General features: G+C 42.6%; 1 protein-coding gene across 3 annotated transcripts; it reads left to right on the top strand.

The window, feature by feature from the left end:
• Window positions 1-17049: 17049 nt before the first annotated feature.
• On the top strand, window positions 17050-60348 carry PROSER2 (proline and serine rich 2). 3 transcript variants are annotated; one of them, XM_045858171.1, is made up of 5 exons: window positions 17050-17231; window positions 33092-33234; window positions 35788-36010; window positions 55053-55305; window positions 57254-60348. In XM_045858171.1, the coding sequence occupies exons 2-5, from the start codon at window positions 33098-33100 to the stop codon at window positions 58282-58284; spliced, it is 1644 nt and encodes a 547-aa protein (XP_045714127.1). In that variant the 5' UTR covers window positions 17050-17231; window positions 33092-33097; the 3' UTR covers window positions 58285-60348. The 3 variants fall into 3 exon arrangements, with proteins under 3 accessions (XP_045714127.1, XP_045714128.1, XP_045714130.1); XM_045858172.1 differs by lacking the exon at window positions 33092-33234; XM_045858174.1 differs by lacking the exons at window positions 17050-17231; window positions 33092-33234 and adding an exon at window positions 17241-17360.
• Window positions 60349-71483: the final 11135 nt, after the last annotated feature.

Genomic DNA, 71483 nt, shown 5'->3' on the forward strand with positions numbered 1-71483 from the left:
GCGAGTACTTGAAGCAGAGAGATTGACAAAAACAGCCAATGACACCAAGTAGATAACAAGATTCCAAAAAACATGATCATTTAGCTTCGAGGGCAAAAATACCAACCCAGTAGCTCATGCAGGACATCACCCAGCTACTCCTCAGAATAATAGGAATGTCACGTTATGATGATCCTTAGGAGTAAAACATGTAAGCTGTACCCAGTAGACCAAGTTTAAGAAGAAAAAGACAAGTTTGATGGATTTTGAAGAGGTTCTATCAAAACATGAACTATCACAAAAATGACACTCAGATAAATTTCAGTTCTTCCAAATGATGTCAACTAAATGAGCTGCCATTATTAGAATGAGCCATAATTATCAAAATTACAGTGAGACAAGAAGCCATCCTTCCCATGGTTTCAGGGAATCTCTACCAAGTCCAGACCTATTATTAAAAAGAAAATTATAACAATTTAATGAGAAAAAAATGAATTTTTTCATGTAAAAACAAGTCATCCCTTCAAAAGTTAAAAGGGGAAACTTATGTCTCAGGTGAGTATACAAGGGGGATCCCCCCCAAAAACTGGAATTATCTTCTAGACAGCAGGCCCCTTGTAGTACAGGCTTCCCCCGCTAGGTGAGTGTTCTAGGAGCCCATCTGTGTCAGTGTACCAGCTGGCTTTGTTGTGAGAGACTGAGTTCAGCTTCAGTGAATTTTTTGGAGACTCTTTCAAGTCATTTGCCCATTTCATGATGGGTGATTTATGAGCACACCTGCCCATACTACACTGAGTGTTCAGCAGTTTTTGACCAAAAATGGCATGACTCCCAGGCCCCACCCTCCCCATTTGCCTGATCTCATCTCGAGCAACTTTTTTTTTTGTTTTTCTGGATGAAAAAGTTCTCAAATGGAAACGTTTTGCTGATGTGGAAGAGATGAAGCAAAAAACTGGAGAAGCTTAAAATCAATGCACTCAAAAACTATTTTGAGCACTTGAAAAAATGTCTCTATATGTGTATTGCATCAAATAGAAAGTATACTGAAGGTAACTGAAGTGTAAACATATAAGAATACATAATTTTTTATAAATAAATTCCAGGTTTTTGGGCCCCCCTCGTATTTCCCACTTCTAGTAGGAAGTACGCTGGTGCTAAATGTATACCCAATACTTACTGGGAACCTGAATATTTTTCTCCAGCTTGAATGTTCCTGACAACATTTTGAGTCAGGGCACAATGGGCAACATGACCCAAAGTTCTGCATCTAAAGAAATCAAGACATAAACTAGTGGAATAACTCACTTCTGGGGAGCACTGAGTCCACTCAGCAGTAGAACTTCCAATATAGGCCCATCTCTAACTTGTGTTGTGCTGTGGCTTTTGTTTTAAGGTATTAACAACAAAACAGAGAGGATCCAAGATCTGAGAGTAGGAGACAGGACCGCCTCTGAGGCCTCTGTATTGGAGATTTTATTAAATTTTTAAACTCACTTTTACATCTCACAGTCCATAATTTTTAAGAATTTTTTCCTTCTTCAGTCAGGGCTGCCTTAAAAGTAGAAGCAGGAGGCAGTCCCCAAAGTGATATAATGTGAGGGCCACTTAGGAAAAGCCTTTACTCTAAATTCTTTCTTTACCACCGTCATGAAATTCCACCAGCAGAGGTTCCTGGGGTAAGGGACAAGGTATTTTTCCATCTCCAGGGTCCCCCAGTAAATTGTATATACTCCTGACAAGCATGATAAGACCCTTGGCAGGCAAGGCCCTGACGGATAAGAAAGCAGTTCTGAAAAGGGAAGGGTGGGTGGGATGGGAAATTGAAATAGAAAGAGGAGAATTAGATCACTCTATTACTTTAACTTTAACTTTAATCCAGGCTTGCTTACAACTACCCTTAATTCTCCACCCTTCTGAGTCCTTCTCCCTGACCTGAACAGTCTATTTAGGCTCTTGCCATGGCAAAACATTGTTTGCCGTCTCCATCCGCGCCTCCCTCGCTGGGCCTGTTCTGGACGGCCGGTTCTGGATGGCCTGCGCCGCAGCACCCCGCGGTAAGTCAGCTCGGCCGGCCAGTACCACGGACTGGGCGGCTTCAACAACGCAAACGTATTTTCTCACAGTCGGGGAGGTTGGACGTCTGAAGTCACCGTGTCATCAGAATCGGTTTCTTCAGAGGCCTCTCAGCTTGTAGAGGGCCTCCTTCCTCCTGTGTCTTCACATGGTCTTCCCTCTGCCTCCATGTCCAAATTTCCTCTTGTTGTAATCAGGGCAGCCGCCCTATCAGATTGGGGCCCACCCTAATGACCTCATGTTAACTGGATTACCCCTGTAAAGACCCTACCTCTAAATACAGTCATGTTCTGAGGTTCTGAGGGTTAGGGCTTCAATGTGAATTTTGGGAGACATAACTTAGCCCACAATGACAATTGACTTTAAAGGGTGCCCTCAAAGGCCCTTGATTCCTTTCTTCAAACGGCTGTTTCAAATGGACCATACCAGGTTGGCTGAGGCAGGATTTTCTAGTCTGAATCTCTCCTGGAAAACACTAGGCAGGAGACGGGACAGGGCACAAAGCAACCCCTCAGACAACTCACGGGTTGGTTTGTTAGTTTTGTCAGAACTAGAACTGAGTTCTCTGGGTAGGGGGGCGGGGCAGGGGCATGAAATGACTGAGTCTGGGCTGGGGTATACTATCATTTCCCAAGAAGCAGCAGACCCATGCAAGAGCTGCTCCACCCCAGCTGCCAATTGGTGCAGCTAACTGTAAATTAAAGCATTTCAGAACGAAAGGGAAAAATTGCACCACCATGGAAATACGAACAAAAGTCCTTGTTCCCTCTGCTGGTTGACTCCTGGCAAAGTTGGCAGCGTGCTCCGGGATCTCTGATTGAGGCAATCACTCAGGCTCCATTTCAGGTTTCATCACCCGGGTTGCATACTTTCCTGAAAGAATGGCCTTTAGTCAGGATTTGCCTCCAGTCATGTAGGGCTGTCTTCTCCCCCAGACTGCGGTTATTCATGGCCTACAGGCTGAGGCCCACTGCAAGGGGCAACTCCAGGTCCTGCAGCCCTTCCTTTCTCAATGTGGACTTAACCCTGATTCTGGATAAACAGCCTCTCATCCCCGCACACCCCGCCCCACACCCCACCCACCACCCTCGCCACTGGGCTGATTTCAGAGTTCAGAAAGCACAAAGTAAATTCTATACAGAATCCCATCCTCCCAGTGGCTACAGCAAATGGGAGTGTCCCCTCCACTATTAAGGCCCAAAAGCCTCAGAACTGGACAGCAGAGCTACCTACCTTCCCTGGATCAGAGCCTCCCAAAACACTTCCCAGACAGCCTCAAGTAGTTCACAGACGTAGCTAACCCGGAGAAGAAACCTTCCCCTGCCCTTACCCTTCCCCAAGAAAAAAAGGAATAAAATCCCTCTTCTGGAAATCCTTAAAAATAAGTTAGAGATTCATGTCTGCTTGGGCTGAAGGAATGTCTCCTGAAACTGAGCAGTTCTCTAGTCTGGAGAAGTGGTTGGAACAACACTGGTCATCTCACCAGGGACCCCTGGCTGTGATCACCCTGGACGCTGTGGCCTTTCCCTTCCTCAGCACCCTCAAGGACACCATTTAGCTCTCACAAGAATACGGACCCAGTGCTTTATTTGCAGTCCCCCATTTATTACAGTTGCATTCCCTGAGGGTGTTCTGCTCCAATATGCTAATGTTCTGGCCTGAGTTCCTGTGGGCCCTTTTATGAGGCAACACGCGTCAATGACCCAGAGTCACCTGTAGTGTCCTTTGCTCCTTGTTCCATCAAACTTGCTGAAAACCTGTCTGAATTCCATCCTGCTGCCCTTTGGGCAATTGTTGTACTGCTCCTTGCCTTTCCCTTCCAGCATTCTGCCTCTACTAGTCTCTTCCTTGCCCCTTCAATTTGGTTTCTACTACTCCAAATGAACTTAATTTTTAAAACAGTGGGTGCATTCCACATGCCAGGTGCCAAGGGGAATGCACAAGTGGCCCTGGCTCCAGGGATCAAAGATTCGATCCACTGGGGGCGCTCAGTAAAACAGGCACAGAAACACCCACAGAACCAGACAGAATAATCAAGTTTGGGTTGGGGGACACAGAGAGAGAGAGAATGGAGAAAGAGAATTGAGAGGAGACAGAGAGAGGAAGAGAGAAGCAGATACATGGATGTTTGGGGCACACTAGGAAACTCCATGAAATAGGAGGCCAGGATGTGAGCAGCTAGCAAAGGGGGAGCAGGAACAGCATAGGAAGTGTTTATTTGGGCCACAGAAGAAGCAAGTGAGGGACCCAGATAAAGAGGAAATTTGGGGTCCACTCAGAGGATGCAGCATTCAAGAGGCTGGGCTGAATCTAGGGAGCCATTAACTGCCTGAGCAGGGCTTTACTGGGGAAGAGTGCTTATCAGGTGGCAGTAACAGCTCACAAACTGGGGCTTCTTTCCAACTTGTCTGCTTACTACTAACAAGGGAATTCAGTCATTATTACAACTGCAACGGATTCCCAAGTTCTTTTATGCCAAGCCTCTTGGTCCTGTTCCACTCATGAAAACAAAAAAGAAAAAGAAAAAGAACTTTCAATGACCTCATAATGAATAATTGGCTTCGATTCTTAATATGAGCAGGATCAGAAGTTGCCATTCTGAGTCTCCCACAAAGAAAGTCTGAGCCTGTGCTCAGTAAACAAACTTGGTAGGGAGAATGGGTCTTCCCTTTCTCCCTGGAATCCAGGGCCGCTCCAGCAGGATTTGAGGAGGGGTCAGGTCCTCCTACCTCCATCCCTCAGCGCCTACTTATTCCCTCCCAGTTTAACTTTGAAGAGAACTGGGTCATCACTTCACCATCTGGAACCTGCTGCCAAGAAGGCTCTTTCCCCTGGAGTAGCTGTGGCTGCTCCTGGAAGGCAAGCCCTAGTGAAATGGAAGGCCTTCAAGATAGTAAACAGGCCGGCGGGGGATAGAGATCAGAGCCCAGAAGGGTGGGCAGCCACAGGCTGGTGCTGAAATGTCACACTGCCTTGGCACACGTGGATCCTCCTGTTTCAGTTACTAGATACTTTTCACTTATTTAAAGATACCCAGCCCATGCCACTGTACTGGTATCTCTTTGCTGGGCAAGTGCTCAAAGGCTGTGTATTTAAAAAATATATTTACATATCCTCCCTCCCCCTCCCCAAGGTTTATGGGGTTTTCCCAACAAGTTGGCTAAAAACTACCTTGACAAAAATCATAGTATGTTATTCTACTACCTTTTTGCTTTAATAATACACTGCTCGGGTTGGGGGAGGGGAGTTGTGAGTGAAATGATGAAGGAGACCAAAGGTATAAACTTCCAGTTATAAGATACATAAGTCCTGGGGATGTGATGTACAGCATGGAGACTGCAATTCACAATGCTGTACTGCATATTTGAAAGTTACTGAGAGTAAATCTTCAAGGTTCTCATCACAAGAAAAAACACTGTCACTCTGTGAGGTGATGGATGTTAACTAGACTTACTGTGGTGATCATTTCACAATGTATACAAATACCAAATCATTACATTGTACACCTGAAACTAAGATAACATTTTATGTCAATTATACCTCAATTTTAAAAAATAAAAAAGCTGCTTTTATAACAACTCAACCTATCAGTCAGTGTCCCTGAATTTATGAAAGTTTATTATTGAACAAAGCCACACATTGGGAATCAGGAACCAGGTCTTTACCCAGGGGCCTTTCAGTTTCTCCTTCTGAAAATGGAATAGATAATGTCATCTAGTTAATGAATCAGTCAGTATCTGGAAAGTATTTTGAGATGAAGGCACAAAAAATTCTACAATTCCAGAGCTACAGATATAGTTCATCTTAAGCAACAGGAGTATTCTAGCGTGTAACCTGAATTTTCTTAAGGCAACAAGGAATTCACGATTTAAAGGCACATTTAAGTGAATGCATTTATGAAATAAAAAATTATTTGGCCCTCTTAGACATGTTTAAAACATGTGGAATTTCTTAACACAATTTTTTAACACAATGTAAATTAGAATGGCTTGCTCTTTATCATGCCATCCCACACATTACATTAGATGACTCCTTCTTACTTGTATATTGTATTTAGCTCTAGAACTAGATCTTAATTGCTTAAACTATTCAATTTATGAATCCAACCAGGCCTGTTCCTCTCCAGAGCTCATAAGAACTTCTTCCCAGGAGAGGAAGGGAAAGGGAAAGTCAATGAAAATTAGATGAGTTAATTTTGCTATTTTTAGTAAACTTGGGAAATGAGCTGATGAAACACAAAGTTCAAACCTATTATGGAGCTGTTTGTATATCAATTATCCCTACTATCTTCAAATCTGGCTGGAATATGAGCATACTTAAATACCTGTTGAGAACAATTATTCTCCCATCATAATACATTGTTCACCAGGGTGGTCCATCTGTTCCGCTCGGGAGCGTGGGAGTGAAGCAGACTGTGTTCCCCAGCCAGCTCTGCCCCTCACCTGCATCTCCTTGACTCCCTTTGTGTCAATCCTGTCAGTCTGCCTAAGCTTCCAAAAAAACAAAGGAAGACATGAAGATGTGCAAAACGATGATGCTATCGAACATGAATCCTGTACTATTATGCTCTCCTGTAACTTGTGTGGTTTTGCTCGAATGTACAGCTTTTGTCTCTCTTGAAGGAGATGATGCTTTACGTATGTTAGCTTTACCCATGTTAGCTTTACTCAAGGAATGATTCTGTTTTAGACTTATTTGATATATGGAACCACAGAATATTTTCATAAGTATATAATAGTACTTTGTAGTGGGCATTTAGTAATTCTTTATAAAACACTTCAGGAAAATGTTCTGATGCATCCAATCAAAATCTTAATGGATTTTGATGCTCTGCACTTTTCTCTGGGAAATGCAGCTTCTATTTTTTGTTGTCCCTGTAGCCCTCCACCTTATCTCCTTGGCTGACTGTACTCAGATGAATCTTTAATAAGATGAGATTTCTACATTGCTAATGAGATTTTCCACATTTCTAATGTTTATTGCTATTCTTTAAATGCTCATAAATGTTGTGCTTTTCCCCAGTAATAATTTAATAACCTTGAAAACAGCCAACAAGAAGAGCACAAATCCCTTAATTGGCTTTGTATAGAGAAAATGAATGAAAAAGTGCTGTGCACTTGATGCGCACAGACTCATGAAAGGCAGCTCTGGGGAAAAGCAGGGAGCAGTAGACCCACCATCACTCTGCCGCTTACTGCATGAGAAAGTTTTAGCAGGCCGCTGAACCCTCTGAGCCTCAGTTTCCTCATTTCTGCAATGGTAATGATCTCTTCCTTCCAGGACTGTTGTGAGAATTAAATGTGTGTGAATGAGTTTTGTAAACTATGGGATGGTATGCAGATATAAGGCATTATTATTAATTATACCCCTGAAATGCGACAAAGAAGGACTCAAAGTCTTTTAAAGAGCTTAAGGAAGAAGGTCAGGGATCTGAGACAGAAGATTAGGAGCTGAAAAAGAAACCGAAAGGGCCACTTAGTGTGGTGAACATAGGTAGCTGGTCCCATGAGTACACTAGCATATATGAAGAACGAGGGACCTGATGCCATAGGTTGATGTCTTATTTGTGAATATTATATAATCTAAGCATCTCCATGGCTTCCAACTTCTTGAGATCATTGTTTTGCTTAACATCAAAATGAAATGACTTAAATAATCATAATAGCAGAATCTAAAACACTCTCCCTTATTTATTTCCCTAACATATTCGAAAGCACAGGGGGTTGCTTTCTTATCCTCACTGTAAACAATTTCTCTACTGTCCTCTGACTTCAAACCATGACCCCTAGCTCTACTTTAGCTCCCCTTGCTTTCCTGCCATTGTAAGATATGAACCTCCTTGTTCCCCTAAAGAGCTGCTGGTGTTATAAGGTTGGGGAGTTGAAGAAGGAATTACTATACAATTTGCAAACACTTCACATTTTACATCAGACATCATTGCTCCCTTAAAGTCCTGTTATTTCCCACACAAAGAATGTCTTATAATCATGTCTGTCCATACTGCCTAGCTTTCTATCATGTTTCTAGCTAGCCCTTCCCATCCTTGCCCCCCTAGACCCTTCCATTTCTTTCTTCAGGATCCCATACCCCACCCCGAGATGCCAGGGAATTACTCCTATTTCTGTACCATGCAGAATAATTTCACTTTAAAAAAAATCTACACTTCTCCCATCCCGAGCATTCTAAGAAGAGAGCGTGGCCTTTCAAAACCAAATGGGCTAATGGATGCTGATTTTCAAATCTAAATCCAAAATATAATGTTTTCAGCATATATGCTTTATTATTTCAAGAAAGGTACAAAACTGAAACAAAAAAAAGATTTGTGCAGTGTATGGAGAAGGTGCTATGACTGATTGAATGGGTCAAAAGTGGTTTGCAATGTTTTGTGCTGGAGATTTCTCACTGGACAATGCTCCCTGGTCAAGTAGACCAGTTGAAGTTGATAGTGATCAAATCAAGACATTGATTGAGAACAATCAACATTATACTACGCAGGAGAGAGCTGACATATTCAAAACATCCAAATTAATAAAGTTACTGGTGAAAATGAAAAATATGTCTTTGATTTTATGGAAAAAACCATACGGACTTTTTGGCCAACCCAATACCTTTGGTCAGTTGCAATTTTAGGACAAAATGGAAAAAATTCCACATTTGATTATTCACAGTGGATGGTGGTACCATCTGGTATGATTTCCCTCTTCTTTTCCTGTTGTCATTCTCTGTAGGAGAGTTTTTAATAACCCACTTACCAATTTAGAAATTGAAATAAAATATGTTAAGCTTATCAAAGAATTGCCAATGAGATTTTTCCTCCCCACTACCCCGCAATGGAAATACAAGTCAGAACAGAGTCTGAGAGCCTGGTGAAATCCAGGTGGCCCTGATGGGAATTAAGTTGTTAGTTCTGTAAAGCTGGAGGTCAGACTGGACTTTGTGGTCCTGTTTGGTGCTTCCTTTGTCCTCATTTCCTGCATTGCAGCACTCGGTAAAGTGCTTACTCAAAACTTAGGGAATCCTCAAGTTCAGGGCAACATCAAAGAAGAAGTTATGTCATGGGTTACAACAGAATTGTATTTTTAAAAGGTCAGCCCCCAAATTTAGAAATATGGTATCATTAAATCTTTTAACTAAAATGGGTTTACAAGAATTCATCTTAGCAGAAAGGTAACACAAACTATTGTACAAATATTAAGTACTCCACTCACTATATGAACATTTCCATTTTTTGTTAATTGTGGTTTTTTCCATTACTATTTAATCCCTTTATATTTCCTTTCCCCTAGCAACCACCACACTGTTGTCCATGTCCATGTCCATGAGTCCTTCCTTTTTGCTCGACCCTTCCACCCCCTAACCTCCACCCCAATAGCTGTCATCCTATTCCCTATCTATGAGTCTGTCTCTATATTCTTGTTAGTTCAGTTTATTCATTAGATCCCACATATGAATGAAATCATATGGTATCTGACTGGCTTATTTCACTTAGCATAATATTCTCAAGGTCCAACCATGCTGTTGCAAAGGGTAAAACTTTCTTTATTATGGCCAAGTAGTATTCCATTGTGTAAATGTCCCATAGTTGTTTTAGCCACTCATCTACTGATGGACACTTGGGCTACTTCCATATCTTGGTGATTGTAAATAATGCTGCAATGAACACAGTGCTTATGTTCTTTTGAATCAGTGTTTTGTATTTCTTTAGACATATTCTCAGAAGTAGGATCCCTGGGTCAAAAGGCAGATCCATTTTTAATTTTTTAAAGAAATTCCATACTGCTTTCCACAGTGGCTACACTACTTTGTATTCCCACCAACAGTGCAAAGCGTTCCCCTTTCTCCACATCCTCACCAGCACTTGTTGTTTGTTGATTTATTGATGATGGCCATTCCGACAGATGTGAGATGATATCTCATTGTGGTTTTAATTTGCATTTCTCAGTAATTAGTGACATTGAGCATCTTTTCTTATGCTTATTGGGCATTTGTATGTCCTCTATAGAGAACTGTCTATTTAAATCCTTTGCCCATTTTTTGATTGTTTGTTTTTTGGTGTTGAGTTTTATAAGTTCTTTATAAAATTTGAATATTAACTCCTTAACAGATGTATTGGCAAATATGTTCTTCCATTCTGTGGGTAGTCTTTTTATTTTGTTGATGATCTCCTTTGCTGTGCAAAGACTTTTGAATTTGATGTATTTCCATGTGCTTATTTTTTCTTTTGTTTCCCCTGCCTGAGGAGATATATCTGATAAAATATTGCTATGAGCAATATCCAAGATTTTATTGCCTATGCTTTCCTCTAGTATCTTTATGTTTTCAGTATCACATTTAAGTCTTTGATCCATTTTGAATTTATTTTTGTGTGTGGTGTAAGAAGATGGTCTAGTTTCATTTTTCTCAATGTATCTGTACAATTTTTCAGACATCATTTATTGAAAAAACTATCTATCAAGATTCCAATGTCATATGTCACAGACCTAGAAAAGGTATTTTTTAAAATTTATATGGAACCACAAAAGGCCCTGCATAATAACAACAATCCTGAAAAAAAAAACAAAGTTGGAGGTATCACTCTACCTAATATCAAACTATACCATAAGGCCATAGTAATAAAACAGCATGGTGCTGGCATAAAAACTGATGCATATCAATGGAACAGAACAGAGAACTCAGAAATAAACCCACACCTTTATAGTCAATTAATATTTGACAGAGGAAGCAAGTTCACCTTTCCTTCCAAATGTGCTACATTTTATATCTGTAACAAAATGGGACTGGGTCTCAATGGCTCCTGCTCTTACCTAACATTCACATCAGGCCAATTTCAGCCCATATTCAAATATCCTGAAAACAAAGTTCACTCCAAAAGCACTCAGGAGGAGTGCAGGTGTTAGTGAAAGGCTGGTGGGAAGATGGTGTGTTAAGATAATTACACAGGAAATTTCCTAAGGCTGTTCTTTAAAAGTCTTGTTCTCCCTCAGCACCTGCCTTATCACATTACCCTAGACGTTGCAGGCTCCCCAAGCCATTTCCAGAATAGTCAGCTTTACACACTTTATCTGTAAACCAAAAACTAGGCCGGAGGTCAGAGGAAGCAAAACAAATTGTCCTCAACCAAACTTTAACCACCAATTACTCCTCAGCCTTATGTCTGGTGGAAGGTATTCCATTTTACTATTTTCATTTATAGAATCAGTCATATTCTACCTGGGGATTAACAGATTGTTAGTGACTAGCCAGTATAACATCTGATTCTTGTCTGTATTGCCCCAACCTCTCCTGGAATATAAATTCCATGTAGACAGGGAGCTTATGCATGCCAGTTGTGTCTCCTAGATCTTACCCACAGTTAACACCTGGCACCTAAAAAACCACAGATAGTCTTTGGAAGAAGAATGAATGGGCACCATACACCCTCTTTTCCTGTTTGGACTTCAGTCACTTGGCAGGTCCTAGAGCTTGCATCTCCTCTTCCTTCTATCCATCATCTATCCAATATCTATTGTATGTTTGATTGTTGGGAACTGCCCTGCCTGGTTTCAGGAGCTGAAATCCCCCATGGCTAAGGCTGAGTGAGAGACCTCCGGACCAGAAGCCACTAAGGAGACAAGCTTGTCTCCCTGGCAGGAGCGCCGCTTCTACTCCAGTGCTTGATCAGGGGGGAACCACCTGAGACAGGCATGATCACATGAAGGCTCCAGGGAAGGACTTGGGGGGCTAGGGAAAGAGGGGGTGATCGACCTTCACCCCTTGGCTTTGACAAAGCCTGAGTCCTCATTCTGCCTGAGAGAAGTCTCCAATCCCTCGGCTGCCTTGTCTCCTCTGCCTGACTCAAGCCTGTAACAATGACAAGGGACGGTGCAACCCTGTGCTGGAAACTGCTGACTTCCCGGGGTGATTAGGCCTGAGAAAGGATATGTAAAATCCTGTGAAACCTGTTTGCTGAGGATGCTCTTACTTAGATTATAAAGGCCCGGGTAGGAAATGAGTTTAGTCCCTTAAGTTTTGTAACTTTTTAGGTGACAGACCCTGACTCAGTGTAAGCCCTTTTAGCTCTTTGAACATGACCTATTCGTTTGATCCTTACTTCCTGACAATGATTAATGAACTTTACCTGTATTCCTGTGCAATTTAAAAGCCAATGAACACTCTGGGAAGGGAAGGATCGGGGCGCTCTCCTTTGAGAGAGTGGCGAGGCCGCTCCAAGGCACTCTCCCCTTGAGAGAGTGGCCATGCCGTCCCTTTTCCTCCACAGGAGTCGGTAGTCTGTGTGAATTTATCTCATGTCTCATCCATGACGCCGTGGACACTGTGGGCTGGTGTCTGCACCAGCATCTATCCAATATCTATTGTATGTTTGATATAAACCAAATTCTATTCTATGCACATTGGCACTTATTGTCTCGTATAAAATATAATATGGCCCTGGCTGGTGTGGCTTAGTGGATTGAGTGTTGCCCTGAGGACCAAAGGGTCACGGGTTCAATTCCCAGTCAGGGCACTGGGTTGCAGTTCCCCAGTGTGGAGCACACAGAGACAACCACACATGATGTTTTTCTCTCTCTCTTTCTCCCTCCCTTCCCCACTCTCTAAAAATAAATAAATAAAATCTTTAGAAAAAATTTAAAAAATAACCAAAATTTAAAACATAAATAAATAAATTAAATAATACGTATTAGTCTGTATTTATAAAAGAATATAGAGTCACACAAAAAACTGGAACACATACAATGCTATAAGTAAGCATCACATAACCGTGTGTTACAGAGTTGTACACTTAGAACCTATATGGTTGTATTAATCAATGTCGCCCCAATAAATCAATTAAAAAATAAAAATATAATAATTTAAAAATCACATAATCAGAGCCAGAAACAGCAACTATTATCTTTTTGATATATTTACTTCTAATTCGTCCAGATATACATGCATTTTCCATAGCTGAAATAAAAATTTACATACAATTTTGTAATGTCCTTCCTCCCACTCTTAACAATAATTTAGATATTTTGTTGTTCATGAAAAATTCCTCAGTTTAATAGCTGCATAATAGTTTTATTTGAACATCACCTAATTTCAGATGTTTCGGTTGTTTCAAATTTTCTGACATTATAAAAAAAAGAAGACACTGTATATCTTTTTTAAAATAACTCTAAATGTTTTCTTTTTTTTAAAGAGAGTTTTTTTAAAGATTTTATTTTATTTATTTTTAGAGAGGGAAGGGAGGGAGAAAGACAGAGAGAGAGAAACATCAATGTGCAGTTGCTGGGGGTCATGGCCTGCAACTCAGGCATGTACCCTGACTGGAAATTGAACCTGCGACACTTTGGTTCGCAGCCCGCGCTCAATCCTATATATCTTTATGCACAAATTTTTGTGCTGATTTCTGATTATTTCTACAGAATCCCTAGCTATGGAATTATAGAGTCAAAGTATAAATGTTGTAAGGCTCTTGAAACAGTTCACAAAATTGCTTTCCAATAAAGTTATATCAACTTATGTTCCCACTAGAAATATATAAAATTGCCTATTTAACTGCACTCCTGACAGCAATATTAGAATTTAAGAAAATATTGTCTAAGTTAATAGGTGCAAATATTGTGTATTATTTTAAGTTTTTATCTTTTTAAATTACTAGGTAGTCCAAACACTTTAAAATATAATTACACAGATGCACAAACAGCTAACTACTAACCATTTTTCTTTTTGAGGAAAATTTTTTATTGAGTTATTAGAGTTTTCTTGTCAACTAGTATGTACTCTTGTATTGAGGATAAAATTAACTATCAGGTTTGTTATGCATAGTTCTGCAGGAGTTTTTTTTCCTTTCCTTTTCTTTTTTTTAGATTTTATTTATTTATTTTTATACAGAGGGGAAGGGAGGGAGAAAGAGAGGGGCAGAAACATCAATGTGTGGTTGCCTCTCACGTGGCCCCACTGGGGACTTAGCCTGCAACCCAGGCATGTGCCCCAACTGAGAATTGAACTAGCAACCCTTTGGTTCACAGCCCACTCTCAATCCACTGAGCTGCACCAGCCAGGACTCAGTTTTTTCCCTTTTCAAATTTTGTTAATAATATTTTTAGTTGTTAGAATTTGTAATTTGTTATGTAATCTGGTCTAATGGTCATTTCCTGTATGATTTCTCCATTTCTTATATTCCCTATCTTGAGGTCACATAAAGATTTTCCCACATTTTCTTCTAGTTTTAAAATTCTTTAATGTAGCTGAAATTTCTTTTAACACATAATGAAAGGTAAGGATTCAATTTGATTATTCCATCAAGTTACTAGTTTTCTTGAGCCCATTGAGAATCCGTCCCTTTTTTATTTATTTTAGGTAACTTTTATCACATATTAATGTCTACACTACATAAACACTATCTTTTTCTGGATTATCTATTCCATTCTGTTATATACATCATTCAATATTCATTATTCTTCAGTTACAGTTTAAGTCATTATAGCCATATGCTTTGTTTCAATAGTAAACAGAAATTTACTGTATTTTCTTCATTTTCATCATTTTCTTAACTTCTTATCTGCTATTTATTCAGGTAAACAAAATAATTTTATAGCCTCATTTTGTAATGCGGAACTTAGTCAAAAAGCATAAATAGCTCAAGGTTACACATGTCCTCAGTGGAAGAGGCAGAAAGCAAAATCTTGTCTTTGACATCTCCCTTTGCAGCTCTGAAGTGCTATAATTTTTTAGTAAAAACCCATGAAATTTCTTACTAACCACTCTCTTTCCTTTCCTGTTCGCCTCTCTCTAGTGGCCATTACAGATATTGCACTTTCTCAAATCAAATTTATACATAGTACTATAATTATTCTCATAAAATAAAACATATTTAGCTAAACTTTTTTAGTTTACTTTAAAAGTTTTGATTGGTACAAGTTCATAAGAGCAATTGTGTAATATTTGGGGGTCATGTATTACCACCATTTGCTAGCAAAGACCTGCCCTTGGAAGGCATTTATTAAAAAGTTAATAGAAGTATAATTTTATAAATTTGATGGGTTTTAGTAGCAACATTAGCATATAAAAAGACCCTCCAGGTGTTTCCTTGTTTCCTTTCCTCCCGAACATTATCTAAGTACTTTCATGAATAACTCTCTTTAAATTCCCCCTCTAAGCTATTTCTTGTGTTTTTGTTTTTTGTTTTTGTTTTTGTTTTTGAAATCTAACTTCATGTCCTTTCTCTTAGTCCTTTTGTGTGTGCTCAGTTGGCACAAAGGCGTCTAGACAGGGTCTCAGGCAGCCACTCTGTGACTGGCTACCTCTGCAGCAGCCCAGAGGAAGGACCACCGGTTTGTCATCCCACAAAGATCTGGGATGTACCATACTAGCAGGGGCTGGCCTCATCTCCCCTGCTCTCTTGGATGAGACCCCAGGCTCATTTTCTTCCCTGTTCATTTCCTGCCCCCCTCTTGCCTCTTTCTTTTGCCCTTCTTCCTTCCTAACCTCATCATTCTCCTATGTCTCCCTTCTTATTTCCTCTCCACCTATAAGAAAAGGTACTGTGTGAAATTAAATTTCTACATAAAAGATGAGTACAATAAAATTTTAAACTGAAGATAAACTAAGCTGAAATATGTTTATATGTTAAAAGCTTAACCAAGCAAAAATATAATAAATAAAAGAAAAATATTCAGAGAAGCACTTACCAGAGGTTGCCTATATTACCTCTCATCCAGGGGTGTTTGATATTATTTAACCTTTACTTAGCCAATGCATGGTAAATGCATTAGTATTTAACACAATAGAGAATGTTATTGTAAAGGAAAAAGAAAGAACGTAAACAGAAAGTTTAGGTCCACTATTCATCAAGGATTAAGGACTGCCAGAATTGATTCTCTCCTGGATTGGGTTCAGAAAGAGGGGGATAATACTACTTGCCTAATTAACTAGCACGTTGGGCAGATTAAAGTGCTTTGCCAACATTAATTAAAGATGCAGGGAGTTAGACGAGGCCAGTGTGTTATTAGAGAAAAACTTTTCTTCCCTTTAATCAGGTATCTCCTCCTGGGGAGGGCGAAGGGATGATCTAAGCACGAAGGCATCAGGGCTCAGCCCTGAGGGCTGCCAGTGACTCAGCCATTCTGTGCTACCAAGTGCTTCCTTCCTGAGTTTTCTGTAAAATGGGGATAAACACAAAAAGCATTTTGGAATACAGATGATTGTAATGTCCGCCATTTGAGTATGTAACATACCCTGCAATTAATAAAAACCCATAACTCTTGCTTTCTCCCTCCCCAGAGAGTTGTCCCACCCCCATGGAAACACTGGTAACATTAACTTCCATCACCTTACAAAGCCTTCCACAACCAGCTATTACCTCAGTCGATATTTCCAGTGATAGAGTCAAGGAGAAAATAGCACTAAGCAATGGGGTCAAAAAACGCTTGGACGAGTTTCTTCACTTCTTGGAGCCTGTTTTCCTCAGCTTCCTCCTCTGTAAAATGGGGGCAAGAAATCAGAGGGTTGTTCTGAGGACTAAATGAGAAAACTTGTGTAGGTTAAATGCCTTGTCCGAAGGCCATAAGTATTCGATACATAGTGGTTGTTATTATTGTCATTTAATATAATCTCCCATGGCTGATGGGGTCGGGGAGGGCAGCCGGGGGAATGCCCTATTTCTTCAAAGCTTCAAACGCAAACTCCTATTTTCTCTGCGTGTGTCACTCAGAGATGGCGGGTGGAGTTTTACTCAGGTGGTCTCTGCTTCAAACCTCACTCCGGGTTCCAGGTTGCCTGTGAGAGGTGGCTCCGGTCAGCACTCGCGCCGGGGATCTGCCCCTTTGAAGTCCCTTGTCGTGCTCCGCATGCTTTTGAAGGGGCTGAGCCCGGCTCTTGGGCGTGCGTTGGGGTGAAGGGGAGTGCTGGCGGGGCGGGGTGAGCGCGCGGCGGGGCGGGGGTAGCGGGCGCGCGACGGGGCGGTGCACCGCTCGTGAGCGAGCGAGCGCGCGGTCCGAGAGCGCGCGGCCGGCGGGGAAGCGCGCGTGAGTGCGCGCACAGCAGGAGAGTGCGCGGTGGGACTTCCGACGCTCCGCAGCGCGACCCGGGACTGTTGGGGAGAGGTGCGTGAGCTGACCAGCTACCTCGCGGCGCGAGGGCTTCGGCTGGCGGTCTGAGAGGACACCTGCGGTCCCCAGCCAAGGGGCTCCTGCCAGGTGAGGGAGAACTTTTCTATTGCCGACAGGGTTACAACGGCGGGGTTACGTCCTGGCAGCCGGTCCCCTCTCCCGGCACGTCTGTGAGCCGCGCGGCACTGGGAGTCTGACGAGGGAAGCTACGGTCAGGTGGGTTTCGGGTAGAGAACGGTGACCCCCTGGTCTTTTGAGCCGCTGCCTGCGTTTCCCACGGTCCCCTGCCGTGCAGTCCATGTTCGGATCTCTTCTTGCGCGCTCTCCCTCTCCACATCGTTTGTCCTGTCTCCTGGAAGTGAGCAAAGACTGGCGCAATGCGAGGCCACCGTGAGTGAGGCCACCATAGTCAACCTGGTGGCCTCACTCAGGGGAAACCCGGTCTCTCTTTTGTGGTTTCAGGGGTTCGCGTGACCCCCGGTCGCGGGCTTCGGGAGGGAGTGGCGTTGTCTCGCTCCGAGGTTGTCCTGTTGGGGGTCCCCGATACGTGTTTAAGCTTTGGGCGCAGAGCGGTCCGGGGCGCTCCTAACAAACCCTTGTCCCCACCGCCCTTCCCGGAGCCGTGTGAGGGAGTCCTCGCCCCACTTGCCGCCGTGGCCCTCAAGGTCCTCGGGAGACTCTGCCCCTTAAGAGGTGGAGAGGAGGGTGGGGGCCACCTGTTAAACTTAGGTCCTGTTCAAAATTACCAGTAGATTTTCGACCCCACCCCGGTTCCCCAGCCCCTGACCCCCAACAGGTAACTGAATCACGCAGGCAGGTGTAGGATCTGCCAGTGAGCTTGGGCGGGGGTGGGGGATTAAAAACAAAAAATGTGGTCGATGTGATGCAATTTAACAAAAGGCAATAAACTCCAGAATTTCTCAAGGCTTTGAAACTTTCCCAGTATTGTTTTATGGAGTCTAAATTTAAGCATCTAGCTTCTTTTCTTTTAACCGCAGTAACTAACCTCAGAAAACTTTTAACTCTTTGCCAACGTTAAAAGAGTTGGTGTAGAGCAGAAAACTTAAAGTGAGTCAAGGAAAATGATTTTTTTTTTGTATTTTTCCCCTCAAACAGAGTGAAACGGCCAGGTCTGTTGCTGGAGACTGTAGGAAGAAGTTCCTTCTAGCTCCAATTTTAATGAAGAATACATTTTTTAAAACCTGTATATCTGAAAGGTATAGAAATACTAAACCAGGTATAAGTGTGAACTTGGGGAAAGTGCTTGCAGGAGAAACCTTTATTAAAGACACGTTGCCACTTTTTTTTTTTAAGCACTGCACAAGTAGTGCTCTAGCATGCAGTACAAAGTTTGCCCTCAAAGTTCCATGTCTGAATGTTACAGATTGTTTTTCTAGGTGGAGGAGGTATTTTCCTTCATGAGGTCAATGTGGAAATACAAACAAATACCCTATTTATTTGGGATTGGGTGGGAAGGGTGGAAGTTGTCTAAAATCTCTCTTGCCAAACTTGACAACGTATGTATGGAATCTTGTGTATTTTCTTGCCCAAACCAGTAATAGCCATTTTTAAGTGACTGGTTATAGATATTGGTAACAGCACTTCAAATGAGCTTTCCTTTGAAAATTCTGGATGCTGATCATTTACAAGTAACACATTTTCTCCATTACCAGAGATCAGAAAGCCAAAATGAAATTGCTAATTCAGAGAAGGCTGGGAAGAGGAGAGAGAGATACTTTTAAGACAATTTGAGTGTGTTTGACTGCATTATGGCCTCTTTGGGTGGAGGGGGCGGGCAGGCATTTGCCTGTTTTGGTAGAAGCCCTGCTGTTCATTAATTCACTCAGCCGTATTTGTAGACTGAGCACCTATGCTGTGCTGAGCACTGAGCTAGTCACTGAGCATATAAACATATCTAGATAATGGCCATATGGCCCAAACTGATTAAAACCAGATCAAGTAAGCCTTCCTCAGGAGCTGAAGATACACCTGGTCCTGGTTCCAAAGTTCTCAGACACCTAAGAAGCCTATAGTTGTCACCCCGTGTTGATTCTAAAGATCGTCTCAAATAACGACAAGAGGTGGAGTGGAGCCTTGAAGCCTGAAGGGAGAGAGGTGAAAGGCTTGAGTGGAGCAGAGAACAGGAGATCCTCTGGAACACAAACTTCAAGTGCATCTTATCTACATGGTTGTGGGACAGCCGCCAGTGGCACAGAGGCTATTTGGGGGTAGGTGCCAGGGAATCCCAGGAGCATCCCAGAACTTGAGCTCTTTCCTTGGCTGCTGAAGGGCAGCATTTTGTTTCAGTTTCCATGCTTTTTCTGGTGACAGTCATGGTGGCTTCCTAGCTGTGCTCTAAGGAGGATGGGCCAGGCAACTCTCTCTCTGCTCTCATACAGCATTCCCCTCTCAGATCTTTGAGGGAGTCCAGGGGCCCTTGTCCAAAAGCCTCTGTTCACGTTGACACAGTGGGGTCAATACAGTGGAGTCATTGGCAACAGTCTCTATAGAGAACTACCGTGAAGCTGCACCTGTTAGTAATGCCCATGTCCTTCTTTGGAACTCACAGCATTAATCTTGAAACCAATTTTAACAAAAGTAGGTACTGGGTTTATAATCCATGCAGTCAGGTAAAGGAACATGTAGGGCAGAACACTCTACCTAGCCTTATTGGAGCAGGATGTGATAGCTCCTTATGAATGCATATCTTCAGACTGGATATTCCCAAAGACCCTAGCACCATGAAGAAGTGATTCATATTCATTCTCTCTCTCTCAGTGTATAATATTAAAGTTATCATTTTAAAGTATAAGTCAGTAGCATTAAGTATATGCACATCATATGTGCTTAATTTTTTTCTGTAGAGGTCTACAGATATTCATTAAAATAACTTTATTAATTGTATTATTTCTCACTAACTTTGTGTCTTAACATATCAATAACTGAGATATATTGATAGATCCCACTATAGAGGGATTTGACATCTCCTGGTACTCTGAAATCACCTGTGCATACAACTTTATATTTTAATATCTAACAATATGCTTTTCTAAGTTTATATTGTTAGATATACAAAGTCTAAAAGGAATTAAACTTTTATAATTACATAGTTACTTTTATGACAACTGAGGTTTCTTGCCTTAAAGTCTATTTTGCTTGATGTAATATAGCCAGAGTGATATTTTCATTGTTGCTGTTGTTAATATTTGCTTGATGTATCTTTTCCCATCCTTTTTATTTTCTTTTAAATGTCTTCACCGAGGCTCTGGCTGGTGTGGTTCAGTTGGTTGGGCATAGTCCCACAAAGCAAAAGGTTACTGGTTCGATTCTGGGTTAGGACACATGCCTTGGTTACAGGTTTGGTCCCCCATCAGGGTGCGTATGAAAGACAACCAACCAATAGGTGTTTCTCTCCCACATCAACTGGTTGATATTTCTCTCTTGCATTGATGTTTCTCTCCCTCTCTTTCTTCCCCTCTTCCCCTCTCTCTAACAATAAATAAATAAAAATTTTAAAAAATTATATATCTTTACTGAGGTATAATTGAAATTCAGTAAACTACACATATTTAAAGTGTAAAAATATATATTCACAATGCTGTGCAACCATCACCGCTATCTACTTCCAGAACTTTTTCATCGCCCCAAAAGGAAAACCCATATCTATTAAGCAGTCACTCCCTCATTTCCACACTACTCCAGCCCCTGGCAACCACTAATCTGTTCTCTGTCCCTATGGATTTGTCTGTTCTGGATATTTCATATAAATGGAATCATACAGTATGTCGCCTTTTGTGTCTGATTTGTTGCATTAACAATATTTGCAAGATACTGTGTAGCATGTATCAGTACCTCATTCATTTTTATGACTGAATAATATTCTATTGCATGGATGTACCACAATTTGTTTTTCATTCATCAGTTCATGGACATTTGGATTCTTTCCCCTTCTAGCTATTGTGAATAATTCTGCTATGACCATTGTTTAAACACTCATTTCTAGTTCTTTTGGGTCTTTACCTAAGAGTAGAATTCCTGAATAATGTAATAGTTCAGTTCAGTTTAACCTACTAAGGAATCAACTGTTTTCCATGGTGGCTGCACACTTTACATTCCCACCAGCAATGTAGGAGGGGTTCAGCTTCTCCACAGCCTCACCAACACTTGTGATTTTCCATGTTTTTATTTAATTGTCATCCTAGTGGGCATGAAGTATTGGGTTGGACAAAAAGTTCATTTGTTTTTTTCCATACAATGGCTCTAGTTCCTACTTAGTTGACTTTAACTTTATGTGAAACAATTTTTATTGTATTGTGACAGCTATCATATTAGTGTGCATTTAAAAAAACATCAAAATTGGTGTATTTTTGTGTAGCCATTTTAATATGGAAGATGGAAGAAAATGAGCAACATTTTCAGCATATTATTATTTATTATTTCAAGAAAGGTAAACACCCAACTGAAACACACAAAAAAAGATTTGTGCTGTGTATGGAGAAGGTGCTGTGACTGATGATCAAACGTGTCAAAAGTGGTTTGGGAAATTTTGTACTGGAGATTTCTCATTGGACGATGCTCCATGGTCAGGTAGAACAGTTGAAATTGTTAGCAATCAAATCGAGACATTAACTGAGAACAATCAACATTATACCATGTGGGATATAGCTGACATACTCAAAATATCCCAATCAATAAAGTTATTGATGAAAGTGAAAAATGTGTCCTTTATTTTATGGAAAAAATTAAACAGGCTTTTTGGCCAACCCAATAGTATCTCATTGCAGTTCTGATTTGCATATTTCCCTAATGGCTAATAACATTGAGCATCTTTTCATGTGCTTGTTGGCCACTTACAGATCTTGTTTGGAGAAATATCTGTTCAGCAACTTGATCGTATTTTATATTAAGCTTTAGTTATTTTTATAGGGCTCAGTTTGTATATTGTTTCCCTTGTCAAATCTTCACTCTGTTATTTTGTGGCGGGGGGGGGTTCTGTTTTAGGCTTTTCTCTTTTAGCCTCTTTCAGGCTTTTGTTGCTCCTTCTAGGAGACTTATTGTCTCACTGGTGCTTTGAAGTATTTAATATTCTGCATATTTTAGTCATTGATCCAAAGGCCTGAGGTGTTCATCTATTCATTCCGTGGTATTTGTGGACTGTTAGGGCACCTACAGTGTGCTGAGCACTGAGCTAGTCATTGGGCATGCAAACAGAATCAGTGCTCCTATGCTTCTGTTTTTGCTGTTTGCAGCTTACAATTTATTTTTTTCAATTAACAGGTCAATAAGAGCCTAGCAAAGGGTAAAAAGCAGTACTAAACTGGAAGTGAGGGGATCCACCTCAGGCATCATCACCAAATAGCTGTGTGATCCTAAGAATTTTCTGGAACATGGTTTCCTGGTTGGTAAAATTTGGGGCAGGACTAAGTGATATCTCAGCCCCTCCCAGACTCTGAAACTAGAGATTATGAATTAATGATCACCACAGCTTTCCTTTACAAATCTGTAATTTTTGTGAGTGTATTTAAAATAGTTTATTTTGTTCAACCTACTTAAAGGAATTTTCTTGTGTGAAAAAAATGTGGATGTTCTTTTATATTGTACTAGAGTAAACTGGTAAGTTTGGTTGATTTCTGCCTTGCACAAGGGTGCATATGGGAGCCCTGGCCAGGTAGCTCAGTTGGTTCCACTGTTGTCCCCACATGCCAAGGCTGTGGATTCGATTCCTGGTCCAGGCACATACAAGACTCAACCAACAAATGTATACATAGGTAAAACAACTAATCAGTGGTTCTCTCTCTGTCCTTTCCTCTGACTCTATAAAAAAATCAATCAAAAAATTTTAATGGTGCATATGGTATTTTCTGTAAAGATTCAGAGGGTTTTAAGAGCTTTCATGAACATTTAAGTTCCTACTATGCATGGCACAACAGGGAGTATAGAAATGAATAAGGTGTGTTCCCTGCACTTGAGAAACTATGATTCAGTAGAGGAGAGAAACCAAATGCCAAGTGTGAGTCCATAGCAAAGGCCCACAAGTCTTTTGGGAGCAGAGGACAGGGATCCTTTTTTCATAGTTGTCACACAATCTGTTGGAAAAGGTACTGTTGGAGCTGGGCCACAAGGGGAGGATAGTGCTAAATTAGAATAGCAAAATTTTGGCTTTGATTATCATAATGAAGAATTTTAGCCTTGACTTTGGGGCGTTAACCCCTGAAGGGGGATGAGCAGGGGTGTGATAGCAGATCTGTATTCTGGCTTTACTGTGCAATAAACATTTGTCTGCTGAAGGGATAACTTGAAGTTATTTCTCGTGGGAATAACTTCACCAGGAATAATACCCCACCAGGGAGGGATGTTCAGGGCTGAGGAAGGGAGGACAGAAAGAGAATAGAGGTAAGATGGCACAAACAAGGAAAGGGCACCAAAAATGTCAAATATCAAAGAGAAGTTTTAGTGCAATAACTTTTAAAAAGCATTATTCTAGAGTGGGGAGCTAAAGACATAGATCCAGTTCTTTCTGACTTGCCATACCAACTTGCAGGCTTTGGACCTCAGTTTCCTCACATGTTAACTTGCCCTCCACACACCCCAGATAATCAGTGACTGTTGATTGAGCTGCTGCTAGTGCAGGCAACTTCACTTTATGGCTCACATATATTTGAAATGTATGTGAGGAAAATATGTTGTACATGACACATTTTTTTCCTGTTGATCCCTATTGTGATTTTAGAGGTATCTTCTGAGGAAAAACATTTTAGCATGTACATGTGATAAAACCAAACTTAAACAAAAAATTTTTTTAAAGATTTTATTTATTTATTTTTAGAGAAAGGGGAAGGGAAGGAGAGTAAAGAGGGAGAGAAACATCAATGTGTAGTTGCCTCTCCATACCCTCAACTGGGGCCCTGGCCTGCAACCCAGGCATGTGCCCCAACCGGGAATCGAACTGGCAACCCTTTGGTTTCTCAGGCCAGCACTCAATCCACTGAGCCACACCAGCCAGGGCTTAAATAAAAATTTTATTTCAAGAAACACTTCACTTTTTTGCAATGTTAATTATCAGTTCAATTCCAAAAACATTAGGTTATCCATATAAAATTACTGATATTCAGTTATTTTTGAACTTCATAAATGATATCTTCATATGATTCAGTCTAATAAATGCAGGCTCTTAGGCTTTTGTACTCTGAGGGAAACCACCAGCAAAATGCAAAGATAACTTACTGAATGGGAGAAGATATTGGCAAATGATACATCTGATAATAGGTTAATATCCAAAATATATAAAGAACTCATACAACTCAACATAATAAAAATCTGATTAAAAATGGGCAGAGAGCATGAATAGACATTTCTTCAAGATGCCTAGCATCGCTAATCATCAGGAAAATGCAAATTAAAACCACAATGAAATATTACCTCACACCTCTTAGAATGGCTATCATCAAAAAGTCAACAAAGAACAAGTGTTGGTGAGGATGGGGAGGAAAGGGAACTCTCGTGCACTGTTGGTGGGAATGCAGACTGGTGTAGTGACTGTGGAAAACAGTGGCAGTTCCTCAAAATATAAAAATAGAACTACCTTATGACCCAGCAATCCCACTTCTGGGTATTTATCTGAAGAAATCCAAAACACTAATTTGAAAGGAATATGCACCCTTATTCATTGCAGCATTACGTGCAATAGCCAAGATACAGATGCAGCCTGAATGTTCATCGATAGATTAATGAATAAAGAAGATGTGGAACCTATGTACAATAGAATATTGCTCAACCATAAAATAGAATGAAATCTTGTGGTCTGGGACAACATGAATGGACCTAGAGGGTATTATGCTAAGGTGGAAAAGGTCAGACATACAAAGACAAATACCATATGATTTCATCTTTATGTGGAACCCCCCAAAATGAACAAACAAAATGAAACAGGAAGAAACTCCTAAATACAGAGAACAAATTTATAGTTGCCAGATTTGGGTTGGGGTTGGGGGTAGAATGGGCAAACAATGTGAAGGGAATTGAGGATAAAAAGCCAGTTATAAAGTTAGTCATCGGGGTGTAAAGAATAACATAGGGAATATAGTCAGTAATACTGGAATTATGTGTGGTGTCAGATGGGTACTAGACTTACTGTGGTGATCACTTTTGTAAGATACATAAATGTCTAATCACTGTGTTGTACATCTGAAACTAATATAATATGGTATGCCAACTATAATTTTAAAATAATTTTTTTGAAAGAATAGTCAGTGAACTTGAAAATTCACATAAAAATGCAGCATTTTAAGATGTAGTGCTTAGGTAATTCTCACTTCACCAGGATGTTAGTTGTGTTTTGGTTTTCCAAGGTGGTGAGATTTATCAAGAGGCCTTTGTTATCACTTGAGTAATTATCAGACTCCAGGTGAGTTGCTTAAATGTAGGTGCTTTGTTTTCTCCCAGAGAGGTTACTAGACAGTCCTTGAACTTCTGATATTAGCGTCATCTTAAATGTTAGTTGAAGTCACCCAGTCTTTTCAACAAACATTCAGTTGTCCCATTTCTTTTCTTTTTTTTTTTTAAGATTTTATTTATTTCTTTTTTAGAGAGGGAAGGGAAGGAGATAGAGATAGAGATAGAGAGAGAGAGAGAGAGAGAGAGATAAACATCAATGTGCTGTTGCTGGGGACTGTGGCCTGCAACCCAAGCATGTACCCTGACTGGAATCGAACCTGCGGCACTTTGGTTCGCAGCCCGTGCTCAATCCACTGAGCTATGCCAGCCAGGGCCTGGTTGTCCCCATTTCTTGAAGAAGTGCTGAAAACTTCTTTTTATCTCTTCTTCTCTATTAAAACTAGGATATGAGCCCTGGCCTGCAAACCAGAAGGTTGCCAGTTCGATTCCCAGTCAGGGCACATGCCTGGATTGCAGGCCAGGATTGCGGTTGGGGCTGTGTGAAAGGCAACCACACATGGATGTGCTTCTCCCTCTCTTTTTCCCTCCCTTTCTCTGAAAATAAATAAAATCTTTAAATAAAATAAAATAAAACTGGGATATGAGTTTGTGCCCAAAGACCTGGATTTGAAATGAATGATTTGAGCAATTTTGTTACTAAGTTTTCAGGAAGTATCTAGAGTCTGAGGAAAAGGGAGCCTCTGTGTTCACACCCACAGGTTAAATGGATTTACTCCCTTTCACCATACAGGGCTAACCAAGAGATTTTGGAAGATAGGGTTAAAGTTTGAGCAGTGGTTTTGTGTAAGCGGTGCATTCCCCGGCTTGGATTTTAATCTGTTCAATTTGAGATAAGATATGTAAGCCAGATGTCTGCTTCCAGTCTAACACAGGGTTATAAATTTCAGTGCCAAACGAACATGCTCTGAGCCAGCTTTGTTTTTGTTATGAAGATGAGTGAAGATTTAGCTAAGAATTTGGACCCTCTCAGAAAAAAAATTATAAAACAGTAAGGTATAATTATTACTTCCAAGTAAGAACTACTACCCATTGTCTCACCAGAGTAGCATTTAGTGGGTGCTCTTGTAGTATTTGCTGAGTAGATAAAGAGAAAGCACATAAACTTATTTAACAAAAGAACAACGGAAACTGGGATTTTCTTCTTTTTTTTTTAATTGCTAAGGAATCCAGAAATGCAGTTGGCATATAGAATACCAAATTTTAAAATCAGCTAAAAATAAAACTTTGAAAGATCTGTCTTTGCAATAGAAGTAGGTTTTCCCCTTGGTGGTGTTCGTTTGCTTCCTCCTGAGTCATAATGTTTTATTACTGTCAACTAATCTGAAATCTAACCGGGTTGTTTTCAGGTGAAGTTTTACCTTAGAAAAACCAAATTTTCACATCTTCTGTTCAATGATAGATTATAAACTGGTAGTAGGAGACCTTCCCTCAGGGCCTGTGAACCAGCCTGCCTAGGCGAGGCCTCTATCCTGAACCTGTTTGCTTAGTGTAGACAAATCAATTCCTTTCATGTGGCTTATGGCCCAGAGGAAAATACTGCCTCCCATTAATAGTTGAAACTATTCACAATTGAGACAGTCTGAAATCAACCTTGTTTTTCTACATTGTTCAGAAAGAGCTTTCAAAAAAAAAAAAAAGATCTAAAATGAAAGCATGTAATTGCTCTGGAGAAGTAAAATTACTAGCCTTTAAAATGTTTAATTGTATTTAATACCCTTGAGTGCCAGTTAGAGCTTAAGGTCCTAAACTCTTATAGAAGACACTTTAGAAAGAAAAAAAAGTCCTATCAGAGAAAAGGCAACATCCAATGAAACAGATGCTAAACCACTGAGCACCTGAAATGTGAAAACTTCAGAACAAAACTAACCACACTGACAGCCCTCCCAGTACCAACCAGCCTCAAGCCCAGGCAGGTTTTCCTGGGATTTGCAGTGCAGGGTGACAATCCTAGTTTGCTAGTTTACCTAGTGAATATTTTTGGAAGCATTTTTGCTTTCCAAGGTTATTGTTTTCTTGATGTTGAGGAAGAGCGCAAACTAAAGAAAAGTTACTACATATTTATTTTATTTCAGCCTGTCTGTGGGGGACACATTTTTTAAAAAGATTATTTATTTAGTTATTTTTAGAGAGACAGGAAGGGAGGGAGAAAAAGAGGGAGAGAAACATCAATGTGTGGTTTGCCTCTCATGTGCCCCCTACTGGGAACCTGGGCTACAACCCAGCCATGTGCCCTGACTGGGAATTGAACCAGCCATCCTTTGGTTTGCAGGCCGCCACTCATTCCACTGAGCCACACCAGCCAGGGCTGGATACCCATTTTTGAAGTTAATTTTGGTCATGGGTTGCATCTGTAGGCATACATGCATTCATTTTGATATTACATGTTAACATTGAGAAGCATTACTGATTTAGTGGGTCTGGTGTATCTGTTGGTGCCAGTTTTTTCATATATTTTTGGTGAAGCTAAGAGAAGCATCTCCTCTATGGCTGTGAATAAAGTTACCCCCCAATGCTCTCCACTTGCCCTTGATTGAAATCTATAGGTTAAATGAGTAATTTCTCCTAAATCTGAAGGGTTTGGTCTCATATACAATAGAGGGCATAAAGGATGGCCACCACAATATGAACATTTTATAGACACTCCTAAGTGTTTAAGCTTTTCTTTTAGATCAAAGGTCTAGAGGAAACACTAACTTTTTTTTCAGAAAAAAATAAGATGGTTTTTAGAATTTTAAAATATGTTTTGTGTAAGTAATGGATATTAAGTCTATATTTTGTGACAAATATTTTCCAAAATGCTGTGGCTACACAGAGAGAGAGAGAGTGAGAGAGAGAGCGCTTTGCCTACAAGGAGCTTATACTCTAATTGAAGAAAAAAGAATTACATGAATAAGAAACCTGATATGATCACTTGTGTCTGAGTGGCAAAATGGCATTGTGTAGTTAACAAATGGTGGTACGTAAACAGTAAGAACAGAAGGTGCCTGGTGGAGAGGTCAGTGATGAGTAGGACTGTGAAGGAAGGCTTGGCAAGGTCTGGTGCCATGTTTGAGCCAGGCTTAAAGACTGAGAGGGAAGTTACGGGGGAGGCAGTCAAAATGTGGCTCACAACTAAGCAGAGCATTTAGGGGACCAGGCTCAGTAAAGGTTTATATTTGGAAAATAAGGTTGAAGAGATAAGGTTAGAGGAGATTCTGAAGAGACACTTAAAGCCCTCTGTTCTTACAGATAGGTTCTTTGGCAACATAGATTAGGAAGATGAAAAGGGCCAATTTTGACAGGCCTGTGGTACCAAAAATAACCCAGAATTATTTAAGTACCACTTGCAATTCATTGGTGAATGTTGTACTATTTGTTTTATTTTTAACAATGTTTTGGAGAGAGAAAACTTGGAAGAAAGTGAACAACAGGAAAAACAACTCCTTTTACTTCGTGGCTAGGTCAGTCAGTAGATTACAGGTGTGCGTGCATCTTCAGGACGCCGAGGGACGGGGGTTACAGAGACTGTACTCTGTGTGCAAAATGGGAGCTAGAGCCAAGTTGTGCTTAGAATTACCAGATGTGCTATGATAACCAGAGTGAAATTACTTTTATGGAGTTTGTCTGTAAATTATTTTTAGGGGAGATATGAAATGGTTAATTAAGAATGTTGTTAAAGTCTCAAAGTTGAACAATATAACAAAGAATTTCAGTATTCAGTTTCCTTTCAACTTACGAATTGGGTTAATGAAACAAGACAAAAGAGTCTTGGTATCATTTGTAGTTTCATCACCTAGTTAATGTGTTTTTATATCATAACTACTTTTTGTTAACACAGGTTACAGGGATGAACACAGGACCAGGTAGAAACTATAAAAGTAGGACTGCTGTCTTTTTTGTCCAAGTGAGTCAGAGCAAAGAGCCTACCACCTCAGAGCACACGGAGATGAATGAATGTTGTCAAGAGCTACTAGCATTAAGGCCAGCGATGACTGTTTTGTGTTTACTGACTGTTTCATCTAAGAGTGTGTCCATTCTGCTGAAGACGGCCATCCTCTTTATTTTCACCCACTGCTTCGCCGTATGAAAAAGGCTATTCATGACTCAGAAACTGTTCCCACTGTAAAGCTCCTTCATCTTTAATGTTCTTGAAGGTCAAGAAAAACCTACATTTTGATAATGGCTCATTTGTTAAATCATGGTATTAGGATTTCTCATGGTATAGCTTTAAACATAATTTCTGCCCTGAGATTGTTTTTTAGATGTGGGACCAAATCTTTATAAAATTCCTGTGAGTGAAAGTAGGAGAGAATGAGATGATCAAAGAGGAGGGCTTTGGTGGAGGATTGATCCTGCCTTAGTGTGGAGTCTGGCATGGAAAGGGGAAGGGGGATAATTTTAAGAAGCTTGTTTCTACCCCTTTCCCCACTGAGCTGTGCCTCTGCTGCCTGGGCGTTGGCACTGTGATTGACAGCAGGTGACTAGACAGGGATGAGGGGCTGTAAACCTGCACCATGGGGGGTCAGAATCCTGGGACCCCCACCTGGATCTTCTCTTTTGTGAAGAGTTTACCTTGGCAATGAGTTGGAGCAGTTCTCTTTTAAGGTGTATTACAGACATGCTAAGCAAAATCAGTTCCACATCACTTGGTTAAGATGGATAAGTTTCCTATTCATGTTCAGAACTAGCATACACAATAATCACCCCTGTGATTCTGTTTAGCCTGCCCATTAGGAATCTAAGTATTTCAGGATATTCAGGATATGATTCCCTTCCCCCTACCTAGAAGGGACCAAGTCTAATAGTTGAATGTGAAGGAACTTAATATATTGATAGTTCCAGCTTCTATTCTTCCATAAATTGGGTCAGTTCAACCTTTTCCGGGTAAATTTTCAGTTCGCTTGTGATTCAAGAAAAGTTTATCTTCAGGGTTTCTTTCTCCTTCCTGTTAAAACCATGCCATCTTAAGCACTTCCCTCCGAAACTGCCCCCAGGTTTCTAGATTGTATTCTCTTCTTCTTTTGTTAAATCAGAACTCATCTGTCCTATAGATACTGGGCCTTTCAAAGGTTCCCACGTGATACAATGACCTGACAAGTCATAATTCTTCAAACGCAAATCTTCCTTTTCTGTTTTTCCAGCAGTAGGAGTCAGGCACAAGATAAGCAGGTGGCCATCCATGAATAGCAGACCAAGCGATACTCTAGGACGGTGGAGTGGTGCCCTCACTCACCCACCCCCGCCATTGGCATATGTTCCAGGATGTGGATGTACAATGGAGGGCTGTGTCTGGGTTAAATTTATGTAAATGGAATTGTGCTAAGAACACAATTATAACTTTTTACTCAATACATTTTAAGGTCTGTGCATGCCATTGTCCATTTGATTACTCCTGGCTGATGCATGGTATTCCACAGTAAAAGCATTTACCAGGTGTTTGCTTGTTCTTGGAGTTCATAGTGTGTTATGAACCAAGATTGCCACCAGCGCTACTCAACTGCAAGCCACACTATGATAACCAACCTCACACGTGTTTGCCTCCTTTCCTGAGAGAAATTTCCGGAGTAGACTGAGCAGTGGGATTTGGGGCTCACAGGACATACTTCATCTCACTAAATACTGTCAGATTGATCTACAGAATGGCTGTGTTCATTTAACATGCCCAGTGGTAGCACATGCAGGTTTCAGTTCCCCACATCTGGTATTTGTTATTTGGTATTTGCTGATGTTTGTTATTTTTTAATTGTCTGATTTTTTCCAATACAGTAATGTCTTTGCCAATACAAATAATGTCTTATGTTAATTTTAACTTGTATTTCTTTTGTTTACTGATAAAGTTATACATCTCTCAAATACTTCTTAATCACTTGGGCTTCCTCTGCTGTAAACTGCCTAATCATAGTCCTTGTTCTTTTTTTATTCTGATGAGTTTCCTTTCTTGTTGATTTTCAAGAGTTTTTCATACATTCTAGCTATCAATTCCTTTTCTCAGACATAGTAAACATCCTCTACCAGCCTGCCACTTTTCTGTTAATGTTGTCTATGGTATCCTTAATCTTTATGTAGGTAGATTCATTGAAATTTTCACCTTATGATTTGTATTTTTAAGTCCTAATGAATAGGAAGGTCAGTGGAGCAGAATAGGAAATTCAGAAATAGAATCTAAGACATATTAACATTTAGTATTTGAAGACAGTGGAAAAGATAAATTTTTGAATACTTGGCATTTGAGTGATGATGAAGCCTGCTTAGCTTACGGAAGGGGAAGTAGGTCTCTATACTAAAACAAATTCAAGTTGGATCAGATATTTAAATATGAAAAGTGAAACTATAAAAATGCTCTCTAGCCCTGGCTGGTGTGGCTCAGTGGATTGAGCACAGGCTGCAAACCAAAGGGTCGCCTGTTTGATTCCCAGTCAGGGCACATGCCTCAGTTGCAGGTCAGGTCCCCAGTGAGGCCACTTGAGAGGCAACCACACATTAATGTTTTTCTCCCTCTCTTTCTCCCTCCCTTCCCCTGTCTCTAAAAATAAATAAAATAAAAACCTTTAAATAAAAAGATTTAAAAATGCTCTCTCCACAGAGGACCTCCCATGGAATTCTGTAGTTTCCGTTCCTGGGAACTCGTACTAGGGAGCCCTGCCTTTGCTTACTCTTTCTCCTCTGTTTGGAATGCCCATAACAGCTTGTTTAATTAGCAGTCTCCTCAAATCAGAAACATCTCGTAGGGCTAAACCTAGTTGTCACCTTTCTGTGCAGTGTCTAGCCCTCTCTGGCAGTACTGCATGCCTCTGTGCCCCTGTAATCCCTGTGATGCCACTGAGTACAGTGTACGTTTTTGTCTTCTATTAGGGCTGGTGCCATATGGCAGAATTACTTACCTGGCATCTACTCTGTGTGAAGCAGGAAAACACCACTGAAAGAATATTCTTAGCCTAGAAAGGAAGCTAGAGCTCAAACTGAAGCAAGTACTGATTGATAGCATGAAATTCTGAAGCCTACGGGGAGTGGGTGAAAGTTGATTGCCTTTAGGAGAGTGGTGACATCAAAGTGGTATTTCAAGATCAACCCAGCAGAAGAATAAAGGAAAAATACAGAGAAGAGTGAAAACGCAAGAACAACTAGATGGCTATCGCAGTAATGTAGGCCTGGGGTAACATGGTGCTGAACCAGTGGGACTAGAAAAGAAGTAGATGCGACTGACATTGCACTGGAAGAATCGTCAGGCCTTGGTAACTGATTGTGAGTGACAGGAAGAGGGAGGAATCAAAGATGCCTGTGTGTGTGATGAAGTTGAAAGCCACCCTGCCTGTGGACAGGTTTTTGACTAGCATAATTCAGCCTTGGGGTTTGGCAGAACCAGAATTTTCAGGTGACCGATGGAAAGATTGAGTTACTTGGGATGCTATGTAGACCAGATTGTGGCTATGTGGAACTTGGATGAGGGATGATGGAAAGAGGGCTTTGCACATACATACCATCCAGGTCATTCCACGTCTTTCTGGAACATCCAGGGGAAGATGAAGAAGAGAAGCTGCCTTCTACCTCTCTTGACTCCAGTGTACTCTCTTCAGAGGGTTCACTTATCAGCCCCACCAGGCCCCCAGCACCTTCAGGTTGGACAGCTGCTGCCTCCTGACCAGCCATGCTCAGCAATGTAGGTTTATTGAGACTGTAGACCTCTTGTGACCTTCTCCTTGTTCTCTTTGCTCAGTGGATAAACTAGACTTTACGAAAGAAAGACATTACTGGTAACTAATGAGAAATAAACACAGGATGTATAAGAAAATAAATAGAAAAACATGTGTGGCTCACATTTCTGCTCCTGTTGTATTAGGCTGGTGGTGACTCCCTCTTGATGCTTGTTCTGCTCTCCTGGTAGAAGTCAGTTTCCCCTTCTATGGGGCTGTCTTAGTCTGACCCTGGTCTCACTGTTTATAATGTGCACTGTTTGCAGAACCAAAAAGTTATCCCTTGATTGGACAAGGAGACTAAGTATTGAAGGTGGTGATGACCTTCAGAGACTCACCGCTGTGGTCACTGTTGTCAGGCCCCTGTGTTCCTTGTCCCCTGCTTCCTTGTCTCATCACATTGCCTTTCCAGGGCAGAGCAGAGAAGAAGGCTGCTTCCTCGCCCTTTCTCTTCACAAAATGGCTCTCTCCACAGTGGACCTCCCATGGAATTCTGTATTTTTCATTCCTGGGAAGTAGGACTTGGGTTTCCCATTGCTTACAAGATCAAAGAAGACTGACATCCAGGGCCCGTGAAGGGTATTGAACCGAGGTTTTCACTTTCTCCCCCATAAAAGTCTAAAGATTATAGTTTTATAGTATCAGAATAGCTTTTAGAATTATAGTTACACAAGACAATGGTGTGCTCTTGAGTGGTGTGGTAAATTACTGCCCTCTGACCATGCTGTGACGACCTTAGAGTACAGCTCTGACTGCGCAGACCTGTGGCCAAACCCCATTGCCTTTCCCATCCATTAGGCAGTTCCACTGGGTTCCTTCATCATGTAGGCGAAGGGGTATTCACTTCCTGTCCATTATGTCACTGCTGTGTGGGGGAAAGACTTAACTGCTCCTCAACCACCTACTTTCCTTGGAGCAGTGATTTTACTTAGTTCAGGAATGAATTAGGGCTGAGTCAGTGGGTGGGAATCTACAGACCAGAAAGAATCCAAACATTGCCCTACCGTCCTCTCTGCATTTTCTGTCTCACCTTTCTTGAACCCCGCTACTCATAGGGATGTAGCTGTGACTTCCACATCTGCCTTCGCCTTGCTTTGTCACAGGCCACTGTCATCAGCACACTTCAATGTCCACCATGTGGTGTTTGCACTAAATTCATACTAGGCATTTAACTTACTAGAGTGAATACTGTGGAGAGTTTCACAAAGGATATCTTCACTTCTGAGTTGCATATTATTGACTATGTAGATGATTTATATAAAGTCTGTGCATTGCTTAGGCTTTTTTATTATTAAACAAATTTTAAAGTTTTAACATTTCCTTGTCTTTTTTTTTACCATTTGTAATGGCAAATTATACAAAGTAAATGTGCTCAGAATCTTCTGTCCCCTAGCCTTGCTCTTAAACTGCTATGTGACTTGTGCTGACACCTGAAAAATGATGAGAAATGGGGTATGGAATGTTTTCTTTTTTAATCTGTTTTCTGTACCTTCAGAATTTCTCTGAGAAGATTTTACACTAGTCTTAAATGACAAGGTCCTTCTAAAGGTGTTCAGTACTGATTATGCTTTCTCCACAAATAGTCACATTTGGTTAAAAATTAACATACATCTGAGTGCATATCCACACACACACATACACCAAATTGTATCTATGGTCATTTTAGCCCCTCAGTGTCGTTAAAGAAGCTCATGAGGCAAACTGGCAGTATTTTCATTTTAGGAAGGATGTGAGCATCTATCGCTTCATAATATCAAGTCACTTGTAATCAACAGGAGGCTTATTCCCTATTGGTCTTCCTTGGTGTTCTAGAAGATTTTGTTGAACTCAACTGTTGTTCAGAAGATGAACTGAACTCTTGCTAAAAGACTCAGAGAACTGTATGAAATTGAGGGGCTTATTGGGGACAGTTTCAAAGTCTTTGTTCCTGAAAGTAAAAACATGAACTTCCTGATAGTATTAACTTTGGGGACCTTAATATTTTATGTAGAAGTTGCAATAGCATCATGGCCTCCAAAGAGTTTAGAATCTTGGTGATGTCAACCAAAGTTGCATTAGTATTTTATGAGCTCTTGTCACTTCACCTCAACTCTGAACTGTCGTGAAGCTGGAGAAGAAGCCATAATTTTGTGGTATCTAAAGCAGAGAGGACTAGAATTAATAAACCACACAGGGAGAACCCAAGTCTGAGCATGAAAGAGCATGAAAGTACAGGCCCTTAGTGCCAAGGAAGGTGCCAGAACAACATTCTATCAAACCATCTGCATGAAAGTAATTTTTAGTACATCTGTCTTTCCTTAAAAATGATTCCTACACCTTGATCATGGAGGAGACTTTATGTAAAGGAGAAATGGAAGTGAGCATCACCAAACAAGTTGACTTTGGGGCTCCTAGTTCTCTTTGTCTTAATAGTTGAGGTCGTGAATCTGGACAATTCTTATGGAGCCTTTCATTTGAGAGGATAAGGTACTTACTGTCTAGGCTTACCAACCCTTGTTGCTTGTGCTTGGTTTCTCTAGAAGTAATCCACAACTTCAGAATGGAACGCCGGGGCCTTCCCTACTTCCTGTGATCAAGCTATTGGCCACCATTTCTGTGGCGATGCCTGTAAACCACCAGAAATCAGACTCTTCTTCGGAGATGGACTCTGACTTGCCACCCAGTTGCCGGCTCAGTGACTTGAGCAGAGGGGGCAGTTTGGAGAGTCGAAGTAGCAGTTCTCGCTCCAGAAGTCTCACTTTGGTGAGTGATGGTTTCCTTTAATGCTTTGATGTACTGTTATTGGCTGGCTTGGCCCCAGCTCCCTCCCCTTTAAGGAAGAGCTTATCAAATTCTTTTGGCTTAACTAGCTTAATGTTTTGGAATACTTACTTTGTGAAATGGCATCTAAATTTTTAATCATCTTAAATTTGCACAAATACATAGCATGATCCATAGCAATGAAGGGAATCTCACTGCAGCCACTAACACAGCTGCTGAGATGCAGGGCTGTGCCTGACTGCAGGCTGCCTCAAATGCAGGCAGGGCCAGATGCTTTCAGTTCAAAAGACCTGAAGGAAGAGAAGCTCCTTACAGGGTGAAAAACAAGTTCACTTTAAAACAGATTTTTCACTCCTTTACAAATATAAATGCTTTCGTATCCCTTTTTCTCAGAATCCAGGCTCTTACATATCATCAACAGGCTTGGAAACTTTCATAAAAAGAGTTAGTTTTAAAGTTAATAGATGACCTTTTAGCACTCCCCACCCCTTATATTCATCTTTCAGGATGGAGACCTTATATTCACAGAGGGCAGGACCGGAGAGAATTAGCCTTGGGCTTTGCTAATAAGGGCCTATTGTCCATCTTAGTTCCATCTTCTAGTGGGAGCATTCCCTGTCAGATACTCTGAGCCCTAAAATTAACCCACATTATACTGAATATAATAAAGATATATATACACTGTAGAGAGGAGTTAATAGTAAGATAGAATTTAATTGATTCCTACTTGCATGTTTTCTTTTTTTTAATCATCATGGAAGTATATATTAAATAGTATTTAATTGATTCACTGAAAAAAATATATTACAATTACTCTCTGAAAACATGAGAACCCACAAATCTTTAAGAATGGAGAATTAGATACTAATTTTTTAATTAAAAGCTATATAAAGAACATGTTAAAAGCCTATGTAGGAAAGACAAATTAATACTCCAGTAGTTCGTGAGTATGTTCTTTAGAGCACGGTCGGGAAGCAGTCGTGCTCCGACACAGAAGGGCACATCCAAGCTTGCTGCAGCCAACTCTGGGCGGTGGTCTAAAAGGCTGCCTTGTGTGTGTGTGTGTGCTCATGGAATGGAACTGAGTGATCATCAGATGGCTAAGGTGTCTAAGGAAATGGATGTAGTGCATCAGGAGTCAGGGTGTTTGAATTATCTTTTTACCTTTCACATTCATTTTTATGTGTCCTGTCCTCTTTTCATAGAGAACCGAAATAATACAGTGTCCATCTATCTCCTCTTGGGGAAGAATGTGATCCCAAGTTGTCCAGTGCTTTGGCCTTGGGGAAGGAACATTGCTACTTTTAATCTCCATTCTAGCATTATAGGGTCTATTCTTCGTATTAACCAGTCAATACCCACTTTTCCCAAACCCTATGTGGTAGCTCAAACTCACGTGCTCAGATAGGAACTGATTGCTCTCTGCAAGCACACCCATTGCGGTGTGGCATTCACTGACTACTCTAAGTGACCTGCTGTGTCTTTGTGTGTGTGGTTTATACCTCTGCTCAAGGGTGGAAGCACTGTCCTGGGTGTCATGGACACAGCAGTGGAGCCTGCATGCTGGTGACTGTGATCCATTGTGACAGGACCAGCTGCTGCAGATTGCCTTCCCCGCAGCACAGTCCAAGATGGAGGTTAGGGCTGTTTCTGGGATCAGTGTCTGGAAGGAAAGGAGGCAGGATTGAGTGGAGAGGGAAGTCGAGCTGTGAGGTGGACCTGATGAAGGCCTTAGCTCTTGTTTGGAGAGCTCTGGGCTGGGATAGGCCCTCAGTTGTCCTCAGTGGGTCAAATGGTGACTTTGTACCCACTCAGTGATCAGCCTTTGGATGTAGAACCCCTTTGGAAGGAGACATGACCTTGACAAGGCAGTTCCTTTCAGCTCAAGGCAGTCTCCAAAGAGACTGACAGCTGAAGGCCACCTTCTGTCACCACTCCCATCCAACGGGAGAGCGGTTCCTTCACTTCCAATGGGTGAGCTGGGCCAAATGTCACACTGTCTGTCACAAAAGTTGAGCAGCAAATGGAAAGAGGTGTCTCAGAGGGATTGAAGCTGCCAGAGTGCCTGCAAGATGTCTTACCTGGAAGAAGCAAGTCTGGAAAATGAATTCAGGGAGCTACAGGATATTGCCTTATAAAATTCAACTCTTCCTAGAATGCATGTGTAGGCAAATGAGACCTTAAAGTCTATCATCTGGCGAATTTGGAGAATACACATCATGTTGACTCTTTGTCAAGATGTCATACACAGGAATACATCTTCAGAGACAAAAGCTCTTGTTTGAAAGGAAGCCTAGGACGTTTCAGCTCCAAAGTCACAAGGAGAAATAGCTTATTAGAAAACTTTTTATCATGGGTGTATTTTTGGTAATGTAAGATATTGGAAACATCATTAGGTTCACAGATGGGGGATACTATACATCTCTTACATGTGTAAATATCAGGAGGTCAGGGTGGGTGACAGGAGAATAGCCTTGTGCTCCTTGCCCCGTGGTGGAAGGATCTTTCGAGCCTTCAGTGGTGGCCTGCATAGGTTTCACAGTGGAGTTTAGTAAAGATCAGAAGGACATCCCCCAACATACTCATAATTTTTCTTAAATCCAAGGACTATCCTTATGCATTTTTAAAGTTGCTTTCTTCTTTACTAACTAATCAGTATCCTGAAAATCACCTAGACTAGTATAAACACAAGGGTATCAGAGACATGCTTGGGTTCAAATTCAAATTTGCCTCCCTTTGTAACCTGGGAAAAGTTATTTAATTACTATTTTCATTAGTTATTTCTTTTCTTCATTAGTTTTAAAAAAGGGTGAGAAGGATAATAATTCTTTCTCAGGGGATATATATATATGTGTATATATATATAAATACAATATATATATTACATACATATATATATTTTTAATGGTTAAATGTCTAGCATCTAACAGTGCTTATAATACCAGCTTCTCTTTTTCAAATGCCCTGTAGCTTCAGGTCAAGCATAATCCCACTTCATCCTGCCACCATCATCTTGTTTGGATCCATTTCCGCCTGTTATATCTCTGTCTCTTATGAGTAATCTTCTGAATTTTGTTCTTTGATCACTAAAGATGAGATGGTAAAAGGAAAACACTCATGTCCCTAATATCTCACCATTTCTTAGTTCTGCCAGTCTTGCTATGGGCATCACTTTGAATTTAAATTAAAGAATGCCTATCCTCTACAGTTCTTTTCTATCCAGTAAAAGCTTAAAATAATACTGTGACATGTTTGATTTGTCCGTGTGTTTATCACTGTATAGGAAAAAGAGGAAACAGCATTACAGAATCTACTTTTATGAAGCATATAACTAAATTATATTCTCATGATATGTGCTTGGTTACATACAGTAATTCTGCCTCATACTCCACTTGGCTACCTGTGTCTCTGTCTGATGGAAGACACATTCCAGGGCTGTTCCAGTACCTTCTAGTTAGACCTGTTGACTGTTTTCTAGCATTTTCCTTAATGGAAAATCATAGGGCTAACTTTAATTGTCTTCAGTTGTTATTCCACAGTTGTGAATTTCCCTTAGATGGAGTAGGCTCACTGAGAAAAATTGACATTTAATTTTCAGTGGCAACTAAAGTTTTCTAAACAGCCATGGACCATTTGCCTTTTACTAAGCCCTCTCTTAGCATCCAGATGCCCTTAAACTAGTGAAATATCTATACTGGTACAAAAATTGTAAACTTAAAAAAATTTTACCCTCAAACTCTACTTTTGGGGGAGTCTAAATTTGGAGAGGAGTTATATGTTTTTATTCTAAATTACTAGGTCTTTTTATGACTTGTCTCTTTAGAGGGAGAATCAACCTTAATAGTTTCTCCACTTGCTGTCCTTTAATTCTTGACCCCATAAAAGATTAGTTACAGTGTTTTTAGGCCTCTAAATTGTATGGTGTTAAATGTACCTCTTGGAGGGCTCTTTAAGTAAAAGATAACCTAGTTCCAACTAGGAGTTTTTCTTATAAGCAAAGGCTTATTTTTAAAAGTAGATAAAAGACTAATGCCTGATGTTATATGAGCATATCCTCAAATTCTTAAACACCACTTGAAATACTGCCTAGGATATAAGAGATCTTTGCTCTTTAGGAACTCTTCTCAGTAAATGCAAATTAAAAATTAAAACAGCTGCTTAAATAGGATTGCTGTGGCTATCCATATAGGGAAGTGTGTGAAGTCTTTATCACTCAAGAGAGTGTTTGTTTATGTATTTTGTTTTTCTTATAAGGAATTTTCCCTCTGAACCTTTTCTAATGAAAAGTATAGTTAGAACAAAAACAAATTGGCCAAATCCTGAAATACTTGACTGAGAGGATGTCTTTTGAATGTTTTTTTTTCCTTTGAAATTTAAGAAGCTTTCATACAATACAAGGCAGCATGCCTTTGCAAAGTTGGTAGTGTGGTTTTGCAAGTACTACCTCCAGCGGTGACACAGATTCAAAATAAAAGGTTCAAGAAGGATTCAGAGACCTTCATAGTGACAGCTCTTCAAGGTGACAAAAGAAGCTTGGGGTGTGAGGTTACGTATGTTCTTAACCCCTTAAGGCCAGCATCTCAAACACTCACGTAGCTTTTAAGCACTTGGGTGCCACCACCAGGGATGGGATGCAGCCTCCTGTCAGAGTCCATAGGTCTGTATTCGGCCTGTGGCCCTACAGCATCTGGAACTCCCCCTACGGAAGAACATGCTTTGGCTCGTTGGAGAGTGGGAAGCTCTTACTACCTGTAGTTCTTAAGAAAGTAAGTGATATATGTGCTTCTTTAGTGTGGATTGGAAACATCCAGAATCCCCAAACATACTTCCAGTTCATTTTGATCTGTAATGTGGGCAAAAACAATGGCCCAAATTCATTGTTGAATTTTTGGAGATTTAATATTCAATGAACTACCTTGGAACCCTCCTTGCTCAGCTGACAAATGTTGTGGCCCAAAAGTCACATAGTGAGTCTGTGACTAGATAGCTGTAGTCAGCTCCTGATTAATCCCTTCCTTCTCCAGAGCCTTTGATGTGGTTCGGCCACACCCATGTAGTCACGGAGTGAGAAGGAACAGCCAGCCATGGTGAATGCCATCTTCATGGTCAGCTTGGACTGGGGTCTCAGGAGTACACTAGAAATCTGACACACGTGTTGCTAGATGATCTCAAGGAAGGAAAACAGAACAGAGGCCTGGAAAGCAGACTGGTTAGTAGTAATGCCATCTTCCTTTCAGTTCTGTCTCCTTACCCAGATTAAACCCAAAGCTTGCTGGTCAAAACAGCCATTTTAAGATGAGGCTTACATAGCTTTTTTATAAAAGTTCAATAAACATTTAATAAATGCTTACTACATACAACAATTAATAGATGATGGAATAAAACCCAGTTTTAATCTTTTCAGGAACTCACAGTTCAGGGGCAAGAGAGCCATGAGAAACTCTAGGACGGTGTGGCCCAAGCTCACGAGGGGTCTAGGCGCATGTGTGATGCCACGCACTTACGGCAGTTGCATCTCAATTAAGGTCTCTCTATAATATTGCCAGTTCAAAGTTTAATGCAGCCACGGAGCCCAGCTGTGGTCCCTCAAACCCATTATTCTTAGATCTGTAATCAAAGCTGTACACATATCTCATCCCTCAGTGGTCTGTTTGTGTCTCTTTCCGGCCAGAAGTACAGGTTTGAGTTAGCCCTAGTGAAGAATTACAACAATGACTAGTTAGAAATAACCGTAATTAAACCCCGTGCTGAAACTGTGGGAAACACCACATGCACTCAGGGTCTTTCTCGTGAGACTGCCAAAGTAAGCACAGCATTTAAAGCTATGTGAGGAACTACAAAGAGGCTGACTTGTTTTCTTCATTCTGCCCCTATTCTGTTTCAGCTGCAGAGCATTCCCTCATCAGTTTAGATTATTCCATCAATAATACCTTGCTCAAGTGTCAGGGAGATCATTTTGGTATCCGTGAGAAGAAAATGTGAACATCAAATCACACTCCTCCAAAACAAATACCCAAGGCTGCCCGCCTTGGAGGCTACTGGTTAAGAGATCTCAAGAACTACTTTGACAGTGTGGTGTTCGGCAGGAGGGTGGAGGGAATAAGGGGACTAAATGGTAATGGAAAAAATACAACAAAAAAGAAAAGAAATATTTTTAAGCATGACAATCTTTTTACGATGTGTTTGTTTGCTTGTTTGTTTGTTTAGAATAAAGATGAGTTGTGCTGGTTCTTTTTTCCTCCCTCACAACAAGCTGCCACAATGGTCTTAGTCTGCAGTGAAAGCAAATACCTTTGTCTAAAAGAAAAACGAAACAAAAGAAAGAAGCCTAAGAACTTAATTAATCTAGTAGTTTTTGGAGATAGGGGTTCATTTAGTGTGAGTATTTTAAGCCTTTTAAACTTTTTTTGTTCAAAGGTTTTTTTCTATCATTTCCCCAAAAATGAAAACTCCCATCCCACATCTGTGCTCCCACAGGCATATCTAGGCTCTTGACTTTTATAATGTTTGGCAGCATTTGCTGAAAGGTTTGCCATCACCTGATCTGGGTGCTCTTCTCTGCACTCCACTGGGACCAGGGGACATTTTCCACCGTCTTTGTGCGGGGGCACAGGCGTCAGCCAGAGCAGTACTTGGTTCTCTCCGTCCAGCCTTGCACAGCGTGCACACATTTCCTTCAGCAGGTTTAGCACTTTGAATTTTCTACTCTGAACATAGTAGAAATTAATTCCTTACAATCATGCATATTAGGTAGAAATGTACATACTTCTTCCCTTGAAGACTTGTACCCTTAACCTGAGGTCAACATGGTAGGCAGATTGGATGGAGCATGGTTTCCTATGTAATTTTTTTAGCATCTAGAGATTTGTAGCCTTAAAGAGCTTCCTTTTGCTCCACAGCCCAAATTGGTGCATTAAAAACACCGCTTATGGAAAGGAAATTTTTAAAAACTTCTGCTGTCAGTCTGTTGCTACCTTCCAAAGAAAGCTACTGTTTTTATTCATCCTCATTTCCTGTCCACTTAGTTCTTTGGGAACTAAGTTAACAAGTTCCACTTCCAAAAGCACCAGTTGAGCAGGCCCGTCCCTGCTAGGACTCAGGCTTTCTTCCCTCCTCCATGTGGGCCTCTCATCTGCTGCCTTGCTTTTTTTCTTTTTTAATATACAGCTTCATTAAGATATGTCACATACCATACAGTTCACCCACTTAAAGTATGCCACTCAATGGTTTTTAGTAATTCAGAGTTGTGCAACCATCATCACATTTAGAACAGTACATTAGAACATTTCCATCACCCCCAAAAAACCCTGACCAGTTAGCAGGCCCTCCCCATTTCCCCCTGACTCTCGGGCTCTGTAGATTTGCGTGTTCCCACAGCCTTGCTTTTCATGCTCTACCTCTTCCCCAGGGCCTTCCTCTTTAATGCGCCTGTCTGAGAAAGGCAGTGTCAGCATCTCCTGGGAACAGGAGGAGTAGACAGGAACTCTCTTGGACAAAGGCCCCGTGCCTCTTTTCTGTCCTTGAATACGCTGCTCCCCTGCCCTTGGCACCAGGGCTTTTCCCTGTTTCTACTTTCTTTCCTCTCCCAGGTGCAAGCAGAGTCCAGGTTCGTTGGGAGGGCTGCTTCGTATTTGGGGAATTAGGCAACAGACCTAACCCACAGCATTTTTGGCCCTGCCCCTTAGGTAGGGCTCAAGGCCAGGCTGATCACAAAGAAGGTACTTGAGGATACATTCCAGTCACCCTACGCATTTTCCGGCCTCTAACCTTAGAGAGACCTCGAATAGGTTGAGGATACAGGAGTCTGCCTTCCAGGACCTGGGACTCTGCTCACTGAGCAGCAGCCTGGTTAAAATTGACTTGTGTCTCACATTACACAGGAACACTGAGGTAAAACCATGAGCTTTAGGAATGCCAGGGTAAGGTGTATGAGGCCTGTGCAGGTGTCCAAACATGGGTCTTGGATTAGTATGTGATGAGCAAGGGAAATAAGTAGAACACAAAAAGTGAGTGTAGTGCTAGTTCTAGTCTTGGCCCTTCTACAAAATAGTTGTACAGCCTTGGAAAATCATTGCATTGCTTCTGAATCCAGTTTTCACATTTTCCAATGAGGCATCTGGACTAATTGATCTCTGTGTTACGTCTCTCGGCCTGTGAGTCTTACACTTTTTGACAGAACATAAACAATGGTGGAGGACATCCATTCCTAAGCTTATTTTCGAAATAAAAGCAAGCTTATGTTGGGACTCCTTGCTTTCTTAGGTTGGATTAAATGCATGGGTTTATATACTCCATTCTTATTTTTCCCTCTCCCTTAATGTGGGAAGTTGGCCTGTGACTTAAACTGCAGGCCAGTTGCCCATTTAGGTCTGCTGCCTATACAACCAAAGGGAGATTATTATACCTAACCAAGGTAGATTATAAAACAACTTGTGGGTAACCCCATTGAAACACTGAATGGGAAGGTCAGAGTAGGAGGGAAAGGGCAGAGAGCATTAATTATTTCCCTAGACTTTTAATTCAACAAACAGTTGTAGTAATGCATGTTGTTGTTGTTGTTGTTGTTGTTGTTGTTGTTGTCGTCGTCGTTATCATGGTATCTTAACAGCATCTGTGGTGGTTGTAGTTGTTAACTATAGGGATCTGTGTTCCACCGAGAGCCCTGATGGTTTTAGAGTCACAAGGCTTCTTTGTTGAGTCACTGCGGTAAACCACTCCGCATGGATGAAAGAAAATGTGAACTGTCTTGGGGTGGAGCTGCGAGGGCAGCAGCGTGTGCTGAGTGGATGGGGACAGGGTCATCCAGCAAGAATAAGGTGTGCCAAGAAAAGGTGAGGCAGGAAGCTCTCTGCCGCACACTGTGACCCTCCAGATGACCCCACCAATCTGTAAGAAAATCTAGAAGACTCACAAAATGAATAGTATCGCTGGATTTCTTATGAAAGTTTCATGTTCTCATCACCAGAGGGCCAAAGCAGACAGACCTGGCGAGGAAGTGTGATATTTTGGTCACAGTGACCATGTGCTGGACACCAGATGACCTCAAGTTCCATGGACAGTTCACAGACATATCAGACATGAGTTTTCCTTTCAGTGATAAGTCCAGCAGAAGTAAAGAGCATGGGTGATGAACAGCTATAGTAGAACATAAAATTTTATATGAGTTGATTATACTTTTTACTTTTTATTGTTGACATTATTCCAGTTGTTCCCCATTTCCCTCCCCTTTGCCCTCTCCATCCAGCCCCCACCCCCTGCCTTTGCCACATTGTTGTCTGTGTCCATGACTATACTTTTTTAAAAAACAGATTTTATTTATTTATTTTTAGACAGAGGGGAAGGGAGGGAGCAAGAGAGGGAGAGCAACAATAATGTGTACTTGCCTCTCACACGCCCCCTACTGGGAACCTGGCCCCCAACCCAGGCATGTGCCCTGACTGGGAATGGAGTCAGCGACCCTTTTGTTTGTAGGCCGGCACTCAATCTACTGAGCCGCCCCATCCCGTATCTCTGAAATCATCCACTCGTCTCTGTTCCCATTACTACTACACTAGTTTAGGTGACCTTTAGTTCTTCTCTAAATGTTTTTCCTATATTCAGTATTTTCAACACTATAACCAACATGACTCTTCAAAACACATATCTAACTACCCCTCGTCCCTTTTTGTTTAACTCTCAACCCATTTCTTTTACATGATTGATGTATTTTATTTCCTCTCCACAGTTTTTCCAGATCAGACCCCCTTCCCTAAAAGTGTGGATTGATTTCCATGCTGTATGTGTGCATTACACTCACTTCCACACTCTAAAGTAATTGCCTGTTTTCTTATCTGAAGCCCTCATTAGATGGCCCACTAACAGCACAAACATTGTTGACACTGTTGTATTTACATTGTGCAATGCTTAGTAGATGCTCAAGTATTTGAATGTATGATTCGGGAGCTGCTATGGGAGTAGGCTGGAGGTGTGGTGACGCTTAAACTGGGCCACGAACGATAGGTAAGGTGTGGCTCTGCAGAGATGGGCATAGCAAATGATTTGATTTAATTATAGAGCAAGAGCTCGCAAACTACAGCCTGTGGACCAAATCTGGTCTCAAACCTGTTTTTGTAAATGAAATTTTATTGTAACAAAGGTAGGCCTATTCATCAACATATCTATAACTTTCACACTACACTGACAGAGTTCAGTCATTGCTACCTGCCATAAAGTTTGCAAAGCCCATAATATTTACTATCTGCTCTTTACAGAAAAAGTTTGCCACTGCTGCAGTAGACTATGAAAGAGAGAGTAGTAGGAGGTGAAATTTGAAAGGAAGGTAGGTGGGGCTCCATCTGGAAATCTCAAATAAAGTACAAACTTCTTAGTCATATGTTCTATAGATGTAAAGGATTGCTAAGATTATGAGACTGTTGTGTGTGGTTTTTTTTAACCTATTCCTCTTTTCCTTGGTCCAGTACTCAGTTAAAAAGTATTAAATCAGGAATATTTTGTGCCCATTTTCCTTTAAAGGATCTTGCCAATGCCCCTCATGCTGACCCTGTTATTGAAGGTCTCAGAGACTATACAACTGCCAAATGTGTAAATTAATAAAATTACAGAGATCTAGTTAATATGAAATTGTTCTAATTACAGCTGAAAAAAATTCTTAAAATCAGCATATTTTTCCTCCCCACCCCCAGTTAGTCTCAGGACAGGTAGAGCAAGAAGACATGCTATGAATCAAAATTAAGGCACATTGTTTCAAAAGTTAAAATTTTTTAAAGTTTTATAAAATCTGATTACAATGAAAGGAAAATTATAGGTCAGCCTGTCATGTGACTATAAATGCAGAAACTCTAGACAAGTCAAATTAGTACACCAAGGAAAACAGTATGACATTCAAGTTGGACTCGTTCCAGAATGCAAGGTTGGTTTAATATTTAAAAATCAATCATTGAAATTCAGTTAATTAACGTGATAAGAAAACATATGTGATTAATCTGTCCTCAGTCTGGGCACTGCTGACATTTTGGGCCAGATTGGTCTTTACGGGAGAGGTGTCCTGTGCGTGGTAGGATGTCTCGAATCTCATAGCATTCACACAGCTGTGACAGCGAAAAATACCTCCAGACATTGCCAAGTGCCACATGGAGGGTAAAGTCACCCCCAAATAAGAGCCACTCCGTAAAGGTAGAAAAAGCACCTGACAAAATTAAAAACCCATTCATTATTTTAAAACAAACACACTTAGCAAATTTGAAATAGAAGAAAACTTTCTTAATCTGATAAATATCATTTTAAAAGAAACCTCCAGCAAGCATTAATGGTAAAGTATTGAAAGCTTTTTCCCTGATACAGGGACAAAGGTGCCACTTCCATTCACTTGCCTGGGGACCCAGCCAGTGCGATATGGCAGAATGAAAAAAAATGAATGGCATAAGAATGGAAAAGAGGAAATAAAATTCTCTCATTTGTAGACACTGTTGTATATATAGAAGATTGAAAAGAATCTACAGATAAACACAATTACACAGCAAATTTGTTAAATTTGCATAAGGTCAGTATACTTTGTATTTCTATATGCCAGCAATAATTATAAAAATTTAAAAGTGATATCATTTATAATTGCACCAAAAACCATTAAATATCTAAGAAGACATAGGATGAAAATTATAAAATCTCTCACTGGAAAGCACAGAATATTGAGAGGAATGAGAGAACCAAATCGGTGCCTGTCACACTCAGTGCATCAGTGTCACCCAGAGGCTGTGCTCAGACACAAAGTGAAGGCCCACCCCTTAATGTCTGTGACTCAGTAGACCTGAGACGTCACGAGAACTGGTGTTTCTGACAAGTTCCCAGGTGCTGCTGCTGCTGCTGGTTGAGATCTCACACTTTGAGTTAGCACACTGCCCCCAGTACATGAGGGCGTGTTCTTTATTTGTGGATTTGAAAATACTGTAAAACATCAGTGCTCCTCAATGTGATGAACTTCTGTGCAGTCCCAAAGTCCCAGCAGGGAGCTGGGAGTTCCACCCAGCAGGGAGAAACTGACAAGCTCATATGAAAATTCACATGGGATTAAAAGGGGCCAAGAAAGGCTACCACAGATTTAAAGAACAGCAAACCAGAGGGCCGTAAACTCCAAATATCGAGGCTTACTATAAAGTTATAATAATTAAAAGTGTTTATAGGTGTACAGACAAACAAGCAGACAAATGAACATAAAAGGGAATTCGAAAACAGACCACCATGTGCACTGTCACCTGATTCACAACCACGGAGACCTGTGGTGGGGAAAGGGTGGTGCGGTCGCAGTGGGGGGACCATTTAGAAGACAATGAATCTCGACCTCACATCAGACACAAAGTTCATTCCAGGTGGATTGTCGCACTAAATGTTGAAGAGTGAACACAGTGATGCTTCTAGAACAAAACACTGGGGAATATTTTCATGACCAAGCAGTAGGTAGTGACTTCCTAAATAGGACACGAAAAGCTCTAATCATGAAAGAAAAGATTGATCCAGTGTCCTACATTAGAATTAAGGACTAGTCATCAAAAGACCCCGTTAAGACAGAGAAAAACACAAGCCAGTGAGATGATTGTTGCAATAAATATATTCAAAAAGAGATTTGTATTTAGTGTGTATAATCCTGTAAATTATTTTTAAGACAATTTACAGAAAAATAGACAAAAGACTTTTGAACAGGCTCTTCATAAGGGGAACTCCAAATGGCCAGTCAAATATTATGGAAAAGAATTGCTTAGCACCATTAATCTCCTTGGAACTGGACTGGAAGTCAGAACGAGACACTAGCACATGCCTGTCTCACAGGGTGTCAGAGCACGCAGCCCTGCAGGAGGGACTGTAAATTGGTATGGCCACTCAGAGGACTGTTTGGCTGTATCTACCAAAGCAGACACATATCCTATGACCCAGCAATTGTATACAGGTTTATATCCAATGGATATGTATTGCTTATCTTCCCTAGCAGTCTTCTGTTCTGTTGGCTTACCTACATGCCATAGATATCCCTCTAGCAATATTCATTATATACTCCGACCTAACCCTTGCTGCAGAGAGTTTCCTGGGTCATCATTCCTTCAACTCCTATGGCCAGGCTAGTTTGAGAAATTTGCATGTATTTTTGTGTTAATTATCCCCCAAACAAATGTATACTATGCCTTAAACTAAAGAAAAGCCACTCAAATTGTGGAGACCCCAGGCCTTGTAATGGGCCTGGGAGTTAGATGCTGTGAGATGCTTTGGGCGGGAGGGCAGGCATGTGAGCCCCTCTAGAGCACAGCATGTATGAAGCATTACTCTATGCCAAATGGGGCAGCTCTTAGTCACCTCTGCTTTCCACCATATTTTTTTGCTGTTTTATCAAAGTTTGTGAGCAAAGTATAGAGGCAAATAGTTTTATAAGGTTTATGGAAGGCACCAGTCTTCCATGAGTCCATCTCCCATCCCACCCCAGACGACTTTTAATTCATTCCTGTTTTTAGTTGTTTAATGTTATTTCCCCCCATTCTTTACATTTGAATATGTATCTTTTAAGCATTTTTGTATTTTGTGGATACAAAGCATGCATATATTTAAATCATCAAGACAACTATTTTTCTGTATGCATTATTTCACTTAACATTGTATTCCTGGAATCTGTGAAAGCCACTTAATAAACACAGCGATCACAGTCAACAGTCACAGAAAAAAAGACTACATATAAAAGCAGCTATCATAACTATACAGGTAAAAAGCAAAATGCACAGTAACTTGCATGTTATCCATGCAAAGTAAGTGTGCATGTGGGCAAGCACTCGAAGGGAACAGTGAAACGTGAAAATTTGGTGGAGGGGAAGAAAATCATTATATCCTTTTGAAAACACCATTTTAAATGGCTATATAACATTTTATCTGTGGATGTGCCATGATTTATTTAATCATAATACCCTCATTATTGAACATTTTAGTTGTTTCTTGTTTTGCTTGTTTTCTTGCCACTATAAATACTAATATAACTAATATATTTTTGTGTATGTGTGTGTATTGCTACAGGTAATGTGACTCATATGCTTTCACAGCTTTAGTGTTGTTCTGTGGTTAATAATTGTTTTGATTTTATTTGCTGTCTTCACGTTTTGTGTAGCTCTTTGGTCTGCTCTGAATTGGACTGGCCATTCACCGCACGGCTGACATCCTGAGGCATTACCATTATCCTGGGACTCCCTCTCACCCTCCCCTTTCCTGGCTCCCATATCTTTTCTTGGTTCCTTCCTTTGTCTAGGGAACAACCCTACTCCCCACAATGCTGCAGCAAATTCCTGAGAAAGGCAGATGTGGGAGATACGTTGTTTAGAACTGGCATGTCTTAAAAGCATTTTCATTCTACCTTAACTTAAATTTGGTTAGGTATAAAATAAGAGTTCTGAAGTTGTTCAAAAACTTTTTTATTCTAAATCATTTTTTATTTTTCAGTTACAGTTGACATACAAGATTACATTAGTTTCAGGTGTATACCCCAATGAGTAGACATTTATAACTTACTAAGTGATCATCCCAATAAATCTCATACACATCTGGCACCATAACTATGTATAATTACTAGAATATTATTGACTACACTCCTATGATGTATTTTACATCCCCATGACTATTCTGTAACTACCAATTTGTACTTCTTAATCATTTCACCTTTTTAAAACATCCCTCCAATGTCCCTCCCATCTGGCAACTATCAAAATATTCTCTATCTATGAGTCTATTTCTGTTCTGCTTGTTTGTTTATCTTTTTAGATTCAATTGACGATAGATATGTATTTATTGCCATTTTATTGTTGATATTTTTTATCTTTTTCTCCTTCTTAAAGAAGACCGTTTAACATTTCATGTGATATTAATTTGGTGATGAAGAACTCCTTTAGCTTTTTCTTATCTCGGAAGCTCTTTATTTGTCCTTCAGTTCTAAATGATAGCTCTGCTGGATACAGTGATTTTAGTTGTAGGTCCTTGCTTTTCATCATTTTGAATATTTCTTGCCAGTCCCTTCTGACCTGCAAAGTTTCTGTTGAGAAATCAGTCGACAGTCTTATGTGAGCTCCTTTGTAGGTAACTGTTTTTCTCTTGCTGCTTTTAAGATTTTTCTTTGTTTTTAATATTTTGCATTTTAATTATAATGTCTCTTGGTGTGAGCCTCTTTGGGTTCATCTTGTTTGGGACTCTGCACTTCCTGGACCAGTATGTCTGTTTCCTTCATCAGGTTAAGGAAGTTTTCTGTCATTATTATTTCAAATAAGTTTTCACTTTCTTGCTCTCTCTCTTCTCCTTCTGCACCCCCATGATGTGAATGTTGGTGCACTTGAAGTTGTCCCAGAGGTTCCTTACACTATCATAGTTTTTTTTGGATTCTTTTTTCTTTTTGCTGTTCTGATTGGTTGTTTTTTACTTCCTTATATTCCAAATCACTGTTTAGATTCTTGGTTCCATCTACTCTACTGTTGATTACCTATAAATTATTCATTTCAGTTAGTATATCCTTCATCTATGACTGGTGTTTTTTTTATAGTTTCCATGTCCTTTTTTATGCTGTTGAAGTTCTCTCTAAATTCAGCTACTCTTCTCCTAAGTTCTTTGACCATCCTTATAACCAGTGTTTTGAACTCTGCATCTAGTAGATTGTCTCCATTTTGTTTAGTTTTTTTTTTCTGGAGTTTTTGTTTTGTTCTTTTCATTTGAGACATGTTTCTTTGCCTCTCCACTACGGCAGCCTCCCTGTGTTTCCTTCTATGTATTAGATAGAGCTGCTATGTCTCCTGCACTTGGTAGAGTGACTTAATGTAGTAGATGTCCAGTACGGTCCAGTGGCAAAGCCTCCCCATTCACCCTAGCTGAGGATTCCAGGTGTACCCCACCATATGAGTGGTGTACACCCTCCTCTTGTAGTTGAACCTTGATTGCTGTTGGCCCATCAACGGGAGGGATTTACCCCCAGGCCAGTTGGCTGCAAGTACTGGCTGTGACCACTGTGGAGGATCAGCTGTGCAGAGGCCCTCCCTACAGAGCAGAACTTACTTCAGTAGGGCTTTGGTGCCTAATGATTCTGCCCCTTGAATGTGTCACTTGTGGAGGTGGTTGGGAGGTGCTACAATGAGGTCTGAAGCTATCTGCTAAGTGTGCTGGCTCTGGTGCTTCCCAGGAGGCACAGACAATGTTAGCCACCACCCGTGTTCTGCCTGGGACCACCTGGCATGAGCTATTGTACAATCCACATATGGCTGCTGCTTATACTGGGCTTGGAGGTGCCCAGGCAAGGCCAAGTTGTGAACCAAGGGTGGCTGCTGCTAGTGCTGGACCCTGGGCCACTTAGGGAGAGGTATGGGGCATGCTGAAGCCAGATGCTTCTTGTTTGAGAGATTTTGGGAAAGTCTGAATCCTGAGCCAAGACGGACCATTTGTATGGAAAAGCCACTGGAAACAGCCTGGGTGGGCCTGCAAGTTGGGTGAGGCAGGGTCTCAGAGAATCACTAGGGCAAGGCAAACAGTGATATCCAAGTTGATAAAGACTCAGGTGTGGTACCTGCCTTCTGGCTCTGAGTAGGGAAGGTTCATCAAAGGAACAATGGTCTCTTGGAGAACTACTGTCTGGGAGAAGGCTGTCCCTGATGTCAAACAATTCAGTTCCTCCTCATAACCCCTAGAGCTTTTTGAGCTGCTGCCCCAGTTCTGGAGTTTGAAAGGAGTGTGTCTGAGTAAGTCTGTGCACAGTTCTTTTAAGAGGGGCTGCGTGGGACTCTAGAAGCCCTCTATTTCACTCAGCCACAATGCCCATTGACTTTTAGAACCAGAAGTTAGGGGCACTTCCCTTCCTGGCACTGGAACCCTGGGCTGGGAGGCCTGGTGTGGGGTTGGGTCCCCTGGCTCCTTAGCAGGCCCCTCTGCAGCTGAGATACCCCTCCCAATTTTTATCTGCCACGCTTGGGTGTGGCAGAATGGGACCAGCCCATTCTACATCTCTGCCCCTCCTACCAGTCTCAAAGTGGCTTCTTTATATCCCAAGTTTGTAGGACTTTCATTCAGCTGGATTTCAGGTGGTTATGAATTGTGATTGGTATATAGTTTAGTTGTAATTTTTATGTAGTTGTGGAAGGATGCATGTACTGTGTTTACCTACTTCATCTTGACCAGATGAAATGGATCATCTGGTCAAAGTTTACAACTTTGAAGGAATCACAAGATTGTCTTCTGGTTTCCAGTGTTGCTGCTGAGAGGTCTGGCGCTGTTTTGACTCCTGATCTCTTGTTATGTGGCCTTTCTTCACTCTGAGAAGCTTTCAGGATCTTTCCTTGGTCTTTGGTGTACTGAACTGTCACAAAAATGCACCTTGGCATAGTTTAGTTTATTCTTGTTCATTAGGTTATTCTGATGGCCCCTTTTGATCCTTCTGTTTGAAGACACTTTATTTATTTTACTTACTTATTTTAATAATTCCTTGCCTTCGGTTTTTCTCTGATTTCTTTTTCTGGAACCCCCATTATTCAGATGTTGGACCTCTGACCATTTTCCTCTAGTTTTCTTTTTTCTCTGTTTAAAAAAATTCTCTTTTTTACTTTTGTTGTACTTTTCCAGTGTCTCTACTTTATTTTCCAGGCTTTTATTTCATTTTTTATTTCTACTGTCATAAATTTAATTTCTAAGAGCTCTTTTTTGTTTTCTAGTTTTTAAATAGCATCATATTTTTTACAGATTCAATATCTCTTCTTATCTCTCTGAGGATATTAATGATCATCTTTTTGAAATTTTCATCATTCTGCATAGTTTCTTGTAAATTGTTTTGTTTATTTTTGTTTTATTTTGATATGTCTCTCATGTTAGAGGTTTTTCTCAGCTGCTTAGGGATCATTAGTTCTAGGCAAATATGTATGAGTAGAATGTTAAGAACATGATTAAAAATTATCCGCTGGAAAAAAAATTATCCGCTGGGTTTTGCTGATTGGTCTGCACTGTAGAGCAATCTAGCTGAGCTATTTTACTGGGTATCTGTGGTGTTGGCCTTCTGGCCCTTGGACCATTCAGATCCCCAGGGAAGACTCTTCCAGTCTTCTGGGCAGAGTATCAACTTGGTCTCATTTACTTCCCATTTTCAATGTGGTCCTTTATGTCAATGCTGCTTGATGTTACCTACTTCAAATCTCTCTTTTATCTCTTTTATCTTCTTTAAGAAAAAAATGTCTAGCTTTCTACTTGGGTGATCTAATCACTTCTGAAAGAGCCTTTTAACCCGGTCTGCTCTTGTCAACATCATCTTTGCCACACTTCAGAACCACTCAGCACCACCAGTGCTTGGGCCTCAGGGCTGCCTCCCAGGACTGTGGGAAGCCCCCCAGGACCAGGGGAAGCCCTCACGTACTCTGTAGGTTGCTTAGTGGCTTTCCCTGCTGCTGACTAAAACTCATCTTTCTTGGGTCTGCTGAGTCAATTACACCTGTCTTGCTATCTAACTTTACAAATTTCGTTGCTGTCATCTCTTTTTCTGTTATTTTTGTCTTTGTGATTTGTGCCTTTTTAAAGAAAATAAGTCCCATTGTTGTTGGTGAGGTTTCTGGAGGAAGATATAAATATGTGAGCTCACCACCTTCAAGCAGAGATTTCCCGCATTGCTATTATGAGAAAGCTAGTGTGTCTGAGAGCAGTAAGTGCTTCAAACAGTGTTCCCAAGGAGGACCGAAGAAGAATTGCTTTCTCATCATCAACTCACTAGGAACCACAGGAATAGAGCTAACAATAGGGCCTAGGATCCTTTATTTCTGTATCATTTTGACACCCTCCTTTTTCACACAAGTGAAAGGGTGAGAGTCATACAGGCACAGGTGTGTTAGTGAGGTAACCTGCATGGCAGACTCTCCCCACGTGGGAAATTTTCTAGTGTGGTAAATCCTCCCCTGGGCTCTGTATCTATCCAGACTTGGTCCTGGTCTTTTTTTCTTCAGCGAAACTACTTGTTTTATCTCTTCCATTCCCAATCCCCAAACCTATTATATAGGATGATGAGAGCCTGAAGTATCTCACACATGAGGAAAAGGACGTCATCCTGTTTTTTGAAGAGACTATTGATTCCCTGGAGGATGACTTCGAGGAGCAAGTTCTCTGTGACAGTGGGGTACACTGCCACTCCCCACAGTCTCTGGAAGGGAGCACTTCCAGCCCCTCGGAGCCAGAAGATGTCATCGACTTAGTGCAGCCAGTACCCGCGGCTGGGGAACCTGAGTGCCTTCCGGGTGTGACTGAAGCAGCAGGTGAGGAGTGAGGCCCCTGTCCCCAGACTCTGGCTTGCTTTGTGTGTGTTTTACACGCCACAGAGGCACTGCTCTGTGTGTCTGCCACTGTGGAGGCTCTCGGGGCTTATCTGTTTTTTTAGGGTAGTTTGTTCAACTACCATATTTTGCCATATATAATACACATTCTTTTTGCCCAGATTTTTTAAGGAAAAATAAGGGTGCGTGTTATTCATAGGTAGTCCTAATTCCATATCTATAGAAATGTTTTTAATTCTTTTATTTATGCTCTTGTGTTAGAAGTATAACTAGAAAGCTGTAATGATATCTGTATGCCAAATAATACCCTGGAATGCAATTATCTGTTTTATTTCAATAAATAAATAAGTAAATAAATAAATAATTGAATGAAAAAATTGAAATGAAAGATTTTTCTTTTCCTGAAAATTTGGGCCAAAAACATGGTGCCCATTATACATGGCAAAATAGGGTAAGTAGATATTTTCTTAGCATATTTGGATGACAACATATGAGAAAGGAAATTCCAACAGGACTAGAATTAAGAATGAGACTAATTGGGCATACAGATAGCTTGTTTATCTGCATTAAAAAGAAAGAAAATTGGAAATAGCTTTCAGGTAACAGTTCATTATAGAAAGAAAACATGTGAGGTACTTGTATTTTAGTCCTTGAAGTTTAATCTCACTTTCTGTGCAAGAGTATATCCCTATTGCTGCAGCATGACTTTCCAATGTAGGCACTGAAAATGAAAAGTCAGCTGGCTCAGGAAAACAGGAGAAGATCAGAACAAAAACTCAGCTCAGGATCCTCTTTGTGCCTTTGCTTTACTCAGGGCAGCACCAGAAAAGAGGTGCACTCTTTGTCCTTCGAGTCCTGTGATGCAACCAAAGGAGAGGGACAAGGAGAAAGTTTTCTTCCATTTTTCTTCCTAATTAGAAATAAATGTGGTCAAGGGGATAAGGGTTGGTAATGATGAGGAAAAACTAGGAAAACAAGGAAAATAATTTAGCTCTGCTAACTACAAAATATTGCCATTTGTCATGAGCCTCTAGAAATATTTTTTTCTTTTTTATTTGTAAGCAATGCTGTGTGTTACACCCAATTTCGAATACTATGACCGTAGATTCCAAAGATGGAGCTTAGTTTGCAGCCATCTCTTTAAAGAAGAGACTTAATATGAAATCCCTATTTTTGTCACACTTCTTTAAAGTATGCTTCCTAAAATTTGAACCAGCTGTTCCTTTTAAAATGTCAGATCATATAAAGATGTAGAGGAAAACACACTTTGAAAGTAAGCCCTTGCCCTTCACTTCCCTAACATGGTATTTGCATAACAATTTTAAGTGCCTGCTCTGTGCCAGGCATCATATGAGGTTCTGCAATACAAAGACAAGTATGACACTGCTGTTCTGCAGCAGAAGACAGGTGTGTGAACCGAAGGGCGGAAAAGTGCTAGGCATTCTGCGGTCAGTGTATGTTCTGGAGGTAGTAAAGGCTCCAAGGCTGGTGTATAAATCCCACCTGGGCCTGTCAGGAAACATTTCCATTGCGTAGAGGAAGGTGAGGGACTCCTTGGTGTGGCACACCACCTTCTAGCCTCCATTTCCCCTTGGTAAAAATCCCTGCTAAGGTAAGTTACTTTTCCTCCTATTAATGCCTCAGGAGGATGGGGCCTCAGGAGGTCGCTTTTACCATGCTTCCCAGGTACTGGTCTTTTCTGACCTGGCAGTCCTTCACTCTCTCATCCTGTGGTTATGAGAATCATGTACTCTGTTCTGTTTCATTAGCCCAGGAGACAGGGATAGAGGGAGTTTAGATTACAGGAGGTACTACTGAAGTTGGAATTACGTCCATTTGAGATCCTTTTCAACTCAATGGGAAGGAAATGTAATGTGTTTATTTTTACATAAGGTCACATAAGCTTATGAGGATTCTCCTTCCTTCTCAGGGGCTGGGCCCGTTGGAAAGGAAGACATTCCTGCCCTGGAGCTCGGGACACAAGGTAAAGAGATTTCTCCCCAGCCGGAGTCCACAGTTCCAGAGGCCCCTCCTCAGCCGCTGTCCCTGCCTGTGCCCACAGCGCCAGCCCACCCCAGGAAAGAGCCGCTCTCCACTTCTCCTCCAGCAGAGCACCCAAAGCTGCCCCGCTCGGTTCCCACTCCACTCATTATCGCCCAGAAAATTTCTGAGAAGTTGGCAGGAAGTGAAGCACTTTCGCCCACCTCTCCCTCAAAGGAGGGCAGGCCTGGAGAATGGTGGACACTGACTTCCACAGCCCCTCGGATTGGAGACCATTCCTTGTGGCACAGACACACGGCACAGCCTGCACCCAAGGTCCACCGCTTCCCCAGCAACATCAGCGTGACCAACAGTGCCGGGAAGGAGTTCAACAAGACCATCTCCAAGGCAGCGGTCAGCGTGCAGGAGCGGAAAGCCCGGGTCCTGGCCAACATTAATGGCGTCTCTTTTCTCTCCTTGGGAGAAACGGAAGATCGGGCCCAAAAGGGTGATGTCCCTGAGCGGAGGAGAAGCGTCTCGCCGGAGCAGGGGACACGTGACCAGAGCAAGCCGGGCCCCATCCCGGAAGCCTTGTCCGCACGGGCAGGAGGGCAGCCCAGCAGTCAGCAGTCCAGAGGCGTGCAGACGGAGCAGACCCCGCCACTGGCCAATGGCTTCCAGAGCATCCACGATGTCCTAAAGAGTGAGCCTGGTGGCTTTTTCTCTACTGGGAAAACTGTCACCTTCCATCCGGACCCTGCTCTCACCAGCAAACTTGCACGCCAGAACGCCAGCAAGAGCGTGTACGAGCACCGGCCGCCAGACTGCGGCCAGGATGCTAGGAAGCGGTCAGGTTCGCTGCCCAGGGCTGTGGGGTTCAGACCCCAGGGCATCACGGTCCAGTTTGCTGGCCGAGGCTCCACTGAGGAAGCCCGCCGGGAGGCCTTGCGAAAGCTCGGCCTGCTGAAGGAGAACTTGTGATGGAGAGCGAGTGGGGGCTGCAGGATGAGGACGGCCAGGTTTGTTTGGCCCTGTAGTGCGCTGTGCACTGTAAAGAGTAGTCACGCCCGTCCCAATGGCGGTGCCCTGCTGAGGACCAGCGGTGACAGGTACCAGGACTCAGGAGTCCGGCCTGGGGGCTGAGAACAGTAAGGGCTGCCCCATCCCATCCCACCGCTGAGCTGGGATTTCCCTCTGTGAACAGGGGTCAGCCCCATATCATCCTTTTTTCCCAAGAACTCAGAGAATAACCTTGAAGACCTAAAGGTTTCTGTGATTTGTCACTTCCATCTACTTTAAGGATTCGGGAGGAGGGGGCTTGGGTCTAATTTGTTATTCACGAGTCTCTAATCTAGCCGTTGATCCCAAGCATACCCACGTGAAAGCCAGTGTAGGTCTCTCATACCCAGTTCTCCAAGATAGGGAGGGATTTCTTCTTCTTTTCTAAGAAAATGTTAAATTTTCATAGTGTCTTAAAATACATTTTTGGCTTTTTGTTTTTGAAGGGTAAAGGACAGTATGTTAGCCCTAACTATGCCTTTGTGTCTTGATATAATTTGGTTTGCCTAGTTTTTTTCTGATTGAAAATTGAAATGCAACGTTTAGAGTAGGATGTACTATAATTTTGAGTTGTGAGAGTGGAATAGAAAGGTTGAGTTTGGAAAGGGTGGTAATTTAAAGAACACAAGTCTCATCACACTGAAGGTCTGTCACTGGGAGACGTGTGTATGAGCACTTACTGTGTATATACGTGTACATAGTGTTTATAGAAACATGTTATCATACACATATGTAGGTGCTGCATGGGCACATACACGTTCGTCGTCGCATATACATAAGCTTCCTAAAGCCCTATACTCTGGATAGCCACAGCCATCCCAGTGGGGACAGATGACACAGAAACTGCTACTTCCTAACGTGGAAGTCTTTTAAGGACACGTCTGCACAATATTTTGGTGAGTCCGTGTCTTAAAATTCTGCGATGTGTGTTCTGTTCCCAGTTAAAGTAATATTCCAAGTAAGGTTCCAGATAAGCAAAATTGTTTCTCTTTTTAGTGAGGAATATTTCCAAAGACTTAATTTATCACCTAATTTTAGTTCTGCATTTTCCAAGGTAGCTAGTAAACAGGAGGAAACAAAAGATTCTTCAGATTCCGTGTGTTCTGTGAGCAAGATCTCAGGATTAATGTAAAAGGGAAGAAAACAGCGGACTAGGTGACACTGCCTGAGCAGGACTAGTTTGCTCCCACACCGTCCCACTGCTGAGTTGTAGCCACAAAAATTGTCACCAGAACTATTTCAGGGTGGCGTCTTAAACCTCAGATAACAGACTGGGAAGGGCCACCCTCAGATACCACACCCTTTTGTTATTATATCTCAGCCACTGTCACAGAATGTTTCTTTCCTGTTGAGTATTATTTAAATTCAGATTTTTAAATGTGCTGTGAAGGATATTTTTCATAGTATTCAATTTGCCTTGTAAGTTACATAAAATGATTGTATTTTTTTTTCTCTTCGAACTACAGTATTTAGTGTCTTGGCCAGCTCTTGTCCTCCTGAAATAATATCATGGATTCTTAATGGTCTTAATTGAAATATATTTTTAAAGTAGTTTTTATTTTACTCCTGTTTATATTGGATTTGGTTAAAGGGTTCTTGAGGGCTGGATCATCTTTTTACAAAGTGAGATGCCCTATACAGTGTTTAAAAACAGAGGGTCTTGATATGGCTGACATTCTAAATACCCTTATATATGAGGACTATTTCTTTTTACCTTATCCTGACTTCATTGTGATTAAGGTGAACTTGACTATATATAGTATATTTGTTCTCATAATGACATTTTTTAAAATAAATTGAAATTTATCTTATGTATAAACAACTTTGTTTTTACATTTTATCTCAATTATTTTCTTTTAAATGGTTATGTTCTTTCCTTACATTTATTCATAATTTCTAATTCCTATTTATCTATAATTATACTCACTATTATTCTGGTCATGTGCCCAAACGCTAGAAATTAAAGCCATACATTTTGTAAAAGGTTGAAATCATAGCTGCTGATGAAGTAACCTGTCTGCGTGTGTATTGTGTTAACAAAACGGCTGGTTTGCTGAAGGGCATTAGTTTTCTCGCCATACTGCATGATAGGACATTCTTAAAAGGTCACCAAATGAATTTTAAGGACCATATTGCAAAGCAAAATTGTAATGAAAAGGAAAGATGAATCTTAAGTGCCCAGTTGTTTTTTTTCAAGTGATACTTGTAGATCAGTCTCCTTTTTTTGAAACTCTTTATCTTAAAATCAGGGAAACATTATTTTGCTTTTAGGAATGTACGCACAAACCGCCCAACTAGAATCTCACCTGTAGCCTGTAATACTTTGCAGTTGCCAGGGAAACAGGGCCTGTTCCGTCTCTCCTCCATTCCTCCTCTCCTCTCCTGTGTTTGGTTGCTGGTGTGCACACTCGCCTTCACAAAACTAGCGGAAATGTTGATTTTTGCTTTTCTGTCCCAGCTCACATTCTCGTCGTGTGAGGCTGGCTGAGGACAAAGGCGCAGCCTGGGACCCCTTGGCCGCACGTCTCTGAGCCCGAGGATGCGCACCGCGCAGCTGGCCGCACTGTGCGCTGGCTCCTTGTCCTGATTGCGATAGTATAGGATCCTTCCCTCACAATCCCTGACGGGGGCGGGGGAGTCGGGGGTGGGGTGGAGAGCGGCTCCCCATGAAGGCGCCCCTTGAAATCAGCTTTCATGAAGAGGTTCGTGGAGTTAATAAGCAAGGCCTTACAGAACAGTTAGGGTTGACCTTTTTATTCGTAAAAATCAGAAATGTAATGTAGTGTTCTCTTCATTAAATTCCCACAGCTTTGGCTATGTGAAATCAGTTCTTTATGTTTATTCAAGAGTAGTAAACAGAGAGAACTAAGATAAATATAAAAACAATTTTCTCTTATCATAACTGCTATGCTGGTTTCCTAACGAGGTGGCAGAATGAGGCCCTGTTTCTCTCTGAGAGTATTTTATTGCCCTAGAAGAACAAGCTTAATAAACTTTTTTCCCCTAAACTGCTCCCAGGAGTTCTTAAATGTTTGCACCAAATCTTTGTGTTCTCTGGAGGAGCAGGGCTTGTTTTTTTCCCCCTTTTTCTTCCTGCCCCCACCTGTGGCCTGGGATCCGGGAGCTCCTGGGTGGCAGGAGGAAGGGGAGGAGTGTGGGGGAATGCTCACCTGTGAAAGGTTCATGTTTTCATTGAAATGACAAGTCACCAAACAGGTTTTGTTTCTTCTCTTCACAACAAGGCTTTTTCCCTGCTTTAAAGCGTGGGGAACAAGTTCCATATCCTTTTCTAATCTACTCTCTGGACAAGCTCTGCTTTCAGATATCTGAGAAAAGAGAAAGCCGAGCTCTGGGCTGCGCTGTCCTGGGAAAACTGGAGCTCCGGGGCTGAACTTGAAATGGAGGACCACCTGGGCGGGCACAGCCCGCCGTCCCCCTCCAGCTCCTGCTTTCGCTCCTGCTCCAGAATCGCCAGACTCACCAGAATCACCCCCTTCACTGAGTGACGACGCTGCAGGGGTGAAACCCCATCTGTCTGCACAAGGAAGCATGATAACCTTGGAACACTCCCTGTCCCAGACTTGTTAGCATAAAACGACCAGCCTTTGTGTGTGACAGCTGCAGTCATTCTTTAAATGTCTCTTTAGTCAAAGAAAGGTAGCTCTCCTGCACATTCTAAATGCATAAGACTTAAGAAATGCCAGTCACTGCTGTCATCAGCAGGCTCATTCTCCCTCCTGGTTACTGCCCAGCTGGGGGGAGGCTGATGGCCCCTGGAGCCAGGCCAAGCCTACCTGAAGGGGACCATCACGTCAGCACTATCCAGTTTGCTCTGTACAGAATCACTTCAGGCTCGCTTCTTATCTAAGTGGCCTGAACTTTCCATTCAACCATGAGCTAAGAGGAGGGACATGGTGGTTTCCAGAAATGATGTGGAAAGCCTAAGTGACAAATATAGTAATTATCTGGCCTGGACGGGGGCAGACCCCAAATCACCCTAGGGAGCAGGTGGTAGAAGCAGGTGGCAGAAGCCCACCTCTCCAGAGAATTGAGCAATCCTGGGATACTCCCAGTATGCTTTTCACCGCCTCACTCCTTGTCACCCCCATCTGCCATGGTCGCACACAGGTCCTTCTGCTCCAGACACACTGGGATCAAGAGCAAAGCTGAGTAGGAGGAACCCCTGGCCTCGCTGGTTGAGCTCAGTGTAGGTGTTCCCAATTCCAGCTGCTTTTTCAGAACCATCATGGCCAACCGTTTACCAGCAGACCTTGGCTTCTGAGTGAGGTTCAGCGAACATTTCGAAGGGGAAACCTGCCTGGTTTTGAGGAGGGCCTCAGGGTCTCCTTTCTGGGTGCTGGAGCTCCAAGTGTGGTGGCTTAGGTTCAGATTCGGTGATCACCCTCACGCCACTGCCCCTGCCCCCAGGAAAGGTAGCAGCTGTGCTGGTCCAGCCGGGTGAAAGCTGTGGGTAATGGAACTCAGTCATTGATAAACAGGTCACACTTCATAAACTTTGAGTATTTGTATGTGAAGCAGAGCTGCCAAGGGGAGTAACCTAAGTACTAGAAATACTTTTAAGGGGTGGGGCTGAATGAACAAGGAATTCATGTATCAGGTATAAAGGGCTCCAGAGAACAAGGAGCTCTGTGCACATGTGTGCTTGCATGTGTGTATGCTTGCACACGCCTACATACCAGCCCCTCCAGAGACTGGTTGGTTTCCATCCTCAGCATTCCTGATTTTGCTGGTGACGGTGGTGTTGCGTACTCACCCTGAGCCCTGAGCCCTGCTGCAGAAGGCTTGTCCTTGTCTCTGATGACACGTCCAGGTCTTCTTGGCCTTTATAGAATTAGGTAATTCCTCATGGAACCATGCCCCTGACAAGTTACTGGGATGGCAATTCTGCATGGTTCTCTTGGGCTTTCAACTAGCTCTCCTGTTGTACAATTTCTTGGTCCATGAAATAGGATTTAATGTATCTTTTTACTTGGCCATTTGCTTGGTGTCTAAGCATTTTGAATTTTGGGGCAGCAACTTCTGTCAAAGAACAGGAAAGCTCAGGAGGGCCCCCTCCCTTCCTGGTGGGGTGTGCCGCACGGCGGTAGGGCCCTGCGGCCGGCCTCGTCCTCCTGGGCTTGCTCTCCAGACTCAGGGCTCAGGCGCACCGATGGTGCTCTTCCGAACTCACAGCCCATGTGCTTGAAAGACCTGCCAAATCCTTATTCTTCAGTTCAATCTTAAAGGCCAAGTGAACTGAATTAAAAATGTTCATAATGTAAAACAGTTGTTTGAAACTTGTCTTCATTTGGGAAGCTCAGGAGGCGAAGCTGAATATGACGACATTTATCCACGTGTTCAGCAGATCGTTGCTTCATTTCCTTCTGCTGTGAGTGGTGCTGAATGTTATCACATTCCCTGTGACCCGCTACTGGGTGGGGCTGCCATACCCACTCACCGATGAGAAAATGCAGGCTCCTCGCCTCTTCGCCAGGGCCCCCTGGGAGCTACTGGGTGTACGCCCTGGTTGCAGCAGCTGCAAGCTCCCTGCGTCCTTGCCTTCTGTGAAACTGAAGCTGATGCCTTCCGGCCGTCCCTCTCCTGAGTGTGTGGGACTAGCCCTCCTCACGGTCACCCAGATTGACATCTCGTAGTCATTCTCTTCCACAGAGCCCTCCCTGCCTTGAACAGAGCTGTCTCCTGTGCTGTCCTCACACTCTGGCCTGCTCTCACTACGGCATCCCTGATTTGAGGTTGGGTTTCCGCTGATAGGCACTGGGGACTGACTTGTCTTCGGGATAAGAAGGAAAGACGGGTGAAGATCGTGTCTTTACAAAGTCAGGCCTGGTGGGAAGAGCCTTCTGGTGGGTGGCACAGAACTGGAAAGAGGAGAAGGAACAGGTGGGGCACGGGCCTCAGAAGGGCCCTGCCAGTTGGGCTGGGGTTCCTTGGATATGCTGCACATGACCTCTGTCTTGGGGGATCCAGTTCAAAACTGTTCTTTGGCTCCGTCTCTCTCACTCCCTCAGGACTGGGTTCTGGAATCTAGAATTGCCAGTTGTGGTTTCCAACCGACCCGTGTGCAAGACTCCGGTGCATAGCACAGCTGGATGAGCTGGTGGGGAGCCCGCCCGGCCTGCTCCCTGGCAGGCCTTGGAGCTGTGCATGTTACTGGACAGGCAAGCACGCTTCAGCGGGAGGTCCAGGACCCGGCCGCACTGAGCAGGGGTGCCCCAAGCAGGGCAAGGCAGAGTGGCCACTGCTGAGGCCGAGCCCTGGCCCTGCCTCCGCCTCCAGCAGAGGCCACCAGCTCAGGTGGGAACCCCTCAGGAGGGTGCTGGGCGAGACTTGTTGTCACCATTTTACAACTCAAGCCACATTCCCGCTGTGACACACTTGCAAGGCAAACTAGTATTCCCTCTCCAATTGTGTCATGAATTACTACAACTCTGCCAATATTTGTCAGTGGCACTGTTGAAATTTTTGTCTCCATTTTACTGGGAACGTGCCTGCTTCCAGAGAACTGAGCATCTCCTTGCCTTGTGAGGCTGTACACGTCATCTGGTAATATTTAATTATCATTTAAACCATGGTTTTGAACATTTCCTTAAGGAATTTCAGTGCCAGTTTGGGCAAGATTTTTTAATTGCTCAATTTTATCTTTTAAATGTAAGTTTTCTCTCAGCTCATTCACCCAACTCAGACAGTCTTGATTCCAAATGACCATTTGCTCTTTCGAGAAGCCACATCCACCTTCAAAGGTGTGTTTTGCTCTAAGTGTCGTCTGCTTGGTCCCAGACTCCACGCTGCAACCCGCAGCACTTTATAAGGAGCAGAGACAGCCCAAAGGACCGACCCGCATGCAGAAGGCTGGAGAGGCTGTGGGAGCCACCTCCAGGGGTAAAGGGCTGCTGTAAATAGACAACTCGGTGTGGCCACAGAGGTCACGTGGAGAGGTCTCGGCTCACTATGGGAAATCTTACGGCAATCAGAGCTGGTGGCAAACAGAAGGGCTGTGCTCCCAGACGTGAGCCCATCCCCGGCCGCGGAGGTGCAGGCAGCGACTGCAGAGCGCTCTGCGCGAGGGAAGCAGCAGGAACTCTCTGTGTCACCCCTTCCAATTCCAAGATTTCATGGTGGATCCACGTGGAGCAGGCTTTGCTGTTACTGAGACCTGAGTCTGAGTCCCAGTCCTGCAGTTGTTAGTTGTGTGACCTGACCTCTCTGGGACTCACTTTCTTCATCTGAAAAAATGGGGACAAACCATACTTGCCTCAGGGAGGCAAGCAGGGAGTAGTGAGGCCGAGTGAGGCCACAGGCGTCAGGTGTCTGCATGGTACACGCCTTCACTGTCATCCCATCACCACCATCACCACCATCATCATCACCACCACGATTGCCATCACTGTCTTCACCATTGCTATCATCATCGTCACCATCATCATCATCCTCACCATCATCATCATCCTCATCATCACAGTCATCATTATAGCATCACTATCGTCATTATCTCATCACCAACATCATCACCATCACCGTCACCATCACCATCATCACTGCCACTGCCAAGGCCACAGCATACATCCTGTACAGCTTTCTGGACGAGTGAGCCCGCAGCACGGACGGCGAGCAGGCACCAGCCTAACAGCCTCATTCAGACACCGCTGACCACCACGGCCCTGAGCTCACATGAGTCCAGTGGTTACTTCAGTTACCTTAGCAAAGAAGCAGTTTTAGATTTCAACTCGCCTGCCTACTGAGAAGCAGGGTTTTGCCACTTTCTAAAAATAGGTCTCCAGAGTTTATTTTCCTTCCCTGAGGCTGGGCAGGTCTGGCTTCCTGCTTAGATACACAGCATCGGAGCACTCCCCCATCCAAGCCCACACTTTTCCACGTCCTTTCCTCTCTCCTCTCAGAGCTGGGCTGGGCCCTGCCCCTGAGGCCTCCTCCCACAGGAGGAAGTGCCCCGCCCAGCCCAGCGCCCCAGAGACTGCAGGGAACACTGGGGGATTGTCCAGCCAGAGCCCCTTGGCCGCCTTGAGGAGGAAGTATTTATTCTGAGTTGCTGGGCTGGCCGGCCTCAGCCCTCAGACTTTCCACCCCACACAGCGCACTCCCAGCCAGCCCCTCCCGGCCTTGTTGGCCAGAACTCCCAGAGAGGTCTCTGAGCAGCAGGTGGAATGATCCAGACCCCAGTCAAACCTGCCTGGGGTCAGGAGGCCCCCCAGCATGCCCCCTCCCTTTGCAACATCACCTCCACCTCCCTCTCCTCTGTGCTCTAGGGAGAGGGACGCGGTAACTCTTCCTTCAAGTGGCTGCTTCTCAGCCTATGTTGGCCAGCGCCAGCTCTCCTTCCAGAATGGAACAGCCGACCCTGCCTCCCTCTCTTCCTGCCTCCCTCTCAGAAATGCCCTCCTAGAGCCCTCCTCTGCAACACGACCTTCACTTCCTTCACCCGGACACAGCCCAGCCTTCCCAGCGCCCCCGTGGCAGGAGACTGTTCAGAGGCCACCTGGTACCACTCAGAGAGGACAGCATTCTGTGGGAAGTCTGGGGTTAAGGTTCAGCCTTAGCTCTCACAACGTGTGTGCACTTACGGTGCATGGATGAGAGATTCGGAGACTGAATGAGACAACAGATGTGCAAAACTTCTGAAACAGAAAGAGCAGTAGGCTCTAGGGCAGTGGTTCTCACAGTGTGGGCCCCTGGCTGGCAAAGTAAACATCATCAGAAAACTTGCAGAGCCCTGATAGGTATGGATCAGTGGGTTGGGTGCTGTCCTGTGAAATGAAAGATTACTGGTTCGATTCCTGGTCAGGGCACATGCTTGGGTTGCAGGCCAGGTCCCCAGTCGGGGGCAAGCAAGACACAATTGATAGATGTTCCTCTCCCTCTCTTTCTCTCTAAAAAAATTAATTAAAAAATCTTTTTAAATAAAAAGAAAATTTGTAGAAATGAAAATTAGCAGACTCACCCCAGATCTACAGAATGAAAACTCTGGGGATGGGACATGGGAATCCAGTTTTAACAGGTTTCCAGGTGATGTTGATGCACTCACTGGGTTTGTAGACAGAAAACAGACCCTTTCTCCTAAGGTGCACAGCTGGGCAGAGTAACCTAAGATGCAGAATAGGTGCTGGCTGTAATATCCCAGAGGGTAGGCATAGGTTCTACTTATCTTTGCTTCCCCTGTGTCTAGTGTCACATCTGGCACACAGTAGGAATTCAATTAATAGCTCTTCCATTGAACAGGTGTATGAACAGTAAAAGACAAAAGTAGCTCAGGAGCCTTATAATATACATTACATTTGCAATTTAGAAAGCAGATAATCCTATTTTTGGAAAGGGGTGGGGAGAGAGAGAAAAATAGACTTGGGCCACTTTCTCAGTCCCACCCATGATGACTGTGCAGGAGATGATTGGCGGGGACCCTTGACAAGACAAGAACCTGCATCCCTGGGTCTCCCTGGATGGATCAAGAGGTCACAAGTTGGCTATGGCTGTGTTGGCTGTCAGTACCCAAATATTCATCCTATGCATGTTTGAGTTCCTATTACCTGTGCCCCAGGGGCTGAGGATATAGTGGTGAGCAGGGCACACACAGTCCTGTCCTCCCAAGCTGGCAGTCCAGGAAGAAGACAGACAAATAAGGTATCGGAAAGAAGGCATGATAGTACTATAAAGGGGAAATACTGAGGCTAGGGGACAGAGGAGGGGGGAACGTTCAGGCATGACTTCTGGTCAGAGAAGGAGGCCAAGCTGACTTGAAGAGTACGCAGAAGTTAAAGTGACTAAACGGTGAGAGATTCCAGGCAGATGGCATGGCCTGTGCAAAGACCCAGAGGCAAGTTGGAAGTAAAGCAGGTAGGATGGGCTGCACCTGTGAGTCACAGTCACTGATCTAAACTTCATGTGTCAGGGGCGGGGGGGGGGGGGCGATGTGAGCCAGGGTGCATTCCCTGCCCATGCAGCCTGCAGTCCAGCTGTCACTCAACAAACACTTGGGTACCTTTCCAGACACTGGGATACAGAACAAGAGAAGCAAAGCACAAAACAGACCTACTCTTAAGGCGCTTACATCCTAGTAGCAAGGACAGAAACGAACAGCAAAGCCAAGAACAGTGCTTGGGAGAGGAGTATGAACAGAATGCAGGATGGGTGGGCCCAGGGAGGGGAATGCCACATCACCACCAGGCAGGTCGAGGCAGGAATGTGCCAGCTCACCCCTCATGTCACCCCACCGCCCAGGGCTTCAGCCAGATGGTTCCAGCATCATGGTTTGCAATCAAAGAAAGGGAAATTTGCCATGTTTTGGGGGAGGAAGGAACGAGACAAAAAGTTCTATGCCATGCTAAACTAATAATATATTAGTACACCTTATTTTATTAGTATAAAGCACTACTGTACATACCATACAATGCACTACTACTGTACTACATTATGCACATTATGTGTGCTATACTACACTGTACATACAGTGTGCCATACTATGCTACCCATATTGTATGCTATACACACTACAGTATGCCTGACACAGAATCCACACTTAGAAATGTTCATGGAACTAAGCTAAGGCTTCTCCAGCTGCAAATGAGGACCCTTTCTCTTCCGCTTGTCCTTTGGGGCCTGTGAGATAGAAGCAAATATATGAGGTCTGCCCATAAAAAATCCAGCCATTGTTAATATAGTGAGACTAGTTCGCACAACATCGATGTAACCTGGCAGCCAAGGAGAGGACTGGAATGCACATGTGTGAATAATGACTTCACTGCACTAGTCAGTGAGGGCAGTAGATGCTGTTGAGTGAGCATGTGTACTGTGTGGCTGTGGCATTCAAAATGACTGAGTAAGTAAAGCTACAAATCTGCATCAGATTTTGCATTAAGCTTTAACATTCCTCCACATAAACTATTCGGATGATTCAGAAGGCTGCAGCTATGGGCACCGAGTGACTGGCAGCTTCGTCAGGATAATGTGTTGCTCATGCATCACGTTTCATGCAGAGATTTTTTGATGAACCATCAAATCACCCAGGTAAGTCAGCCCCCCTACAGGCCAGATTTGGTGCCCTGTGACTTCTGGCTTTTCCCAAAACTAAAATCACCTTTGAAAGGGAAGAGATTTCAGACCATTAATGAGATTCAGGAAAATACAACGGGGCAGCTGATGGTGACTGGGAGAACTGTATGAGGTCCCAAGGTATCTACGTTGAAGGGGACTGAGGCATTACTGTCCTATATACATGGTTTCTTGTATCTTGTATCTTGTTCAATAAATGTCTCTATTTTTCATATTACATGGCTGGATGCCTTCTGGGCAGACCTCATGTATTGATCTCTGCATCTGGGTCCTAGCACAGAGTTCCCCAAAAAGAGCAATAGGAGCATCTCGTGTCCTAAATTTGCCCTCTGACCATGTCCCTGATGCAGCACTCCTAACACCTCATAAATTCCTAGGTGATGAGAGCACAGGGAGCATCTTGTTCTAATGAGGTGAGTCTGGGTGGACTCCGGGCCGGGTACTGGTCACCAGAATGACCAAGCCATGAAGTTTGGAATTTCAGTCCCCGTCCCATTCTCCAAAGTGGGGAGGGGCTGGAGACTGTGTTAACAACAGCTCATGCCCACTGGAGGAAGTCCCCATAGAAATCCCACCAGGGGTTTGGGGAGCTTCCGGGCTGGTGAGCACACCCACGTGCTGGGAGGGCGATGCACCCCAAACCCCGCAGGGACAGGGGCTCCTGCACTCAGACCCTCCTGGACCATGCCCTGCGTCTTTCTCCATCTGCCTGTTCACCCGTACCCTTTATCGTGTCCTTTCATAAACTGCAAACGTGTTTCCCTGAGTTCTGCGAGCTGCTCTAGCAAATTACTCAAACCCGAGGAGGGGGCTGTAGAAACCTCTAACTCGTAGCCAAGTCCGACAGAAGCTGTGAATAACCCGTGGCCCTACTACTTGCAATTGAGAAGTAGGAGGCAGTCTCTTGCACTGAACTCCTCACCTGTGGGATCCGACATGGTCTCAGGTAGAGCTAAGTGTCAGAATTGAGTTAAACTGCAGGACACCCAGCTGGTGTCACAGAGAATTGCTTGGTGTGGGGAAAGCCCGCACACATCTGGTGGCAGCAGAGCTGGGCGCGTGGTAGCGGTGTGCGAGGAAAGGAGGGACGCGCAGGCGAAGAACTGAGTTTTTCCTGATGGAGGCCCTTATGCTGTGCTCTGAGACTGCTGCTTCCAAAGCTGAGTGTCTCTCTGTCCAAGCACCAGGTCTGTCCTGATAAGCTGAGAGAGCAGTGATAAATGACAGGGCCAGGGAGGGGTGCTTGTGAGAGAAACCGCAGCCAGGATAATGACAGTTAGCTGGAGCTTTAACCCCCAACACCAGCCATACCTGCTGATCTTCTAATGAAAGAGGATGTTTGTTAGGTGTGCCTGCCAGGCTGGTGTCTCTGGAGGCCTCCTGGTGAGTGGGCCCCAGCCAGCTAGCTCTGAAATGGGGCTTTCAACAAAACCCACCTAGATTCACACTCTGCTTCTGAAAAACTGTTTGGGAAGGAAGAAATGTATTGGGGGAACCACTACATACAGAGAAAATGAAGATGGGCTCTTGGCCTGGCCCTACCACTGACAAGCTATGCAACCTGGCCCATGTCACCTCCCACATCTCAGTCTCCTGATTGAATTAGTCAGGATAAGTGAGGCTATGCTGTGGTAACAAGTAAACTGCATGATCTTAGTGGCTTAACAAAATAAACGTCTATTTGACTCACAGGCACCTTGTGGGTGACACACCTCTCCTCCATCCTATGGCTACACTACCAGGAACACGCAGCCTCTGGGGTCCCTGCAGCAGGGAAGGAAGAGGCATCTGGAGGATCTTGTCTGAAAGTGGCTGACATCACTCCTACGGTACACGTCACCCAACTGAACTCATCACACGCCACACACCCCCCGAGAGGGCTGGAATGTGGTCCCTGCCCAGGAAGAGGAAACATGGAGAGTGTGTAGGGCCACTTTCACCCACTCTGCTGATACATCCATGAATTAATTCATCACACTTGGGGAGGGGCACCTAATCTGTGCTAGGCCTTGTGTTAAGTGTGGAGCTATAAAGATTCCCTG

This window comes from Phyllostomus hastatus, unplaced genomic scaffold, assembly GCF_019186645.2.
Source record: "Phyllostomus hastatus isolate PE091 unplaced genomic scaffold, TTU_PhHast_1.1 phas_scaffold_1674, whole genome shotgun sequence".
In the NCBI taxonomy this organism is placed as follows: Eukaryota; Metazoa; Chordata; class Mammalia; order Chiroptera; family Phyllostomidae; genus Phyllostomus; species Phyllostomus hastatus.

Excerpts from the sequence above, each read along its gene's own strand:
- PROSER2 (XM_045858171.1), top strand. The coding sequence starts at position 33,098 with ATGAAGAAGAGAAGCTGCCTTCTACCTCTCTTGACTCCAGTGTACTCT. Across the intron at positions 33,235-35,787 it reads GACCAGCCATGCTCAGCAAT|AAGTAATCCACAACTTCAGA; the intron begins GTAGGTTTATTG and ends TGGTTTCTCTAG. Across the intron at positions 36,011-55,052 it reads GCTCCAGAAGTCTCACTTTG|GATGATGAGAGCCTGAAGTA; the intron begins GTGAGTGATGGT and ends CCTATTATATAG.